This window comes from Meriones unguiculatus (genome assembly GCF_030254825.1).
Source record: "Meriones unguiculatus strain TT.TT164.6M chromosome 13 unlocalized genomic scaffold, Bangor_MerUng_6.1 Chr13_unordered_Scaffold_44, whole genome shotgun sequence".
Lineage (NCBI taxonomy): Eukaryota > Metazoa > Chordata > Mammalia > Rodentia > Muridae > Meriones > Meriones unguiculatus.
Window position 1 is genome coordinate 1,070,191 of NW_026843651.1, and position 72,089 is coordinate 1,142,279.

At 38.3% G+C, this 72,089-nt stretch overlaps 1 protein-coding gene and 1 pseudogene across 1 annotated transcript; both read right to left on the reverse strand.

Annotated features, from left to right (window-relative positions):
- Positions 1–21,834: 21,834 nt before the first annotated feature.
- LOC132651259 (neurotrophin receptor-interacting factor 1-like) lies at positions 21,835–52,902 on the reverse strand (the record flags this gene model as incomplete). Its single annotated transcript, XM_060376497.1, has 3 exons — positions 52,747–52,902; positions 24,884–25,011; positions 21,835–22,009 (listed from the first exon to the last, which is right to left on the reverse strand). Coding segments are annotated over exons 1-3 (459 nt in total), but the record flags the coding sequence as incomplete, so codon positions are not given.
- An 11,737-nt stretch (positions 52,903–64,639) lies between these two features.
- Positions 64,640–68,353, reverse strand: LOC132651278 (zinc finger protein 431-like; annotated as a pseudogene).
- Positions 68,354–72,089: the final 3,736 nt, after the last annotated feature.

Here is a 72,089-nt window from a genome sequence, read left to right on the forward strand (position 1 = left end):
TTTCAGTCATGTCAGATATCGATTCTATTTGCACTTTTGAATGAGAATTGAGCATCCTCCATAGGGTCCTCCATTTTATTTAGCTTCTTTAGGTCCCTGGATTGTAGTATGTTTGTCCTGTATTATGGCTATTATCCACTTATAAATGATTATATACCATGCATGTCTTTCTGGTTCTGGGATACTTCACTCAGGATAATCTTTTCTAGTTCCATCCATTTCCCTGAAAATTTCATGGTCTCCCTGTTTTTAATATGTGACTAGCATTCCACTGTGTAAATATACCACAATTTCTGTAACCGTTGTTCCATTGAGAGACATGTAGGTTGTTTACAGATTCTGGCTATTATGAATATAGATGCTGTGAACATAATTGAGAAAATGTATATATTGAATGGTGGAGCATCTTGTGGAAATATGCCCAGGAATAATATATCTGAGACTTTGAAGTAGCACTATTTACAGTTGTCTGAAAAAGCATCAGAATGACTTCTAAAGTGGTCATGTAAGTTTGCACTCTCACCAGCAATGGAGGAGTGTTTTCCTTTCTCCACATCCTCACTAGCATGTGCTGTCTCTTCAGGTTTTGATCTTAGCCATTCTGATGGAATATCAAAGTCATTTTGATTTGCATTTCCATGATGACTATTGATATTTAGTATTTAGTTAAATGTTTTCCACCATTTGCTATACCTCTGTGGAGAATTTTCTGTTTAGTTCTGTACCCCAGTTTTAAAGTGGATTATTTGGTTTGTTGGAGTTTAATTTCTTGAGCTCTGTATATATCTTGTTTATTAGCCCTTTCTGCTGTATATAGGGTTGGTGAGGATCTTTAACCATGCTGTGGACTGTTGATTTGTTCTATTGACAGAATTCTTTGATTCATAGAAAGTTTTAGTTTCATGAGATCCTATTTATTAATTGTTCATCTTAGAGCCAGTTCTCTTGGTGTTCTGTTCAGGAAGTTATCTTCTATGCCAATGTGATCCAGGCTTTTTCCCACTTTTTCTTCTAACTGATTTAGTGTGTCTGGTTTTATTTTGGAAGTCTTTTTTACCTTGGACTTTAGTTTAGTGCAGGATGGTAAATATAGATTTATTTCCATTTTCTACATGTAGACTTCCAGTTATACCAGCAACCATTTGTTGAAGATGTTGCCATTTTTTCATTGCATGATTTTGGCTTTTTTGTCAAAAATCAAGTGTCCATCGGTTTGTGGATTAATTTATGAGCCTTTGCTTCAATTCCATTGATTCACCAGTTTGTTTCTGTAATAGTACCATGCTGTTTTTATTACTGTTGCTTTATAGTATAGTTTGAGATAATGGATAGAGAAAACTCCTGAAGATCTGTTTTTGTACAGGATTGTTTTAGCTATTCTGGTTTTTTGTTTGTTTGTTTGTTTGTTTATTTGTTTTCACATGAAGCTGAGAATTGTTCTTTCAAGGTCTGAAAGGAATTGTGTTGATATTTTGATGGGGATGTCATTGAATCTATGGTAATATGGCAATTTTTACTATGTTGATCCTACTGATATATGAGCATGAGAGATCTTTCTATTGTTATCTTCTCCAATTTCTTTTTTCAGAGGCTATTGTGAGGGGTGTTGTTTCCCTAATTCTTTCTCAGGCAGTTTGTCTTTTGCATACAGGAGTGCTACTGATTTTTTGTTAACTTTGTATCCAGCCACTTTACTGAAGTGTCTGTCAATTGTAGGCATTCCCTGGTAGAACTTTTGGAGACACTTATGTATACTGTCATTTCATCTGTGAATAGTGATACTTTGACTTCTTCCTTTTCAATTTGTATCCCTTTAAACTCCTTTAGTTGTGTTATTGCTCTAGATAGGACTTCAGATAATATATTGAAGAAATTTGGAGAGAGTGGGTAGCCTTGCCTTGTCCCTGAGTTCAGTGGAATTGATTTAGCTTTCTTTCCATTTAGTTTGATGCTAGCTATAGGATTGCTCTGTATTGCCTTCACTGTTTTTAGGTATGTGCCTTATATCCTCGCTCTCTTCAAGATTTTAAACAAGAATAAGCATTGGATATTGTCAAAAACTTTTGTAGCGTCTAAGGAAATGATTCTGTGGCTGTTTTTTTTTTTTTCAATTTATTTATATGTTGGATTACATTGATGGATTCCATGTATTTAACCACTGCTGCATGCATGGGATGGAGCCTACTTGGTCATGGTGGATGATATCTTTGATATGTTCTTGGATTTGGTTTGTGAGTATTTTATTGAGTATTTTTGCATCATTGTTCATAAGAGTGATTGGTCTGAAGTTCTTTTTCTTTTTTGGGGTCTTTGAGGATATATCAAGGTGACTGCAGTCTTATAAAAGTAGTTTGGTCATGTTGCTTCCATTTATATTTTATGAAATAGTTTGAAGATATTGGTATTCTTTCTTCTTTGAAGCTCTGGTAGAATTCTGCTCTGAAATCATTTGGTCCTTGTTTGGGAGTCTTTTGATGTTTGCTTCTATTCACTGAGGGGATGTAAAACTATTATTTTTTTTATCTGATCTTGATTCAACTTTGGTAAGTGGAATCGATCAAAAAATGTATATTTCATTTTGATTTTCAAATTTTGTGGCATTTAGGCTTTTGACATTACAGTTAATGGTTCTTTGAATTTTCTCAGTGTCTGTAATATCTCTCTTTTTATCAGACTTGGTTGATTTGGATAGTGTATCTCTGCCATTTTCTTAGTTTGGCTAAGAATTTGTCTGTTTTTTATTTTCTCAAAGAACTAGCTCCTGGTTTTTTGATTCTTTGAATTGTTCTCTTTGTTACTAATTTATTGATTTCAGCCCTGAGTTTAGTTATATAGTGGTCTACTCCTGTTGGGTATGTCTGCTTCTTTTTTCCTAGAGTATTCAGGTGTGCCATTAAGTTGCTTGTATGGGAAGTCTCCAATAGCTTATGAAGGCAATTAGTGCTATTAAATCTCTTCTTAAGACTGCTTTCATTGCATCTCATAAGTATGGGTATGATGTGCCTTCATTTTCATTGAACTATAGGAAGTTCTTTATTTCTTCCCTGACCCAGATTTCATTGAGTAGGGAGTTGTTCAGGCTCCATGTGTGTGATGGCTTTTTGCTATTTCTTTTATTGTCAAGATTCATCTTTAGTCTATCATGGTCTGATAGGATACAAGATATTACTTCAATCTTGTATCTGTTGAGGCCTGGTTTGTGACCTACTGTATGGTAAGTTTTAGAGAAGGGTCCATGAGGTACTGAAAGGAAGATATGTTCTTTTCTGTTTGGGTGAACATTGCTCAAGATATCTGGTAGGTCTATTTAATTCATGACATCCATTAGTGTCATTATATCTCATTTTAGGTTCTGTTTAACTGCTCTGTCCTTTGATGATAGTGAGTTGTTGTGGTCTCTCACTATTAATGTGTGGAGATTGAAATGTTCTTTAAACTTTATTAATGTTTCTTTTACAAATGTGGGTGCCCTTGAATTTAGGGCATAGTTGCCCAGAATAGAGACACCATCTTGGTAGAATTTTTCTTTTATGTGTTTGAAGTATCCTACGTCATCTCTTTCAATTAATTTTGGTTGAAGGTCTGTTTTATTAGATATTAGAATTGCTTCTCCTACTTCTTTCTTGGGTCCATTTGCTTGAAAACCTCATTCCTGCTACAAAATCCCAGAAACTTTTCCAGAGATTAACTCAGTGCTCTGAGGTTGGAACCAATTTATCCCTCACCATTGGGTTTCCTTTCACCTGGTAAACACAGTCAGTGGTGTTTTGTGGCCTACTGTTCCAACTATTGGTCACTGTGCACTCTCTGCTACCCTGCTGATCAGAAACAGTGTGCAATCAGCTCTGCCATCTGGGATCTATTTTTTAATTTTTACTGAATATGAGTATTTGGTTGTATGCATGACTATACACCTCTTGTGTGTCTGCTCCTCACAGTAGTCAGAAGATTGCCTCAGAACTCATGAATATAGAACAATGGATAGTAGTGGGTTCCATGTAAACACTGACAATTGAGCCCAATTATTTGCAAGAGCAGCAAGAGCTCCTCACTGCTGAGCCATCTCTCCTGCCTTATGTTACTTATTTATGATCATCATTTACATTGTTAATATTTTTCTCTTTCTATTTTTACCTGTTTAAACATGCATTCCCTTTTAGTAAGATCTTATTAATGTTGCAGTTTAAGCTGTGGCACTGCTGGTTTCTGGAAGATTAATAAAGAATTGTATTGAATGTATAATTCCTTGTAGGAACTTCAGTAAAGAGCTCTGAGTTTCTTCTACCTATTATATTTGTTTTATTGACTTTTAGGGGAGGCTCTGTCTTACAATATAGGTCTGGCTATCCTGGAACTCTTTGCATAGATCATGCTGGGTTCCAACTCAATGAGATTCACCTGCCTCTGCCTCCTGAGTGATGGAATTAGAGGCATAACTGAATACACCCAGCTAGTCCATCATTTTTTGTATTTAATAAATGTTCATAAATTTCTCTGATATATACTCAGTACTGTTCATCTGTTCATTTCTCTCTGTGTCTCTGTCTCTATCTTTCTCTTTCTATTTCACTCTCTTCTCTCTGTTTGTCTTTGTCCACATTAATTGGCATGTCAATTTCAGGGATATATCCTATTGAAAAAGTTCAGATATGACACAGTTATTCAGTTTTCTTCTAAGAATGACTTACTGATAACATTAGCACTTCCATTTTAATATAAAAGCTTTAATCTTTATTTTTCAACTATAGACTATACATGATTTGGAAAGGAGAATATACAAAACAATTATCAAAAAATCATGTGTTCTATGCCTTTACTTTTTTCTGGTCACTCACAAATATGATCTTATCAGCTAAGATTGTTGTTGATTGCCACCTAACATTATTTTTATCCATGTATTCACCATAGTCCACATTCCTGTCCATAAATATACAAGCACCCCTTTTCACATACTGATATGTCATATCCCTGAGGCCTGGTCAAAACACAATATTCAGTGCCACATTGTCTTTGGACTGATGCCAGTGTCCCCTGATCACAACATGTTATTTGTTGCTAAACAAAATATTGTGACTGTGTTTTTGCTTCCACCTCTTTCATGACTGGGTCCTGACCAGCTCACCCAAGTAACTGAACCCAATTCATAGACTGCTCAAGAATCCAACTGCTGGCTTTTTAGACTCATGTTTCACAAACTGATGAAACTCCTATAACATAGGTCTTCAAAGCATGGCTTTTTTTATAATTTAATATTTAGGCTTATCCATCTCCCCTCCTTCACCTGATGCACAACACCTAACTGTCTAACATTAGCACTTCTGTGTCAGAAAATAAATGAAAGAAGTACTAGAAATATGTGAATATATTTCCAATGAACTATAAATTTATATTGTTGCCTCTGTTTCTGTTGTACACATGTATCACATATTTTAGAATTCAGTGACCTTCAATGATATGCATGTGAAATTCAGCCAAGAAGAGTGGGCTTTGCTGGAACCTTTCCAGAAGCAACTCTACAAAGATGTGATGTTAGAGACCTGTAAAAACCTCACTTCTATAGGTAAGACTGCAAATTTTCTTTCACTTTTAAAATAAGGAGACAACTCTTACTTTATTATTGATACTCTTCTATAATTCCAATTAAGAATGAAATGGAATGTGGTGAATAAATGAGACATGGTTCTAAGGGTCACAGAAGATAGTGATTTAAATTTTTCCTTAATAATATGGTATTTCCAATAATATATATTTTCTGGTACTATATTTTAGGCTACAATTTGGAAGATCATAATATTGAAGAACATTTTCAAAGTTCTACAAGTAATAAAAGGTAACTTTATGTGCAAACTGATACATATATGAATCTTGAGAAATTTTAATGTGTCCTGGAAGTTTGTTTTTTTGGTTTGTTGGCTTTTTATTTTCTGTTTTTGAAATAGTTTTTTTTTTTTTTTTCTGTGTAGCTGTGGCTTAACTTAGAATTGCTTGTTAGACCAGCCTGACCTCAAAATCACACAGATCTGCCTGATTCTGCTTCCACAAGTGCTGGGATTAAGGGCATGTACCAGCACACCTGGCTGTGTCCTGGAAGTTTTAAAGAAAAGCAACAGTGTATAAACAGCACTGCTTTAAGTGTACTGATGATCATTAAAATCTCACAATTCCACGTACTTCAATGTCAGTCATCTGATTTGTGTTTGCAAGGCACTCCCCTCAGATAGAAGAAAATAAAATAATGTTGTAACAGAAAAATACCAATTGAATCATATGGACCTTACAGCTACTGAGTTGATCTGCCAATCTGTATAGTCTCATTCTATCTACTCAGATATTGTAAGAGGTATATACATTGAATAGGTGATCAGTATGTGTCCAAAACCATCTAATAAGCAAATATATCATATACAACCAGTGTTACTCATATTCATACAGTAACATTGTAAAGTTTAGTGAAAGGAGCAGCTTATGAGAGTCAAGATTATTGTTGTGGAGAAACTTTAATCCCTATATGATATGTCTATGATGAACAAAAAAACCTGTGTTAATTCAATGTGGGAATCTTTTATTTTTCTTGTAATAGGTATATCATATGTCACAATGTTTCTAAGACACATGAGCATAGGGATATTGAAAGAAACAGTGTAATTGTCTTTCTCCAAGAACAATTGATTTTGTAGTAGTCCCCACTTTGAGTAGATTTTCTGAATGTGATAAATGGTTACTGTTATTTGGTTTTTCAACTTCATTGAGACTTCATCAGCAAACTCATAGTGCTGAAAATACCTATAAATACTAGGAATTTTAAACTTTTTCTGCGTGTCCTGGCTCACTTTGAAAATGAAGTATCATTCATACAGTACAAAAAATTTGTGAATGGGATTACTGTGGTAAAACTCTGAATTCTTACAATACTCTTCATATATAAGAGGAAACCTCTTTTAGAAAAATGATGCTATAAAAGTGAATCACATAACAAATGCTCTTACCATCACAAGGATCTTCAAAAATATCAATAATGAAGGGGAATACCATGAATGTAAATAAAGTGATAAAATTTTAAAATTTGATTATTCTTTACCATTAGACCAAATTATGAAATTAATTCATATAGATAAATATATTTATTAGTGTAAGGAAATGACTGTGGTAAATCTTTCACATGTGCCAATTTTCTTTGCAGGCATGAAAGCAATCATACTGGAGAAAAACTCTTTAAATGCACTCTATGTGGTAAAGACTTCCCCTATATCACTGTTCTCATACAGCATAAAAGAACACACATAGGAGAGAAGTCTTACAAATGTAATCAATATGATAAAGCCTTTGCAAAAAACAGTCATCTCATGCGGCATAAAAGAACACATACTGGAGAGAGACTTTATGAATGTAACCAGTGTGGTAAAGCCTTTGCAGAAAAGAATAATCTCATACGGCATAAAAGAACACACACTGGACAGAAACCTTATGAATGTAACCAGTGTGGTAAAGCCTTTGCAGAAAACAGTAATCTCATACGGCATAAAAGAACACATACTGGAAAGAAACCTTAAGAATGTAATCAGTGTGGTAAAGCCTCTGCAGAAAAGAATAAGCTCATACGGCATAAAAGAAGACACACTGGAGAAAAACCTTATGAATGTAACCATTGTGGTAAAACCTTTGCACAAAACAGTACTCTCTTAAGCCATAAAAGAACATACACTGGAGAGAAACCTTATGAATGTAATGAGTGTGGTAAAGCCTTTGCAGAAAACAGTAATCTCATACGGCATAAAAGAACACACACTGGAAAGAAACCTCATGAATATACCCAATGTGATAAAGCCTTTGCACAGCAGAATAGTCTCTGAAAACATCAAAAAACACAGTGGAGAGAAGCCTTGTGAGGGTAATTAGTGTGATAAAGCCTTTGCATTTAACAATCATCTCCTAAGACAACAACACATTCTGGAGGGAAACCACATGAATATACCTATGTGGCAAAGCCTTTGCACATAGCATCTCCTAATACATAAAAGAACACATACTTCAAAGAAGCTGTCTGTCTGTAACCAATGTGAATAAAACTTTTGGACTTCAGAATCATCTTCACACTCATGAAAGAAATCCTAATGGACAGAAAGACTGTGAGTGCTTTTAACATGGTGAAACCATTCCACATTTGTATAATCTTCATCATCATGAAAGGATTCATACTGGAGAGAAAACTTATGAATGTGTTAAAATGGTGAGGCCTTGCACAAATCTAGAGTCATAGTCATCATAAAAGTACCCTTACTGGAGAGGAATTCTGTGAGTATAAGCATTGTGGAAAGGCCTTTTTCTTCTTTGGTCCACTGAGATCCAACAGAACTGAAAAACTAGCTCAATGGAAATGACCTCTCTTTTCTGAAGGGGAAAGGGAATAGGGGCAATAAGAATTGAGAATAGTACTGGGGGAGAGAAGGGAGGGGCTCTATGATTGGAATGTAAAGTAAATAAACTCATTTTAAAAAAGAATACAATGAATGATGAATATCAATTACATGCAACAGTATTATATAATAAGGTGTTTATGGAAGACTTATTGATAATCCTGATTCTCAACATTTACTGTTTTCAATTGCTTCACTTTACACAAGAAACTTTTAGTCCAGTGGATGAATATGTAGGGAATGGTAAACTAACACCATCCAGAAAGTTCTCTGAAATTAATACAACAGTGGTGGCCTGTAGAAGTTTTTTTGTGTACACATAACACTGAATTTTGAGATATGAAGGAGGAGGCTTTCTTTTCTATGTATGACCCTGCTTCTGGCCTAGATGTGTAACCATGTCAAGGGTGAGTTTTCTGTGCCTGACTTCCTCTGGAGAGTGTCTTTAGACATAGATGCCACCAACCAAAATTGATAGATGGCTTTTCACACTGATCCCTGCTAACTCTCTCCTCCCATTAAATATAGAATGATTAGGATCTGTGTTCCTGTTCATGTGATAAGAATGTGCTTTTTAATGAAAATCAAACATCCTTGAAGTGCCTAGTTTTAAACAATTATCTACACCTATCCTTAGAGCATCCCAGTCACTCCCCAAGTGGTACATACCCTCTGTTTTCTGGAATTAAAATTGAACTTACTTTCTGAGGTGGTTCCCAGAATGTTCTGATCATGGTTATGCTTGTGGGCCTTCCAAGCTTTATACCTGATCTTTTGGCCCTTCTTCCTTCCTGGGCTGGTGAGAAACAGCCTCCAGGCAGGAAGAGAACCACATTCTCTGACATGCTTGTGATAAAATGTTTCACACTTCATTGCATTTCAAATTTCACGTGTTTCTGGATATGAGATGGTAAATGAAACAGTGTCTTGTGGTGGGACTCTCTAAAATGAGTTATACCTAGTGTTTATTTCACAGTAAGCTTGCAGGCATAGTATGAAATCTTCTGAGGTGAGCACAGTGGCCTATGCAGAAGTAATAAGAGCAGAAATTTTATTTCCCTGTTTTTAATAGCTGAATAGTATTCTGATAATATATGGATGGATGGCAGAGGAGGAGAACTCCTCTTTTGAGTGGACTATGGAAAAGGGTTTGGGGGAAGAGGGAAGGAGGGTGGGACCAGTAGGAGTTGAGAGAGTGGCCTTTCATAGGGGAATACAATGAATAAATTGTGAAAAAAATAAAAATAATTAATAAAATAAAAATGAATTAGCAAAACAAAACTTGACAGCAAAAATTTGAGTCCAGTCTGGGTACCCGCCCTCCTTCAAAGAAAAGAAAGAAGATATAAAGAAAGGAAAGAAAATTAGAATCTTTGTCTTTGCCACCTTTCTTCCTGGTGATCTCATTTTTTAATCATTACCTAATGGAGACCATCCTGCTCTCTCTGAAGTTTATATTTCCATAGATGTAGGTCTCATACCTGGAACAAATGGCAGAGGTTCATATTTAACATATCAAAATAGACCTAGATGCCAATTTTCTCCCAGCAATCCTTCAGTTCTTCCATGTTATATGGTCCTCAAGGCTGGCATAGCCTGCCCAATACCATGAATTCTCCTTCCCAGGGCCTGAGCTAACCTTATTCCTCCCTCCCCCATATATAGGCAAACTATTTTGGCTACCTGGTCCTTTTGAGAGCCATGCAGGAGCAACAGCAAAACATCTGTAGCACTCATTGAATTTGGCTCCCCTGTTAGCATAGTCGTGATGATGAGTTTGTCTTGGAGAAGCATAACCCCAAGAGCTGTTTACTGAGGACTTTGTGCTGTTGTGGAACAAAATTCTATTTGATGCCATTATGATGCCCATATCCCTCAAAACATAAGTTGTATGAAAACTCTAAGGATGCTCCTAGCCCCCTCACTGGGCATTATCACTGGCATTTAAATTTTTAACAATGCTTGATCTCTTTCCGCAGATCAAGCTGGAGCAGATTAATGAATTAACCACTGCCCTTGAAAGGAACCATAGTTGTAGGTTGTATCAATGACTGTTATACTTAGAAAGAATTTTTAAAAAGATTGTTTAACAAGGTTGGAGAAGATGTTTTTGCTAATGTCTGTGATGTACAAAATCTTGGAGAATAATTTAAAGTTAAGAAAAGTACACTCTTAATAGTAAAGCCAGTAATGTTAAGGTTGATAAGCAGAAACAATAGCCAAGGTAGCATTGGCTGACTGCATACCTTCAAGCTGGGCCTGAAACTGAGACAGCATTTGATTCCAGTATACTTATTTTGTCCTCAGCTTCTTAATATGATTTAATAAAAATTACTAATTGTCCTGACCTGCGGAAGTTCACTGGGGTCCTAAGGGAGGTGGGGGTGAAAAGAATGGTGGGACAGAGAGCCCTGAAGAAGGCCAAGTCTTCTTGTTTGATCAAAGCCTCATTTATTAGAAATTTTTACCCAACTTATTTAGGGAGAAGGCAGGAAAGGGGGAAGGCTTAATTACTGTTGCAGGAGACAGCAAGAGTGCTTCCATGGCTTGAATATTGCACCTGCAAGATACCGTAAGGATGTTTTCTTCAGATTTCTTATGGATGCTCTAAAACTGACAGACGGATGTCCTCACAAATCTATCACCCATGACTTAGGATCCTAAATAACTCTTTCACTAAATAGCTTTAGGTTGCCACTAAATGACTTTTGCTCACTATTTGGCTTAGGCTTCAGTAAATAGCTTTGGCTCCAGCAACTAATAAGTAAATGCATACCCCTTAAAGATTTAAAGTACTGGTGCCATTACCATGCCGTTTTTATTACTATTGCTCTAAAGTACAGCTTTGAGATCTGGGATGAGGATAACCTCTAGAAAATCTTTTCCTGTACAGGCTTGTTTTGTCAATTCTGCATTTATTGTTTTCCCATATGATATTGAGAATTGCCAAGTTTGCAGAGCCATCTCCCTCCGGGCTCCTTATAACATTTTCCCAATTATCTGTTAACTGATTAAACTTGCTGTTAACTTAATGGTGATGCCTAAATTGTAAACTAGACCACAAACGACTCACTTTTCACCAGACCAAGGATCCAATTCTTCATGCTTTATCACCTTGAGCTCTGGACCAAATGTCTAGGGATATAAATTAAGGACCTTAGATTCCAGACCGAATATCTTGGAAAATTATTTAAGGCCTTGAGGTGAAATATGCTGGATCAGACCAAGCCTCCAACAGAAACTCCCTTGCTAATCCAAAAATATTAAATATCAAAAATAGCTTACTCTTGGGGGAACTAGATGATCCTGAACTAGACAACTCCCTGAGCTCAGAAAATAAGGCTTTGAATTTTAATCTTTTATTCCTGAAGTGAGATTTATTGGTTTCCACCCAGAACCCAATACAGTGAAAATATTCAAATGCCCCTGCTATGGTCATGGCTAGGGCAAGTGATCCCTCCTGTAACTTCATGTAGGTTCCTAACCAGACTCTGGAAGTACCCAATAAAGCAGGTCCTGCTCTTCAGCCTCCTGCTCTATAGGTTGGGGTCAATATCCACACACTCACCATATTGCGACTTTGGAACTCGCCTGAAATATCCTCACACAGCAGCCTCAAATGGACCACAGGACACCAGCTTTTAAAAGCTGCTCACCTACAAAGCGTTTGTGCAATATGGCACCAGGAAGAATCCACCCCTTCCTCTGAAGGCATGACCTCACAGTCCTGATTGGCCAGTGAGTATTGAGTGACATGAGCACCTTCTTTATGGTTAGAGTTTACTGAAGGGACAAGGCTTTGTGATTCCTGGCTCATGCTTCCATTTTAGGACCAGACCTTTTCCAGATCTCAGAGATTTTTATTTCAGTATCATTTGTACCTGTCCTCCCCTAGTCTACCTTCTGTCTTCTAGCACTCAGTAGGCACATTCCCTCTTCCTACTGGAATCAAGGTGGATAGATGCACAGCACATTATTCAACCTCCTGTCCCTAAGTGGATGGGTCCCAAGAATATTACAAATTAAACAGAGATTTCAGAAAATGCAATGATATTTTTCTGTGATTTAACGCTACCATCAAATATACTGCAGCTACTTTCCCCCTGGAAGGTCTGAGGCAACCCAGGGGAAAAAAACAGGAAACACATGATATTTTTGAGCACCACGTTAGCAAGCACTTGTATCCCAATGGGAAAGTGGGGAAAAAAACAAAGCTGTATTAGAAAAAGCTCTCTACATGAAAAGATCTGATAGAATATATTTCTCTGTGTATGTAGGAAGTTAATTTATAAGTTGCTCAAAGACTATGAAGAGTTAAAGAATCCAGTGGCTGTTGAGACCGTTTGGCTGGATAATTAAGCTTCGTGATCATCAAAATACACCAGAATTCCAAAGACGTAAACTCTAATGGAAGTGAAAAAATGAACTTGCTAGCCAGAGCTAAGGCACATAGAACAAGAGAAAGATTAACCATCTTCAGTTTCCATTATATATTTAGGCTACCACGAGATATGTGGCTTAAGTTAAGGAGGGGGCTCATCACCTCAATAGGTCTAGAGCAAAGAAAAGATAAATTAAATATCTTTAATTTATCTTATTAAATATTTTTAATTTATCTTACTCCAAAAGATAAATTAAAATTTTCATTTATAATACCCAACTATTTGGCTTTTATTTACTTTTATTTACTTATTTATTTGATTTCATTTTTAAATCATTTTTGTTTTATTTTTGTTTTTTGTTATTCTAGACAAGAGTTTCTCTGTGTAGCCTTAGTTGTACCTCTGCTTCCCTGAGTGCTGGGATTACCTGTGTAAACCATGTCAGCACAGGGAATAATGACATTACCCCACTCTTCCAAATTTGACCTCTATTATTATTCTACAATTGTCTTCTATTATTGACTCTAAAGCCAGAACTACTTGGCTGAATCTGCTGCTTGCTGGGGCTGGAACTTGGGACCAATGTTCAATGAAATCTACATAAGCTTCCCTTATTCCAATGTTTTCTTCACTGATTAAGCTTGGATCTGCTGGAACTTGCTCCATATATGACTTTGGGCTCAGAAACCTATATTCTGCTCTCTCCTGAGTGCTGATGTTGAGGGTATATACCACCATGCATGGCTCTAAGCTTTACTTTTATATGATGGAAGCTTTGCCAACGGGAGTATTCCCCGGAGGTCACTACTCCTTTTTTTCCACTTCTCCAAATATTTTCCTAATCCAAACTTACAAAAATCCACATTCTTCCAAAGAAACGCATGGAAAGGACTATTGCAGCTATACCCCAGCTCCTGCTAGCAACTTCATTCATAGTTACAGTTTCCATTGCTTTGAAGAGACACCATGACCACAGCATCTCTTATAAAATAAAACATTAATTTTGGCTGTCTTTTTTCTGAGGTTTACTGCTTTATTGTCATGGTGGGAAACCCGACAAAGTAAAGGCAGGTATAGTTCTGGAGAAGCTTCGAGGTTTACATCTTGATCTGAAGCAAAAAAGAGACTGTGAACATGGACTTATTTGAGCATAGAAGACTTCAAAATCTGCCTCCACAGTGACACACTGCTTCAAATTAAAATTCCACAGATCCAGAGTGTTAGGTAAACAAGATGGTAGAAATTGGAGCTCTCTGGGAAGGAGAGAAAGAATAGATGCTGTGGGTATACTGGAGCAGAAAACATCAGGTAATGAAGGGAGAGAAAGGCTACAGGAAAACACAGCTGGAATCAGGATATTTTTGCTGCTTAGAGTGGAAAAAAAAAGTTTTGTGGCAACTTCATGGAGTCTATAATTGCATCCCTAGTAAAAAGTCCTAGTAACAAAGGATACAGAGTCTGAACTGACCATCTTTTATTGTCAGACAGGGTTTTCAGTGCTGGAATTGTGTTACAATCAATTGATGTCTTGGTTCATTGGCCCTGTAGATATCCCTAAACAAACCAAGCTGATGGTAGTAAAAAAGGTCTCTCTTTCTAAAAACTGAGAAAGGCCCCCATTGCTGAGGCCACTTCCACAGAGCTTTGCTGAATATACAGAAGATGAGCATGTACAGGCTTGGAGTCTTCAACCCTATATTCCAGCCACTTGGGGGAAAGAAAATTCTCTACACACAATGGGAAGAGAAACCTCACCACCAACTGAGCCAGAAAAGTTGTCCTGCGACTTGATGGTACAGAATATTTGGGAGTGCCAAGAGAATATCTGCTTTAAATTGAAGCTAAGGGGATGGGGGGAACCCATGTATTATACTGCCTAGATTTTCAGGAATATCACAGAGACATAATTATCAAACATGGGGTGAAGGAGTCTGGTAATTGGAATTCTGCCTCCTGGCCTTGGCAGATGCAGATCTTAACTAAGTTCCATTTTTCAGAGACAGTCTTGGCAGTCTTTGCAAGCAGGGTGTTCAGAGCATGAGAAGTAGATAGCAAGCTCCCTACAACCCTGAGAACCAGACAGCAAACTTTGTGCAACCCTGAGTGAATTTCTTGGATGCCTTGCCAGGTGGTGCAGATGTGTGGCTACTGTGAAAAAAAATTGCTTGTACCCTTTGCTTTATAAGTGTTGTTTGCACATTCAGTAAACTAAGACCTTGTTCAAAAAGCCTGTCTTGGTCACCATTCTTCGCCTCTCTGTCCCCACATTTCTACTCCCTCTTTCAGGTAGACCCTGTTTGACTAACCCGTCAAATGGGATGGGTCAATGGGGCTTTTCTAAGTCTGTGCCATGTCTTCTGTGGCTGTATTATGAATATAACTGCAATGAGCATGAGAACTGTGACACTTCACAATACCAATTTCATGTGCATGGAAAATCTAATGAATCCACAGCATTTCTGTCTTTTTATGAGAACTCTACATAATGTAGTCACTATGTGACCATGTTAATGTATGCTGTGTCACTCAACTCAACAGTAAAGTCACTTTGTATCACTTTGTACCTTATATCAAATAATCTTCAGTGGCATGTACTTGTGGTTTATATGAAATTAATGATTATATAATAATATATTTTACCCTTTCAAACAAGTATAAACACCACCATTAAACATATTTTTTTTCAGAAGAAAAAGATTTAAAAAATTAACTTTCAATTTGAAGATTGAATTAAAAGCAATCCAAAGAAAATTCCTAATGATTTATTACAGGAAATCTGATTCCAAAACCATGTACTATGTGAAAAACTCAGAATTCTCAATAGGATTATGAGGAAATTTTAGACACACACTTGTACAATGTGACTTCTGTACTTACCTGAAACTACAATAATTAAAAGGTATACAATATTAATGAAAGAATAACTGGATGCAGACAAAACCACAAAACCATAATCCCCTAAATATATTCAAGTTTTCATCAAATGACTTAAGGAAACAGATAGAATGTGAATTTGACCACTGTTACTTATGTATGTAGAAATTAAACAAACTCAGATTTCACAACTCACAAAAAAATAAATTCAGCATGACAGCCTAAATTGTTATATTATTGGCTTTCCAGCTACCATTATTTATTTCTCTTCCAAAAAGGAGAGGCCCCATGTTCTATACTTCTCTCTGTAAATTGAAGTGGTCAGAAAGTTGGGCTATTTCTCTGTGGCTCCTCAAGTCTTTTTCTGATTCCAAGAAACTCAGCCACAGCGATGTCCACATACAAAACAATGTTGAAGTATACTTTCATGTCAGCTTCCTGACATATAGATGATAGCACAAGATGTGAAATCTGCTCTATCTATCTGCATAATGCATGCACACTTGAGAAACCTCTGCTGCTCAGCAGTTTCTTTTGTACCTGGAATTGAATTTTCCTGAATCACACAACTGTGGATGGTAGTAGTGGAAAGGTAAAGAGAATCTAATTAAATATTGCCAAAAGGTTGCTTCTGTCTCCTCTGTTCTACCAGTTTCTAAACAAAATGTAAAAATTATCACAGAAAGCTATAGTTCGGAGGTAATTTTCAGGCTTTTATAAAACTTTCATTTTTTTTCAAACTGTCCTGTTACTGCATATCAAATGCAATGTCAGGGCATGCACACTTAACAAGGATATCATGAGCACCATCACCTCCTATTGCCAGGGTTGCAGCGCCCCCCCAACCTCTCAAAGGGATCCTCATTAACATCACCCTGTGTAGCAACAGAGCTGTAGTGTGGCTTGTTGTACACTATTCCAGTATCAGCAGATCAGACTGAAAGCTCAGCCAACCTGCTTTGGCTGGTATGGAGAGTGGACTAACTCTCAGCATGGTATGGCTTGAGATCTCCTTCACAGCTACCACAGCTGCATCAGAGAAAAATCCAGAAAAGAAGTCTCAGGCTGCCACTTAATGGTGTTCCTGGTTACTAGGATTTCCTACACTCCATCCTTAGCTAAACCACTGAGTTCTGCCTCAGGTCAAGTAACAGCTCCTCTCCTGGGTAAACATAGATCAAATGACTCAAAAGGCCCAGGCCTATCCACACCTGACCTTCCACTCCAAGGTTAGAAAGGGAGATAGTCTACTAAATTTGGACTTTGGAGAAATTCCTGCCATCTATGAGAGCACTTATTTCTCTTCCAGGGCATAAGGCCCATTGTGTGCATATTTCATTACACACCAAATGTCCTTGAAATAATTTTCTTTTTTAAAATATAATTTATTTATTACAATTTATTCACTTTGTTTCCCAGCTGAGCCCCCACCCTCATCCCCACAATCCCACCTTCCCTCAATCCCTCATCTCCTCCCATGCCCCCTCCCCAGTCCACTGATAGGGGAGAATCTCCTACCCTTCAATCTGACAGTAGCCTATCAGGTCTCATCAGGACTGTCTTTCCTAGTCTTCCTCTGTGGCCTGGTAAGGCTGCCCCACCTCATTGGAAAGTGATCAAAGAGCCAGCCACTGAGTTCATGTTAAAGACAGCCCCTGTTCCCCTTACTATGAGGCCCATTTGGAGACTGAGCTGCCATGGGTTCCATCTGTACAGGGTTTCTAGGTTATCTCCATGCATGAATCTTGGTTGGAGAATCAGTTTCAGAAAAGTCCCCTGAGTGCAAAATTTTTGCTTCTGTTGTTCTCTTTGTAGAGCTCCAGGCCTTTCTAGGACTTTCAATCTCCCCTTCTTTCATCAGATTCCTTGCAATCTGCCCAAAGTGGCTATGAGCCTCAGCATCTGCGTTAATATCCTTCTGGGTAGAGTCTTTTAGAGGCCCTCTGTGATAGGCTCCTGTCTTGTTCCCTGTTTTCACCTTCTTTCATTGTCTATCCCATTTGCCTTTCTGAATGAGGATTGATCATCTTTCCCTGGGTTCTCTTCCTTGCCTAGCTTCTTTAGGTGTACAGATTTTAGTATGTTTATCCTATATTACATGTCTAATAACTTAAAAGTGAGTATATACCATGTGTATCTTTCTGCTTCTGGGATACCTCATAATTTCTTTGTTTTTAATTGCTGAGTAGTATTCCTTGTGTAAAAGTACCACTTTAACATCCAAAGCTCCCTCATTAATAATTCCTCCACTTTCCATAGGTCTTTATAAACACCTGATTTTTCCAGCCTTATAGTTTGACCCTCAGGTTTCTCTGACCACAACCTCTACAGCATATAGAGTCTCCATCTTGGGCTCCTAACTGAATGTTTTGCAGGCATCAGGGAAGCAGAATGCAATCTGTTTCAGAAAAGTTGGTCTTCATGTCTTCAAGTTGATTTTCTTTCTTTACAGTAGTCACAATCTCAAGCAGGGGTATGTGTCCTGACATGTGTCCTTGTGGGCTCCCATTGCTGCCTATTTAACATATGCAAGATAAACTCAGTCTTGTGGCTTTGGTCAAGTGATCAGGTATTTTTTAATCACTTGGTATTATAAGTTTCTGTCCTGATCATTTTTAGATACTTCCCTATTTTTGTGGTGATTTTGGCTTAGAAACTTCTTTAAGAACCAATTCTAAGTTTCTTAAGCTATCAATCTTCTCCTTCTTCTGGGTCATCGGGGCTGAGTTAAAGATGAACTGAAGATCAACCTTTCTTACCTTACTGCTATTAATGACATGTTTATGGAGCTGAATAGATGGCTCAGTCCCTTGGAACACTGGCTGCTCTTCCACATGGCCTAGATTTGATGCCAGGCATCCAAGACAGAGCTCACAATTGCCAGTAACTCTAATCACATGGAGGAGACACTATCTTCTGCCTCATCTCATACATTGCATGCACTTGGGATACACAGCAGTAAAATTTATGTACCTAAATTACATGAATTTTAATAAAAAGTAACATATACATTAAGAAAACCTCTTTTAAAATATGGAGTCAAATATGCATGTGTGTTTTCACCATTTTCATAGCTGGTGCCCTAGGTGGCCAGAGGAATTCATCAGATACCCTAGACCTGGAAAGATACATTATTCTCAGCCATCTGATGTGGGTGCTAGGAACCAAATTTGGGCATGCAAGAGGAGAACTACTAACATTCTATCTCCCAAACATGTCATTACAATACAGAGGATGAAGATGTTCCATTACTTTTTAGGTCTCCTATCACTTGAAGGTTATGCATCCCTGCTAGATGACTGCTGAAGGGCTCAATGGATTTCTTTCCCTCTGTGACTAGACTTTGGACAGTTTCCTATTTTCATTATTAACACAGGTCTCTTAATGTGAATAAATGTAACAAGAATATTTATCAAAACCAATGTTCAGGAAGATTATATCAGAAACATTTCCATGCTTTGAGATATATTCTTTCATTTTAGGATCTTTTTGAGAGAGGATATCTCTACATAGCCATGGCTGTCTGAAATTCACTATGTAGACCACACTGGTCTAAAACTCAGATTGGGTTGCCAATGTCTCTCAGGTGCTGGGATTACAGGCATGTACCAGTAAGCTAAACTGAGACATATTTTTTAATGACCTGTCTTTGAACTACAAAACGAATGAAAAAAAATATCCACTCATTTTCCAAATCAAAACCAGGACATTAATTCAAAAAGGAACCATCATTGTTTCAATGAACAGAAATACATCTTGAAATCCAAGAGCAATAATTTAGTCTGTCAAATCCTTTCATATGTTTTCTTGTGTTATTTTTCTTAGCTTTGTGAGTTTCATCCTTTAAAATGTTTGCACTCTGTTAGCATGTAAGTACCTGTGTATGTGGCAGTGAGAGGACAGTGTATTGCTGACTACCATCTACATCTCCAATGTGGGTTCTGGAGATGAAACTCAGGCAATTATTTGGTTCAGGTGACCTCAATGGTCCTGACTTAGATTTACAAAGAATTTCTGTATATGCTGGTGTGAGAGTGTGCATATGTCACAGCTTAAATGTAGAAATAAGTGAAAAATTTGGAATAATATGAATCTCCCAGAGATTGATATCATGTTATCAGGCTTAGCAGCAACCAACTTTACCCACTGAGACAATTCTTTGACACTCACTTGTAGTTCTCATATATGTTATGAACAAGTGTTTACTCTAAGGAATAAATCAATACATTCCAAAAAAATAGAGCTCCAGATCATTTTCATTTACAAATAAAATTAATTCAAATCATTCTGATTTCCTCAATTATTACATGAAAATGTTTACAATGTGAAAAGACATTTTATTTATGTAATATCTCAATTAATCTTATTTGAGCATCATGAAGACAGTTCTGTAGGAAACATTTGGGTGTCCAAACCTGGCAACTTGACCTCAGTCATCATAAAAAGATAGTAAGAGCTGGAGAGGACAGGGTTTCCACAAAGAGAGCAACAGAACAAGAAAATTTGAACACAGGGAACTTCCCAGAGACTCATACTCCAACCAAGGACTATTCATGGAGATAACCTAGAATCCCTGCACAGATGTAGCCCATGGCAGTTCAGTGTCCAAGTGGGTTACATAGTAATGGGAAGAGGGACTGCCTCTGACATAATCTGACTGGACTGCTCTTTGATCATCTCCCCCTGGGGGGAGCAGCCTTACCAGGCCACAGTAGAGGACAATGCAGCCACTTTTGATGTGAACTGATAGACTAAGATCAGAAAGGAGAGAAGAATCTCCCCTATCAGTGGACTTGGGGAGTGGCATGGATGCAGAAAGGGGAAGGAGGCTGGGATCGAGAGGGGAGGAGGGAGGGGCCTATGGGGGGGATATAAAATGAATAATGTATAAAAAAACCTTTACTCTTTTTATGTTTATAAGTCATGAAATTGCATACAGTATATACAAAAAAAGATAGACAAAGGAGACTGCAAAATGTTGTCTCCCAATTTCTACATATCTGTCATGACATAAAAACCCATAATTATGTTCTGCACACACATCAGAAGTGGTTTTTAAATAAATATTCTTGCTGTTACATTATCTAGAATCTTCATATATTTCCTATACAATGCAGTACTTTAGATAAATCACAAATGGATAATTAAGAGGAACATGCAGAATCATGGAACATCAAATTATATATTCATATCACAGCAAGCTATGTAGTGAGATATACAATTGATTGCTGATTATATCACTTCATTACATCTCTATGGTAGATGAAAATGCAAAACTTTCATTTACCATATTAAATACATTCATAGGGTGTCTCTTCAGTATGATTCATTCACAATAATAAAACCTATAGAAATGTACAAAGGTTTCATCATACTAAATATATTTATAAGGTTTTCTCTCAAGTATGATTTCTTTATGGTTTGAGGGTCAATGCACCATGCAAAGGCTTTAGTACACTGTTTATAGTCTTAGGGTTTCTCTCCAATATGAAAACTTTCATGCCTTCGGAGATCACAGCAACGTGAAAAGGCTTTATCACATGGATTACTTTATAGGCTTTCTCTCCAGTGTGTTCTTTTATGCTTTTGGAGACTATTGGGATGTGAAAAGGCTTTATCACATTGATTACATTTGTAGGGTTTTTCTCCAGTATGAATTATTTCATGCCTTTGGAGGTTACTGCAATGTGCAAATGCTTTTCCACATTGATTACATTCATAGGGTTTCTCTGCACTATGAATTCTTTTATGCCGCTGGAGATCAGAACATCGTGCAAAGGCTTTACCACATTGATTACATATGTAGGCTTTCTCTCCAGTATGAATTCTTTCATGCCTTCGAAGGTCACTGGAATGTGCAATGACTTTACCACATTGACTACATCCATAGGATTTCTTAGCAGCATGAATTCTTTCATGCCTCTTGAGATCACAGCAACGTGCAAAGGCTTTATCACATTGATTACATTCATAGGGCTGCTTTCCAGTATGTGTTCTTTTATGCCTTTGGAGACTACTGGGATGTGAAAAGGCTTTGCCACATTGATTACATTCATAGGGCTTCTCTCCAGTATGAATTCTTTCATGTCTCTGGAGATCACAGCAACGAGAAAATGCTTTATCGCACTGATTACATCGATAGGGTTTCTCTCCAGTATGTGTTCTTTTATGCTTTTGGAGACTACTGAGTTGTGAAAAGGCTTTACCACATCGATGACATTCATAGGGTTTCTCTCCACTATGAGTTCTTTTATGACTCTGGCAGTTACTGCGATCTGCAAAGGCTTTACCACATTGATTACATTCAAAGGGTTTCTCTCCAGTATGTGTCCTTTTATGATTTTGGAAACTACTGTGTCTTGAAAAGGCTTTTTCACATTGATTACATTTGTAGAGTTTCTTTCCATTCTGAATTCTTTCCTGTCTTTGAAGAGATCTATGACATGCAAAGGCTTTACCACACTGATTACATCCGTAGGGCTTCTCTCCAGTATGAATTCTTTCATGCCTCTGGAGATCACAGCGACGTTTAAACGCTTTACCACACTGATTACATTCATAGGGGATCTCACTAGTATGTGGTTTTTCATGGCTGCAAAGATAATTGGTATATGTGTAAGCTTTTTCACATTCATTACAGTGATTCATTACAGTGAATTAAGTTTACAATTTGAGCTAAATGTAAAAAGGACTTACATCTTAATGTTTTATCACTTTGTTTACATTTATAATTTCCCCCTTGATTGTGGAAATTTTGCATTTTGAAGATACCTTTGAGGTAAGAAACATATTACATGGATTGCTTATAGCATCCTTTTTCTTTCTTTCCTCTTTTAAAGAGCATATTTTTATTAATTACAGTTTATTCACCTTGTATCCCAACTGTAGCTCCCTCCACCTGCCCCTAATAATCTCATCCCCCCTCCCTCTTCTCCACCCATGCTCCTCCACCAGTCCACTGGTAGGGGGGTACTTTTTCTATAAGTGTTTTTTCACATATTTGAAAAGAACTAGAACTCATCTATACAATAGTGACTGCATTCATAAATTTTCCTATAGTGGGAGTCACACTACATTTGGAAAGTGAACTAGGGTAAACACAACAATTTCCACAGGGCTAGTAATCTCTAATGTGATTTCTGTGGCTATATTCCCAATTAGTTTCAAAAACTAATTAAGTACAGTAGTTTAATTTATTAATTGTCCCCTGCTTTCATTAGACTTTCTGTCATTAATAATGAATTGATACATGAATAATTATAAATTTAGTGTTGTCACTTTCATGGTTTCTGTTGTACATATGTATAGAATAATTTAGAATGCAATAACCTATGATGGTGTGCATGTTAACTTCACTCAGGAAAAGTGGGCTTCGTTGGATCCATCCCAAAAGAATCTCTTCAAAGAAGTGATGCTGGAGACCTAAAGGAATCTCACTGCTTTTGGGTAGATGGGGAATTTTCTTTAACTGTTTAAATAATAATCTGATTATCATTTAATTATATTAGTGATTATTAATAAATTAAATGTAAACTTGCATCACATTCACAAAGTCTATTCCAAGTAAGGAATACTACATATCTTCTGGTAAGTATGATTTTTCTTTTCATATCCTTATGGTCAAATGATTTGAGTAACAAATGGAAGATCCTCATATTCACAGTTTGTATTTTGTCTTCAAAGACATGTGCTATGGGGATCATTTTTCCTCCACAACAATTTTCTTGACTTTTATACTTTCCATCTAACTAAACTTAGCAAGTTTACTTCAAGTATTTGAGTCACATCAGCTTTTCTATGGAATATTTGCTCTTGAGTAGGTTTTGTACATAAAATTATCACCTATTTAATGAGCTTGCTTTTCCAATATCTGAATTGTATAAGACTTAAGAGATTAGAATTTCTACGGAGCATCTGTAATGTGGATATAAGTAATGATTTTTATAGAGGAATTTGATTTAGAGACTTGTTGCTCTGGCAAAAGATCACATCCGAAGACCCTCTATTTCTATGTGATCTGGCTGGAATATAACAATACATTAATCCAGTATACAGAGGCAAGAAGATCTGCCTTCAGTGCCAGCCTGGTATAGAGCAATGTCCAGTAAAGAAAAGCTTAGTTTCAGGCATGGTGATACATGTGTTTAATCTCAAACAATGGGTGTAAAAATAGTTGGGAGAAGGAAGCACACATGTTTGAAAGCAATATCTAAGTGAGTGGCAGAAAAGGGGACAAATTCAGAAAAATATTTGACAGAATAGGATACTTTCATCTCTCATGAAATAGAGAGGAAATGAAGGTCCTTAAGGGACCCAGCATGGAGAGAGGAGGCAGTTTTTCTGGGACAGTAAAAGAAAGACAGGTTGGAGAGAACTAAGGTGAAGATCAAATGATCAGGAAAATAAGAGCCTGAAGATTAGAAAAGACTGCTGGAGTTAGTTTGAGGCCAAACAAAGCAATTCAGAGGATGGGAGAAAAGCCAGATTTAATAAGTTAGCTAGGAAAGGAGTTTGAGCCAGAACAGCTGAACTGAATCAGCCATCTATGCGCTCAGAAAGAAAGGGTGTGCATATTAAGCAGTAATTCAGAGGCTGAAAATATTCTATGCTTAAGATAGATTGTATGGAACCTAGAAGCAGCCCTGCCCAGGTCTAGGGCAGCAGACAGGGGCAGTAGTCTTCAGATACAGCAATGACTACATGTGAATTAAAGTCCTTTTCACAGCAATATCTGTTAAGCAAGTGTTTCATCATCTTCTTTCTTAGAGAAATGCCTTGAAAACATAAATCAGACACCTGACTGTGAGGAAAATGGGTTTGGGAGAATTTAATATTCCTTAATATACTTAAACTAGTGCTTTTTCTCTATTGTTTTTATTTAAAACTTCTGGGACACATTAAAAAATTTTTTCACAGGAATATTTACACCAGTTTCCACAAGAAAATTACCTTCCATGTCTTCTAAAATGTTGACAATGTGCTTCAGTATGGTCTTCCCAATTGTAGCCTAAAATATATACCAGAAAGTGTATGACATATTATTCAAAATTAGGCAAAATTTAAGTTACTATTTTCAGTGAATCTTAGAAACATGTGTGATTTATTCTTCCTCATTCCAATTGAAATTTCATAAGAGCATCAATAAGAAAAAACAAAAACAATAACAACAGATGTCCTCTTTTTCTTAATAGTGAAAGAAAATTCACTGTCTTACCTAGAGCTGTAAGGTGTTTGTAGGTCTCCAGCGTGACATCTTTGTAGAGACTCTTCTGGGAAGGATCTAGCAAAGCCCACTCTTCCGGAGTGAAATTAACATCCACTTCTTCATAGGTTATTGATTTCTAAAATATCCCATATGTGAGTATCACAGAAAGCATGGCAATGCATGCTGTATATGTATACTTAATAGACAATGTATTCCTATAATTCCAGTGCTTCTCTTACTTATCTCCTCACATAGACGTTGATGTAATGAATTGATGTAATTACCAAGTCATTTTAGAAGGAAACTAAATGATGAGGTTCACCTTGTCATCTCTGGACCCTTTGAATAAAATATAGCTTTTCAAAGGAAATGCCAATTAAAAGACATAATGAGAAACAAGAAAATAGATGATCAGTACAGATGGCACATCACAGAAATGCTATGCTCAATTACTAACTACAAAAAATATGGGCAAGCAGGACGTATTGGCTCATGCCTTTAATGCTAGCACTCAGTCTGTGTATCTCATTAAGATGGATGCCGGCCTTCTTTTCAAACAAGTTTCATGACTTCCAGAGGTACATTTAAGATCTGAATCCACTGCAAAAATCATTCAAAAAGAAAGATACAAAGAACTCAATGGTTTATATATTCACTACAGTTTTATATCTAACTTCCAGAAACCTGAAGTGTCCCAGGTTAAACTGTAACAGTAATAAAAACTTATTAAAAGGGAATGCGTGTTCAAACAGGTACAAATGGACAGATGAAATAAGCAACATAAGGCAGTTGAAGTGGCTCAGCAATGAAAAGCTCTTGTTGGTCCTGCAAATAATTGGGCTCAATTGCCAGTGTTTAAATGGAAGCTCACATCTATCCATTACTCCAAATTCAGGAGTTCTGAGACCATCTGCTGACTATTGGGAAGACCTGGTACAAAAGAGGTGCATATTCATACATACAGGCAAAATACTACCCTTATTCGCCCGTTAAAACAAAACAAAACAAAACAAACACAGGAGGCAAGAAGAATGTCACACACCTACAATCCAATGACTCAGAAATACAGGCAGTGTTAATGTGATGAATACATGACAACCTGAGAAACAGAATATACACTCCGACAAATATCAAAATTCAAGTGTGGATGTGAAGACCAGCAAAATAGAATATGCTTGACATGTACTAGACCCTACATACCAGGCCCATCAGCCTATATATCAAAAATGTGCATATTGGACTACATTTGATCCCAGCCCTCTGCAGCCAGAGGGAGGTAGACCTCTAAGTGTGAAGCCTGGCTGAATTTCATACCTACATTCAGGACAGCCAACGCTACACAAAGAAACTTGGTCTCCAAAAACAACAAAATTAAACATGTAAAAACCTCAGGATACCAAAATAGCCTAGCACTGAATAGCAATTGCTTTGAGTCTTTCCTATATAATTTTGGGATAGAGTTGATAAAGGTGAAAGCATGAGAACATAACAAGGGGTCAGAATGATCAATTTCAATCACAACACAGTAGACACAAACACCAGGAACTGGGTTGAGATCATAGACACTCAAATCCAATCCCCAATCTAGACAGGTTCCTCCTCCAAAAGCTTTCCTAAGTTCCCCCAAAGAAACACACAAAGAAGAAACAAATGTTCAGTGATATTCTCCTACTTGTTTCTGTGGAGCTTTTCCCACTCTCTGTTACAGAAGACCCAATTCTCATGGTTGCCCCTAGCACTACAAAGAACACCAGTGGCAGCTTCCCCTTTCTTGTGTCCTGTAGATTACACACTCCCAATCTCTGTTCTGCTTCTGTAATCTCACCCCCAACTCCTCTGCTCAACCATAGGCCATACTTGCATGGAGACCAAGGTGGAATACCAGAAATCTTCCTCACTATCTTTGTTACCACAAACCCAATTCCAGGATCTTCCCTACTGTTCCAACTGAACACATGTTGCACCTCTCCCCCCATACCATCCCAGCAAACATAACACCGTGAATACATGCCAAGCAGGTCATTACAATATCAACACTCAGCCAACACACTTTCTGGAACTTCAGAGTGCTAGCAGAACCTCAAGCACAAAACTCCCACCCAAAAAACCAGCACTTAGACCTATAATCACCCCAAATCCAGATCTTTAGACACCAGCATAGGAATAGATTCAAGAACAGTCAGGCAATATGTCACCACCTTAGCTCAGCTATATTACCACAGCAGGACCTAAATCTATCTGAGAATTACAAAACATTCTACAGAAACACAAAAGAATATACCTTCTCGTCATTTCATGACACATCCTCTAAAACTGACTACATATTCACACACAATGTAAATCTTAATAGAAAATTAAAATAACATCTTATATCCTGTCAGACCACCATGGTTTAAAGCTGGATAAAAATAGCATCAGAAAGAATCATAAAAACATTACAAACTCATGGTAAGTGAATAATCTTCTACTGAATGAAAAATGGGTTAAAACAAATGAAAAAAATAAAGACTATAGAATCCAATAAAAATAAATACATACTGTATGCAAACTCATGGAATACAATGAGGAATGAAAGTGGTGCTAAGAGAAAACTTCATAGCACAAAGTGCCTACATAAAGATATTGGAGAGATCTCATACTATCAACTTAACACACCTGAAAAGTCTAGAACAAAAATATGTAAGCACACAAAAAAGGAGTAGACATCAAGAAACTATCAAATTGAGGGCAGAAATCAATAAAATAGAAAGAGAAGATAAAGAACCAATGAAACAAAAAGTTGGTTCTTTGAGAAAAATCAACAAGACAGACAAACCCTTATCTAAATTAAATAAGTACTTATCTAATCTAAGTAAAAGACAGAGAGAAAATAACCAAAGTAATAGAATCAGAAATTGTGTTACAAATGTATGTTCCTTTAAAATCCCACTCATGTTATGTGAATGTGTTTTTCTTTTAACCCCAGGTGTGGAGCACGAGGCTGCTTCAGTTTGTCCACAGCTGTTAATTCTGATTGTCTCGTGCTCTAGCAGGCATGTGTTTTTGCCAACTGCACATAGTTTAATTCTGAGTCTTCTGGAGAGGGTACACATGCGAGAGCCATAAGAGGGCCTGGGGTATTTGAAGAAGAAAGAATGCTGCTCTTCATGATGCTTTTCACCCACACTGCTACTGTGTTTGTCATTGCTGGTTTGTTGGACTGCTGAATATCCTCATGATTAAGAGGTATTGCCCCAAAGAACTTGACCACAATAAACCATAGGAGGCAGCTTTATTAAAGAGACCTATATCTCTTTTCCCTCTAGCCTTCTTTCTCTTTTACCTAGTGTTGGGGTGTTTGAAGGAATAATGGTTGTAAGGGAAGTAGAGGCATAATAACCCAAATAAAATATATTATAAAAAATCGTGCCAAGCTGTTTGCTGTTTGAGTAGACTTCTGGAATCCAGATGGCTGAGACTGGTATTGCCCTAAAGAAGCCAACAACCCTAACCAGCATTAAGTAGCTGGAGAGGTCTGAGTTCCTTGTCTGTACAAACCAGTTTTCTCTCCTAACTAGGGGTAGTGGGTGGAAGGGGGATAGAGGTATTTAAGAATCCTAAATTTATTAGGTTTTTCAAAAAGCAAAGCCTATAATTTTGCTCTCAGCAATGTGAAATATATATCCTCGAGGAAACATATTTAGGTCATCTTTTGTCTTATCTTTCACTTGCTTGGATTGTGGCATTACAGAGGTTCATGCTCATTTCTTTCCAAAACAATACTTTTGCTTCGCAAAAAAAAAAAAGAGAGAAGAAAATAAACAAAAAGCTAAAATGGTACTCATGCCCTTTACCATTCAAAGAAATCCTTTCCAGTGCCTCACCCTTCAGGGCACTGTGCTTGTGCCCTTCCTTCAAAATACATATTCCTGCTTGGCTCCATCTGAAAATCCAGCACCCACTCGTGTTTCCCTGGACATCTCTTGTCATAAGGAAGAGTACTCAGACTCCAGAGATGAACTTCTGGAAGTATCTACATACCTGACTTCAAGATATATTACATACCCAAACTTATGGGACACAATAGCAGCAGTGCTAAGAGGAAAGTCCACAGCACTAAGTGCCTTCAAGAAGAAATTTAAAACATCTCATAAAAGCAACTTAACAGTTCACCTGAAATCCTGTAAAAGTAAAAGTAGACACTTCCAAGAGGAATAGAAGGCTAGAAATAATCAAAATCAGGGCTAAAATTAATAAATTAGAAACAAAACAATTGAAAGAATCAATTAAATCAAGAGCTGTGTTTTTTTTTTTTTTGAGAAAATCAACAAGATAGACAAACCCTTCACCAGGCTAAGTAAAAGAGAGAGTCACTACCCAAATCAACAAAATAGGAAATGAAAAGGGGGACATAACTGACTTTGAGGAAATCCAAACAATTAGTAGGTCTTACTTCAAAACCTATATGCCACAAAATTTGAAAATAGAAATAAAATGTACAATTTTCTTTATCAATTCCACTTACCAAAGCTGAATCAAGACCAGGTAAATAAATTAAGTAGTCCTATGTCACCTAAGCTGTCATCAAAAGTCTCTCACCCAAAAAATTCCCAGGAACAAATGGTTTCAGTACAGAATTCTACCAGACCTTCAAAGAAGAGCTAACTCTAATTCTCTTCAAACTATTCCACACAATAGAAACAGAGGGAACATTTACAAACTCATTCTATGAAGCCACAGTCACCTTGATAACTAAAACACACGAAGACCCCACAAAGAAAGAGAATTTCTGGCCACTATTAGGAACATTGATGCAAAAATACTCAACAAAATGCTTGCATACCAAATCCAAGAGCACATCAAAGATATCATCCACTATGACCAAGTAGGTTTCATCCCAGGAATGCAGAGGTGGTTCAAGATACAGGACTCTATCAATGTAATCCACCATATAAACAAACTGAAAGAAAAAAAAAAACAACACATGATACTCTCCTTAGATCCTGAAAAAGTATTTGAGGAAATTCAACATACATTTATGTTTAAGGTCCTGGAGTGATCAGGGATACAATGCACATATCTAAACATATAAAGTCAATGTACAGCAAGGCTATAGGCAACATTAAACTAAACACAGAGAAACCTAAATCAACCTCACTGAAATCAGGGACAAGACAAGGCTGCCCACTCTATCCATATCTCATCAACATACTTTTTGAAGTCCATGCTAGAGCAATATGACAATTAAAGGAGATCAAGGGGATTTGGTTTGGAAAGGAAGAAGTCAAAGCATCACTATTTGCAGATGTTATGATAGTGTAGATGAGTGACCACAAAAATTCTACAAGGGAAATCGTACAACTAATAAACACATTCAGCAAAGTGGCTGTATACAAAATAACTCAAATAAAAAATCAGTAGCTGTCTGTACACAAAAGACAAATGGGCTGAGAAAGAAATTAGGGAAACAACACCCTTCACAACAGCCACAAAGGACATAAAGTACCTTTGGTGTAACTCTAACTAAGCAAGTCAAAGACTTGTATGAAAAAAAAAACTTAAAGTCTCTAAAGAAAGAAATAGATGAAGATATCAGAAGATGGAAAGATCTCCCATGTTTATGGCTTGACAGAATTAGCATAGTAAAAATGGCCATCTGACCAAAAGCAATCTACAGATTCAATGCAATTCCCAACAGAAACCTTGAAAGAAACATTCTCAATTTCATATTGAATAACAAGAAACCCATAATCAGTAAAACAATCCCCTACAATAAAAGATATTCTATGGGTATCTCCATCCCTGATATCAAGCTGTATTATAGAGCAACAGTAATAAAAACTGCACAGTGGCATAGAAATAGAATTGTAGATCAATGGAATCAAATAGAAGACCCAGAAATAAACCCACACAATTATGGATACCTGATTTCTGACAAAGGAGCCAAAACCATACAATGGAAAAAAAAAGACAGCATCTTTAACCTATGGTGCTGATCTAACTGTATATCTACATGTAAAAAAATGCAAATAAATCCATACTTATCACCTTACACAAAATTAAAGTCCAAGTAGATCAAAGACCTCAATATAAAACCAAACACACTAAATTTACCAGAAGAAAAAGTGGGGAAGAGCCTTGAACTCATTGGCACATGAAACAATTTCCTGAACAGAAAAACAGCACAGCCTCTAAGATCAACAATCAATAAATGGGACTTCATGAAACTGAAAAACTTCTGTAAAGCAAAGGCCAATATCATCAGAACAAAATACAGCTTATAGAATGGGAAAGTATCTTCACCAACCCTATATCTGATAGATAGCTAATATCCAGTATATATAAAGAACTCAAGAAGTTAAACAGCAATAAGCCAAGTAATCCAATTATAAAATGGGGTACAGAGACAAAGAGAGAATTCTCAATAGAGAATAAAACAAGAAATAAAATAAATATAAGATCAAAAAATCAAGTGACAACACATGCTGGAGAGGATGTGGAGAAAAAGGAACCCTCTTCTATTGCTGGTGGGAATATAAACTTCTACAACCACTTTGGAAATCAATCCAGCTCTTTCTCAGACAATTAGGAATATTGCTACATCAAGATTCAGCTATTCCAATAATAGGCATATATCCAAAATACCCTCAAGTACACAACAAGGACATTTGTTCAACCATGTTTTTAGCAGATTTATCCATAATATCCACAATCTGAAAACAACCCAGATGTCCCTCAGTTGAGGAATGGATACAGAAATTGTGGTGCATTTACACAATGAGCTAGTACTCAGCAATTAAAAACAAGGAATCATGAAATTTGTAGGCAAATGGTAGAAACTAGAAAGATGATCCTGAGTGAGGAATCCTAGAAGCAGAAAGAAACAAATAGTATATACTCACTTAAAACTGTATATTAGTCATATAATATAGAATAATCATACTAAAATATGTACACCTAAAGAAGCTAAGCAGGAAGGAGGACCTTTGGTAACATGCTCAATCCTCATTCAGACAAGCAAATGGGATGGACATTGGAAGAGGGTGAACACAAGGAACAAGATAGGAGCCTACCACAGAGGGCCTCTGAAAAACTCTACCCAGCAGGGTATTAATGCAGACACTGACAATCATAGCCAAACTTTGGGTAGAGGGCAGTGAATCTTATGAAAGAAGGGGGAGATAGAAAGACCTAGAGGGGAGCTCCAGAAGAAGAGCAACAGAACCAAAAAGTCGGGGCACAAGGGTCTTTTCTGAAATTAAAACTCCAACCAAGGTCCATGTATGGAGATAACCTAGAACTCCTCCACAGAGGGAGCTCAGTCTCCAAGTGGGATCACTAGTAAGGGGAACAGGGACTGTCTCTGTCATGAACTCAGTGGCTGACTCTTTGATCATCTCCCCCGGAGGGCGAAGCAGCTTTGCCAGTCCACAGAGGAAGACAATACAGACAGTCCAAATGAGAACTGATAGGCTAGGGTCAGATGGAAGGAAAGGAGGACAGGCCCCATCAGTGTACTGGGGAATAGGCATGGGAGGAGAAGAAGGAGGGAGGGCATATTGGGTGTGAATGAGGAAGGGGTTACCACTGGGATACAAAGTGAATAAATTGCAATAAATACAAAAAGAAGGAAAGATATATTATAGATAAATATTAATAAAATCTGGCATAGAAATAGGGTTATTGATCAATGGAATAAAATCAGAGACCCAGAAATAAACCCACATTCCTACACAATTGCTTTTTAACAAAGGAGCCAAAACCATACAATGGAAAATTATAGCAACTTAAACAAATGTTGCTATGTGAAATGGATGTCCACATGTAGAAAAATGCAAATAGATCCATATTTACTACCCTGCATAAAACTAAAGTCCAAGTGGGTCAAAGACCTCAACATAAACGCAGACACACTAAATCTCTTAGACAAAAAATTATGGAAGAGCCTTGAACTCATTGGCACAGGAAAGAACTGCCTGGAAAGGACACCAACAGCACAGGCTCTAAGAGCAACAATCAATAAATGGGACCTCATAAAACTGAAACGCTTCTGTAAAGCAAAGGACAGTGTCATCAGAACAAAATGACAGCCTACAGATTGGGAAAGGATCTTCACCAAACGTACACCTGACCGATGGATAACATCCAGAGTATATAAAGAACTCAAGAAGTTAAACACCCCAAAACCACATAATCAATTTTAACAATTGGGTACAGAGCTAAACAGAAAATAGTCAACAAAGGAATACTGAATGGCAGAGAAGCACTTAAAAAAATGCTCAACATCCTTAGTCATCAGGGAAATACAAATCAAAATTGACCTGAGTTTTTACCTTACACCCATCAGAATGGCTAAGTTCAAAAACTCTAGTGACAACACATGCTAGAGAGGTTGTTGAGAAAGGGGAACTCTACTCCATTGTTGGAGGGATGTCAACTTGTAAACCACTTTGAAAATCATTCTGGTGCTTTCCCAGAAAATTAGCAATAGTGCTACCTCAACATCCAGCTAGACCACTCCTGGGAATATATCTGAAAGGATGCTCAACCATACAACAAGGACATTTGCTCACCTATGATCATAGCCGCTTTATTCCAGAACCTGGAAAAAACCTAGTTGTCTGTCATCTGAGGAATGGATATGGAAACTGTGTTACATTTACACAATGGAATACTACTGAGCCATTAAAAACAAGGAAATCATAAAATTTGCAGGCAACTGGATGGCACTAGATAAGATGATCCTGAGTGAGGTAACCCAGAAGCAGAAAGCCTCACATGGTATATAATCATTTATAAGTGGATATTAGCCATATAATATAGTATAAACATACTAAAAGTCATAGTCCTAAAAAAGGTAAACAACAAGGAGAACCCTAGGGAAGAGGCTTAATCCTCATTCAGAAGGGCAAACAGGATAGATATCAGAAGTGGGAGAGGACAGTAGCCTTACTTACCTGTGCATACATTTCTTGCCTTCTATCCAAATATGCTATTACCCCAAGGATCAAATAACCTCTTTTTTTCACTGTTCCAACCCTTAAACTCCACTATCTTGCAACTATGAGAAATACTGTTTTTCTTTACCAATGAGTGTATTCTTTTTAATTTTATTTTTATTTAATTCATTTATTCACCTTTTATCCCAGCTGTAGCCCCCTCCTCCATCCATTCCCAATCCCACTCTCCCTCCCTTTTCTCATATGCCCTTCCTCAAGTCCACTGATAGGGGAGATCCTCCTCTCCTTCTGTCTGAAACTAGGTATTGGGTCTTGTCAGGACTGGTTGCATTGTCTTCCTCTGTAGCCTGGCAAGGTGATCAAAGAGCCAGCCACCAAGTTCATGTCAGAGACAGTCCCTGCTCCCTTACTAGGGAATCTGCTTGGAGACTGAGTTGCCATCAGCTACATCTGAGCAGAGGTTCTAGGTTATCTCCATGTATGGTCCTTGGTTGGCCTACCAGTCTCAGAAAAGACCCCTGTGACCAGATGTTTTTGGTACTGATGCTCTTCTTCTGGATCTCCTGTCCCCTCCAGGTCTTACTATCTCCCCCTTCCTTCATAAGATTCTCTGCACTCTGTCCAAAGTATGGTTATGAGTCTCAGCATCTGCTTTGATACCCTGCTGGGCAGAGACTTTCAGAGGCCCTCTGTGTCTCTCTTTCAGAGGCTCCTGTCCAGTTCACTGTTTTCTCCTTCTTCCAAGGTCGGTCTCCCATTTGCCTTTGTGAGTGAGGACTAATCATCTTACCCAGGGTGAAAATGTTACTTTTGCAGAAAGGTTCTATGCACAATACTGGATGAGAAAAGTAATATTCAGTCTTACCGAGATGTGAACTATGTAAGCTACAATAATGACCAGGCTGAAAGTTATGCCCACTGGTGAAATTGTGGCACAAATATTATGGAAGTATCCAACCACTTTTTAAATTGAATTTTATGTCCTTTCCATAAGATGGAACCCACGCCTGATACTGTCATTAAGGCCAAGAACCAGAGAGCAGATAAATCATGAGCCCTAGAAGAAAACCTACTAATATTAACCTATTAAATTGATATAGAGATAAAATGATTCCTAATGACACACAGTTGTATCAACTGTATCAACCCTCATCTGAGCAGCTTCTTCCCACAGTAGATAGTAATTAACAAGGAAATCTATGACTTGTCCAGGAAGAGTATCAGATACTTTGGAATTCTCAGCTCTCACTTTGGATGTCTATGTCACTAACTGAGGTGGCATCCTCAGAGGCCTGTTCCTGCACAGGTGTTAATTTCAAGTCAAAGGGCCCTTTATAACAACCCCTTGCAGTTTCGATTAGAAGCTGCTTTTTACATTTTCAGTCAGAGAAAAACATGTGTTTAGTTTTAGTTTTCCTCCTTAGCAGTAGTATATATAGCCAGTCCCTAATCCTGGAGAAAAAAACCTGGGCTCCCTCCCTATTTCTTTTCCTTTCAACCATCCTTCCTGGTCACTTGCCTGGCAACCCAAGAGATAAAGAAAACAGGGATTCTGCATCTGTCCCAGATCCAACATTGCACACAGGAACCCTGCCATAGCAGAAAGAGAGAGAGAGAGATTGACATGTGGATTTTAATAATGTATTATAGCTAAACCATTAGAAACAGAAAATTTTAAAAAATGGTATTAAAATTTGCATTGAGAAAGATCAAGTTACTAGCAAATGTGGCAAGCCCAATAGAATAATACAAAACTGTTTGACATAAACTTTAACCTCAGAAGCAAATCAGAAATATACTCTAACTCCTGAAACATTGTAATTTTTAGCCCAGATGATACAGTCAGCAAAGGAATGTATTAAAACTGCAGGAGGAATAAGCTTTTCTAGTAAAAAAAAAAAATTAAAAGAGCTTATATGTAGAAAAATAGCACTACAGAGAAAATTAAGAGAAATGCATCAGTCTGAAGAGAATAAACACATGCAAGATTTCACAATATGTTAAAAAACATTGCCCTTACAATGTTTATTTATCAAATAGATGCAAGAAAACAGCATGAAATCAAGAAAATGAGAAGAATCAATACACATCTTTAAAAAATAACTACGTTACTGGGCTCAATTTCTCAATAAAAACAGTCTATCAGACTGAATAAGAAACAGAATTCATCTGGTTGCTGCCTCTAAAATCCTCCCATCAACACTAAATGTAGACACTTATTTGTGGTAATAGGTTCAATAGGATTCTGAGGAAATGGAGCCAGAAAACTACCATGTATTCAGATATTCCATTGCCTGAGAAAACATACTAAAAGCCAAATGTAGTCAATATATTTAAGGGAGGAACACTTCATACTCATTAAAGAAAAACTGAGCAAAAGATATTACAATAAGCTGGAGGGTGGTTGCAGTGCATGCCTTTACATAATCCCAGCACACATGGAGTCAGAGGGAGGTTGATTGCTGTGAGTTCAAGACAATCCTGGTCTAAAAAGCAAGTCCAGGAAAGGATATATATATATGAAACAAGTGCACTCAATTTCATAAAAGAAACAAAATTAGATGTGAAACAACAGACAACAGATTTACCCCAAAAGGGTAATAATCAAAAATTCTTTCTGCCAATAAACTGGTTATCTGGAAATAAACTAATCTAAGGAACTGTGGAATTAAAAGACAACATAAGTCAAATGCAACTAACAAATACAAGTCAAACATTAAGTCACTAGAAAAGAAACCAGAAGATGGAAAGACTGCACACGCTTAGGGTTTTATAGGAATAACCTTGTGAAAATGTCCACTGTACCAAAAGCTATTTATATAGTCAATGCAATCTTGACACCAGTTTCAAACACAATGTAAATTTTTTCAGAAAAAAAATTGAATTTAGAAAGCAGTGTTAAAAACTACTAGAAATTTGACCTTCTACTAGAAATTAGACAGATTTTTTTCTACTAGAAAACTACTAGAAATTAGACAGATTTTTCCAATCTGTCTTCCCCATGCACACAAAAATTGAGCTCATTACCTGACTCAAATGATTAATTTTTAAAAGTCTGTGGTGGAACAGCCTTTAACTTAAGAATTTAGGAATTTTATCAAGGAGAAAAGCAAGGTCATTGTTCTGGGGAGCAACAGACTGGGATCAATATGAACTGATCCAACATAAATTCTCTCAGAAATATTTTCCCAAAAGGCTGAAGATACAGCTGTTCTAGAACTAATATGCATCCCCAGGGAGAATGTACTCCAAACACAATTAAATGGTTAAGTTAGGAAAAAAAATCTCTTTAAGAGTAGCATGTATCCAGCTCTAGATCATGCTAAAAGAGAAGACAGCTTAGAACAGATTTTTATTTCCCTACATGTAGTCATCCTTATGTCTCTTTTCAATTTAAGGCCCAGGTATATATTAAACAATTTCAATATGGACTAGAGATTTCAAGTCTAGCCACTAAGGCAGATGGAAGATTTGCACAGCAAAGATATTCCTAGAACTATATATGTCCTCTGCTACTATAATACAGCTGGTTATTTTTCAGTGCCAGGGCCATAAGTGGAAGGTCTCTGAGGTTTCAAATGAACGGAAAAGTATAAGGTATAAAAGTTGGAGTGGGAAGGTCTTGTACATGCTGTCTTATCATAACTAAGCTTTTTAAGAAAACTAGCATCTTGTACATTACTTCCAGGGAAGAAATGGAAGGAAACAGGAGACATCTATGAATTAATCTCTCATAGAAAGGGATAAAATCATGAGGAGTCTATTAAAAACAATATTGCACAATGGGAACATATTTACCAAGGCCATATTGACCTTTGAACTAAGAAATTCTGCTCCATATTTAGGAAGAGTTGAGTTCTCAGAATCTGAAGCAAATCCTCCTCAAATGCCCTGCCCCACATCTAACCCAGATATATATCTGCCTTTAGGAAAGGAGGGCAATTTTATTATACCTGACAATCATGGAGAAATCACCCAAGGCCTAGTCCCTAGGTCATACTGACACTGCCAATCATATCTGAGGAGTGTGAGAAGCTGTTATGCCATTTTCTATACATAAGGACCTCAGGGAAAGCCCTGTTTGGTCAGGCCAGCCCTCAAACAATAGTGATTACCCTGTTCAAATTGGTGTCAGTAGATATCTTGCCCAAGTGGCAGAACTGATTTTTCTCAAGAAGAAAACTGCAATGTAAAGGCACACCAGGCTTTAATGTTGGCTGACATTCTGCAATACCCCTACTGAGAAGGTTGTTAGATGCCTCTTCTTGAACATGGAGATGGTCCAGTAGTTGCTATGAATCAGGGCTGTCCCCTTGATTATGGTTAAAGAAAAAAATTGTATACAAACCTCGGGAACAAACGTATTCCCTAGCATCCTAATCTCTAACAGGCTTGGCTGGCATGCTACTTATCTCAGGGATATTTTAAAACAAACTCTTACCTGATTTATATTTGTAGTGACTTCCTATCTCCTAAACCTTGGTAAATCCTTCACATCAAGAATTCTACTCCTTTATATCACAGCTTTATGATGAAGTGCTACTCAACAAATATGTTATTTCCAAACTACACAAAATTAACTCCAAATGAATTTTATACCTAAATGTTAAATGCCAAGATCAGAACTTGGAGAAGGCACTAGAGGCCTCTCTGAGTTTGCATCCTACCAAGGACATTTCTACGTTCAAGCCCCTGCTGCAAATACTTTGCGAACATGCATCCCCATAATAGGTAAGGAGGTGGCCTCCAGAGTCCAGTCTTCTCCAAGCAACTTTTAAGTTTTGCTCTTACATTTTCTTAGCAAAGTTTAAATAACTTCACGTTCCCAAGCTTGCAGCACTATCTCCCACCAGACCCCCAGAAATATTTTCCTAATTATCTGTTAACTGCTTAAATTTACTGGTACCGGAAAAGAGGTGCCTAAATTGTAAAAATATATCACCTACAAAGCCCTCACTATGAACAGAAGTCTCATTTCTTTGGTCCCTTATCACATTGAACTCCGGACCAAACCTCTAGCGGGATAAATTCAGACCTTGGATTCCAGATCTAATGTTTTGGAAAATAGTTAAAGGCCTTGAGCCCGGTTGTCCTGGATCAGCACATCCTCCGACAAACTCCCTTGCTTAACTCACAATTTTAAATTTTGATTGGATGACCCCCACACTCACCAAGGGAGCCTAGCTTTGTGGATATTACCTTTTAAAAATACAATAAAGCTCACCCCCTTGGGGACCTTTCAGATCCAGAACTGGCCGCCTCCTTGAGCTCATAAAATAAAGCTTTCCTTTTAACTTTCTGTTCCTGAAGTGAGATTTCTCGGCTTCCACCCCTAACCCAATATAGTGAAGATGTTCAGATGCCCTCAGTGCATTCAAGATTAGGACAAGGGATCACTCCCCTGGCTTCTTAGGGATGTAGGTTCCCACCCAGCCCCAGAAAGGACCCTACATGCAGGTCCTGGTTTAGACCCTGCTCCACCATGTTGTGGGCAGCGGACACACACTCACCATGTTGCGACTTTGGAACTCGCCTGAAATCCCCTCACAGCACACAGCAACCACGCTCAGACCACAGCACAAAAACTATTCAACTCTGCTCAGCAACACTGCAAACAAGGAGCATGGCGCCAGGAAGAACCTGTCTCTTCCGCTGACTAGAGGGATGTCCTCAGGGTCCTGATTGGCCAGTGAGTCTTGAGTGACATGAGCACCTCCCTTAGGGTTACAGTTTCCCGGAGCAAAAATGAAAAATGTACAGTGATTCCTGGCGCAGCTTCCCTTTCAGGAGCAGACTTTTTCCAGACCTGCAGATATTTGTATTTTATCATCATTTGTGCCTGTCCTCCCCTAGCCTGCCTTATGTCTTACAGCACTCAGTAGGCAATTTCCCTCTTCCTCCTGGAATCAAGGTGGATATATGCCACACAATCCATTATTCAACCTGCCGCAGAGTGAACAGTCTGTCCTTCAGGTGGCAGGGTGACAAGAATATTAAGAATTAGAGAGAAGTTTTATAAAATGCAATGAGATTTTTGTTCTGTGATTTCACGCTAGAGTCAGGTAAACCGCAGCTACTTTTCTTTGGGAAGGTATGAGACAATCCAGGGGCAAAAAGCAGGGAACACGTGACACTTTGGAGTACTAGTGTCAGCTAGCACTTCTTCCTCAATGGGAAGGTCTGGAAAAAACAAATCTGTATTAGTAAAGGCTCTGTAGACGAACAGAACTGATAGAAAGAATTTCTCTGTGTATGTAGAAAACTATTTTATAAGAATGGCTCAAAGGCTGTGGAGAGTTGAATCCAGTAGCTCTTCAGAATGTTTGGCTGGATAACTAAGCTTCCTGATTATCAGAATATTCCAGAATTCCAAAGAAGTAGACCCTAATGTCAGTGAAAACAAAAAGTTACTAGCCAGAGCTTAGGCATGCAGGACAAGAGACAGATTGACCATCTTCAATGTCCATTATATATGCAGGCTGCCACCAGATATGTGGGTTAGCCTAAAGAGGGAATTTATCACCTCAAATAGTCCAGATTAAAGAAAGGTTTACTTATGTCAAAAGATATAAATAAAATAAATCTTTCACAGTACCTAACTATTTGGGTTTTTACTTACTTGAACTACACTATTGTGCTTTCATGGTAAGTTTGGGGTTTTTATTTGTTTGTTTCTTTTCTTTTGTTTTTTGTTTTGTTTTGTTTGTTTTTGTTTTTCTACAAAGGGTTTCTCTGTGTAGCCTTAGCTGTCGGGACTTGCTTTTGTAGACCAGGCTAGCCTTGAACTCACAGAGATCCACCTGCCTCTGCCTCCCTGAGTGCTGGAATTTCCTGGAATTTCCTGTGTGAGCCATCTTACATTGTGGAATATAATATAACCACATCTTCTATTCTCCAATCTAAAGCAAGAACCACTTGGCTGAGGCTTCTGAGTTCTGCTGCTTGCTGGGGCTGGAACATGGAATCATTGTTCAATGAATTCTGAACAAACTTCCTTTTTTCAATGCTTTTCTTCAATGATTAAGGTTGGCTCTGCTGGTACTTGCTCCGTAGACTGACACTGAACTCAGAGATGAACATGTTTCTATCTCATGAATACTAGTGTTGAAGGTGCATAGCACCATGCATGGCCTAAGTAGTACTTTCACAAAATGGAAGCTTGGCTGCATGGGGTCTTACACTGAGGTCACTATTCCCTTATTTCCATTTCTCTAGCTCTTTTCCTAGTCCACAGTTACCAAACTCACATTCCTCCAAGGAAAGCATGATAAGGTCTATTACAGCAATACTCCAGCTCCTGGTAACAACTTTAGTCTTAGTTACAGTTTCCATTGCTGTGAAGAGACACCAGGACCATGGCATCTCAACAAAAGAAAACATTTAATTTGGGATAGCCTATACTATACTTTCAGAGGTTTATGTCATGGTGTGGGACATGACAAAGGAAAGGCAGGCATAATTCTGGAGAAGGAGCTACAAGTGTTCCATCTTTTTTAATTAATTAATTTTTAAAAATAATTACAATTCATTCATTTTGTATCACAGCTGTAGCAAGTCATGATCAGCTTATGCTTTCAAACCACAGCAGCAGGATTAATTTGTTGTGTACATAGCAGAATGAATGGACAAAGCAATAAAGGAGAAAGAAGAGCAAAATAGTAATGACAGGAAAACCTTGGTTTTGACAAACAGAATTCTTGTTCTTTTTGTGTAGTGGCTGAACATTATATGGGAATTCATGACAAGTTCTGTCTCAGGCATATCTACATCTGTGAATTGAGAAGCATTGCTCTCAGTCAAGTGAAACAAAGAAAAAAATTGAGGGGCTGGAGTGATGGCTCAGAGGTTAAGAATACTTGCTGTTATTACAAAGTTTCTGAGTTCAATTCCCAGCAACCACATGGTGGCTCATAACCATGTATGGTAAGATCTGGTGTACAGGCAGTATGTTGTATAAATAATAAATAACTACTTAAAAAAAGAAAAGAAAACAAACTCAGGTCATTTTTTGGTGTTGGCTTTCACTAGTTTTTATTTAGGAATTACAGCAGTTCCTGCACATTTCATTCCAGAAGAATACTCTTCTTTCCTTCTAAAAAAAAAAATAAGTGTTTGAATTCAAATAGAAATAAATATGAAATACAATCCAGTACAGCTATTTTTATTATATAATATGTTAAAAATAAAGAAAAGTGTGTATAAAAATGTTAAATGTTTAAACACATTATCGAAAGCAAAAGTGAAAATCTTTCCATCTATAGTGATTATTTAATCAGAAAAAAAGCGTCATTTTTCTGAGAAATCATATTTTTGTTCAACTGTAATTTATTGTCATTGTTTACATTCAACCATGTCAGTCTATTTCTTAAACTCATTTGTAGTTTTGCATGCAGTGTTATTTATTGGCAGAAATCTCTCATACCATCCAAGTTAAGCAACTTTCTGGATTTTTTTTTATAATCTACTGTAACAGCACATTTGCTTCTCCTTTTTATAACAACTCTTGCTACAAAAATCTTGATATTTAATTTTTCTTATCCACATACCATCTAAAAGAACATTAGAAAAACCTTTTGAAGGTGATTGTGTGAACTAGACTCTGTGCTTTTAGCCTGTCATTTACTATTGGCATCTGAAGTGTAGACAAAATTGATGGATCTCTCCTATCCATCTGAAAAAAAAAACAAAAAACATGTGCACTAATAATTAAAATCAGGAGGGAGAAAAAGTGGGTTGATACTGCCTTTGCTGCTATTACATGGTGTCTCATGACTAATACAGCACTGACTGTGAGAGTCAGTTATAAGTGTATAATCCTTTAATGGTTGCTATTGTCTTCACTCTTTTATTATGATGTCCTCTTGAGGTACAAGATTATCCTGGGTAAACAAGCATAGGAGGAATTTTAATATGTAGGCAATGATGAGTATAACTGCAATGAAAATTAGAACTGTGATACTTGTCAATACCAGTTACATGTGACTAGAAAATCTAATGAGAAGATTGCTTTAACCCATAGCAATTATATCTTTTTATAAGAACTCTGCTCATTGTGGTTGTTATGTGACCATACTATATGAATATATTAGGTGTCACTGAACTTTGTCCAAAAGGACACTTTCTATAGCTTGAACATCATTTGACAAAAGTTTAAATGTCACACACTTACTGTTTTTTGCCAAATTAATGAATATAATAAAATTCACCCATTTCAAACACTTTACCTATGTTTTCAAAAGAAAAAGATAAAAGACTGAACTTTCAATTTGCAGCATGAATTAAAAACAATCCAAAGAGAATTCCTAACAATTTATTACAGAAAAGCTGATTCAAAAGCCATGTGCCATGTAAAAAACTCAGAATTCTCATTATGACTATGAAGACATTGTACACACACTGGTACAACATGACTTCTGTACTTCCTTAAAACTAAAATAATCAAAAGTTTATACAGTATAAGTGAAAGAATAAGTAGATGAAGACAAAAATACAGAAAACATAAGTCCCAAATTATATTCAAGTTTTCATTAAACAACCTAAGGAAACAGGAAGAATGTGAACCTGAACAATGTTACAATTGTATGTGCACAGAAATCAAGCAAACACAAATTTCACAACTCACACAAAATAATTTCTGACTCTCCAGCTACTACTTATTTCTCTTCCAGAGAGGTCCCATGTTCTATACATATCTCTGTATAGGGAAATGATCAGAAAGGTCAGTTATGGATCTGCAGCTCCTCAAGCCTATTTGTAAGTTCAGCAAACCCAGCCACAGTGATGCCCACGCAAAAATAATTTTGAACTATAATTTCATGTCAGCTTCCTGGACATATGGATAATGGCACAAGATGTGAAATCTGCTGTATCTACCTGCATAACACATGCACACTTGAGAAACCTCTTCAGCTCAGAAATTTCTTTTGTACCTGGAGTTGAATTTTCCTTAATCACACCACTGTGGCTGCTGGTAGTGGAATGGTAAGGAAATTCCAATTAAATGTTGCCTAACTGACACTGAAAAAGATCAGGCGGTTCCTTTGCAAAGGGAACTAGATTAATAAAATACTGTGTGAACTTAATCCTGAGTGCAATGTTACTTGTTTAGATCTGTGACCTGACACACACAGCTATAGTGAATGGCCTGTGTCTCAAGCCTCAGAGCTGACTTAAATGTGTCTGTGGACTGGACATATCTGCAAAGGACAGTTCCATGGTTGAATATTCAATATTCAATGGATCATGCTATAAGGGGAGTGTCAACATGAAACTATTGGAGGCCCAAAATGGAATGGCAAGTGATGTCAGTGACTCCTATGGATCCTCAAAAGATCCATGTATCCACTGCATACAGTGTTCATCTCCTAGGGACTCATAGCTCACTATTAAACTCTCAAAATAGATCTGAAACTAGGGTTGGGACGGCTTCCACCTTTTTTACAGAAGTTTCCTAAGGTGACCTTGCCACCACACACTTTTCCTTATAGTTGCACCAAACTTTGTTGGTGCTTGAGACCATAGGGTGGTCTCATTGGCTTTTCAGTCATTCAAAGACTTTTGCACTGGACAATAAAGTTAGACCTGCACCTTCAGTCTGATTTCCCAGGATTCTGGGTGGGATCTTTCACCACTCCCACACCTCCTTCACCTGAATCTTGATCCCCACAATGCTGTCCTCCCCAATTGTACACCCACCAATCTGGTCTGTCTTCATTCATCTGACATTAATTATTACTTTTTGGGAAATTACAAAAGCACTCACCCTGCCACAACAAGTTCATTTTCACAATAGTGAAATCAGCAGCTCTTTGAGTACCCTATTTTTCTTTGGGATCTACAAAAGTAACTAGTCCTTTTACTGTAGTCTAAAAGCAGATGCTGAGCATGACATGCAAGTCTTTTTCCTCTTACTGTAATTGAGAGTTGACTGTATGATTCAAGTGGGTAAATAAAACTGAGTGATGGTGCCACCCTTTAATTGAAGAAGTTATTTAAATTAATAAAAAGATGACAAGCTCATTTCCCTGGAGAGCAATAGAATGGTATCCTGGTGATAAAATTCAACATGGGAGCAACTCTTACTTCAGAGTAAGGCAGCTTTTGCCTCTGAGAAGGCAGGCTCAGAGAAAGAGATACAGCTGCTTCTATGCAGGACCAGAAGTTTATTTCAACCACCCTGGCTGCAGTCTATCTCAGGGCTATGACATCATCACAGGAAATTTTATTTCATAAGATTTATTTATATTTTATGTATGTATATATGGAAGTTTTTTTTTCCATGTATCTGTGTACAGTACAGGTAGAGGCCAGAAGCAGGCATCAGATTCATTGGGAATGAAGTTAAGGAGCTGTTTAGCTAAGAACTTCTTTCTGAATTGGAACCTATGTCTTTTGTGACACCACACAGTGATCTTCACTGCTATGGTATCTTTTTAGGCACTTTTCATTTCAAATTTATTTTTGTACATGTTAATTAAAATACATACATCATTTCCTCCTTTACATGGCCTTTCTCCATCCCTTCCCATATTCTTCATTTCAATTTTTCCTATTAAATATGTAAGTGTTTTATAAATATATATACAATACTTGCTGAGTTTTTCTGTTGGGTGTATTTATTGTTGTACATTAATTAAAATATATTACATCAATTTCCCCTTTCCATATCCTTTCTTCATCCCTTCCCAAATTCATCCATTCCAAATTTTCCTTATAAGTATGTGAGCAATTATGTTTAAATATATCAATTAAACCTGAATCCATTTCTGTTGGTTCTGTTTATATGGTTTCAGGCCTGAAGACTTTCCATTGGATATGTAATGAGGGAGTTAATCCCTGTCTGAGGCTGATTTCTCCACCTGCAGGAGAATTCCATTCATTAATGACTAACAGGAGTCTGATCCTGAAGTGACCTAAGCTGCCTTGAAAAAGAAACATTAGAATAGAAAAGAGAAAGCAGTAAATATCTCAACAAACAATTGCTAGTGCCATGGCTCTGAATATCTGCAGCTGCAGGAAAGACTATGGACTTTGGCCTGGGCTACTAACTGCCTCTCTTTATTCTGACGGTCTCCCACTATACCACCGATCATTCACTCCTTGGGTGACCTTGAAACCCTGAAATTCCTGCCTATTCTTTCTAAGTACCTTATGTCACCATACCTGGCTGAGGTGGCTTCAACTTTATTTAGTGACATAATAGAATGATGTAATGAGTAAGATTAGCAGTTACACTTAACTATATTACAAAACCACATATTTCTTTGAGCCTCAGTTTGACTCTCTGTAGAATGAAAATAGAACTCTGTCCTACTCTTAGATGAGTTATAATACACTCGATGATAAAGGAAAGCAATATTGTTCAGAAATGGACTTTAACCAGGAGTGCTGCGTTAGATGGGAGCTTTCTTCTGTTACTGGAGTTAGGAACATAGCCCATGTTCTAATTATCATATAGTCAGGTTCAGCCACTCATCCTCAATAAGCCAATTAAAAAAAACCTGATTTGCCAAGCTGTGACATGTCTCCTATAATGCAGGCACTCTGGAGGGAAAGTGGGTATATCTAGGATATAGTGAGTTCCGGGGTAACCAGTGATACATACTGGGATTATCTTTTTAAATAAAAAAAGAGAGAAAACAATGACAGAAGGAAATTATTAATAAAAACTGAAAACATATTAACATATTTATTCAGTAGTTTTGACCAGAGATGAGGTTATAAGGAAACTATTACATCCTCTAGGTCCTAACAGTTTTAGATGGAAGGCAAAATACACACAACCAAGTATCTAACCAAGCCATATAATTATTTTTTTCTATCCTTAAATCTGTCTATCATTCTCAGCTCCTTTATCTCTCACAAAGTATTCAGACATTGAGTTAATGATTGTGTAGGAGAGAATTTCTCATGTGGAGGAATCAGCCTTTTCACAAAAAGAGATTCGAGGGGTAAATTAGAATTTCATGGAGCCCATGGTTTTACTAGATGTTCACCTTAGGGAGAGATATAAATGTCTTTAGAATATCCTCATTCCTATGAGACAGACAGGTCAAAGGGATGAAATAGTGGGGAATGAGGAGCTTTAAGATCCAATAAGATTTTTTTTTTCATACAGGTCTTTCACTTATTTGTTTAGAGTACACCAAGTTACTTTTTGTTATTTGTGGTTATTGTAAAGGGTGTTGTTTCTTTCTCAGCCCTTTTGTATTTTGTATAGAAGTGGACTACTGATGTTTTTGAGTAACTTTTTTATCCAGCCACTTTGCTGAAGGTGTTTGTCAGCTGAAGGAGATTTCTAACAGGCAAATCATGGAAACTAGAAAAGATCATCTTGAGTGAGGTAACCCAGAAGCACAAAGACACACGTGGTATATCCTCACTCAGATGTGGTTATTAGACATAGAGGATAAACATACTGAGATCTATACTGCTGCAGTAGCTGGACAACAGGGAAGACCCTAGGGAAGATGATCAATACTCATTCAGAAGGGAAAATGCGGTAGATATCCAAAGCAATAGAAGACAGGGAATAGGACAGGAGCTTACCACAGGTGGACTCTGAAAGAATCCACTGATTGAGGTATCAAAGCAGAGGCTGAGACCCATAGTCAAACTTTAGGCAGACTACATGAAATTTTATGAAAGAAGGGGGAGATAGAAAGACCTGGAGGGGAAAGGAGATGTAAAAAGGGACCAATAGAACCCCAAAATAGTGGGCCTTGGGGCCCTTGTAGAGACAGATACCTCAACCAAGGACAATGCATCGAGAAGACCTGAAAAGCCTGCTCAGATGTAGCCAATAGGTTCTCTCTCTCTCTCTCTCTCTCTCTCTCTCTCTCACACACACACACACACACACACACACATGCACGCCACACTTATTCTTGAAGGTTAAGTAAGACAGACTCCAGCAGGTAGGTTCCAAAAAGCTTCTTTTTATTTAAGCCTCTCTTCATTTAGCTTCTCTTACAGGCTATTTTTTTTCTTTACACAATCACATACATACATATATACATACATACATACGTACATTCATGCCTGCATACATACATACATACATATATACACATTCACATACTGGGTAGATAGAGCAAACTCCAGAGAGCGAGTTTCAATCCATCTTACATATATACAACTTGGTGGATGGAATAAACTCCAAAGAGCCAGTATCAAACCACCTTACCTACATATACATACATCATGATGGATAGAACAAGCACAAAAGAGCAAGTTCCATCCCAACCTTACATACATACATATACATACATATTTGTGGATGAAACAAACTCCAAAATGTAAGGTTCAAACCACTCTATACAAATACACATCGGTGGATGGAAAAAGACCCAGAATGCTAGTTCATATCACACTTTCCTCTTTTTCCACAGCTTATCTATCCCAGCAAGATCTTTCAAGCAGTACTAAACACAGAATGTGGTTACACCCTATTTTCTTTAAGTGAATGATTACAAAGAATATACCTCCAAAAAAAAAAAAAAAAAAAAAACCACACCACATATTCCGTAATACCTTCACATGACCAACTGTTTTATGTATTATGGGTAAAAAACAAATATGAAAAACAAGTTATTGCCAAGACCCCATATACACTTGTAATTAATGAACTTGTGATCAATTAACAAGATGAGCAAGCAACATAACTTCTCAGCCACCTTTTTTTTTACTGGTAAGCTGAAATTTGTGGTAATTAAGAAACCATTATATTAAAAAGTAATCTTACAACATTCTTAAAAGGATTTCAAATCTAAACTTTTATACATATAAGACAATCAGCCGCCTCTACATTAAATCTTAAAGGGATGTATATCTGCTCATTAACTTGTATTAAGTCATATCAAGAAGCTGAGGGCAAAACAAGTATAAGGAATCCAATTGCTGTCTCAGTTACAGGCACAGCTGGAGAGTGTCCAGTCAGCTAGTGCTACCTTGGGTTTTTGTTTCTGCTCACGAAACTTAAAGAGTCCCCAGCTTTACTATTAAGAGTGTACTTTTCTTAACTCCACATGGTTCTCTAAGATTTTTTTTACATCAGACTCATTAGCAAAAACATCTTACCTAACCTTGTTAAACAATCTGCAAGTTGATATGGAGAAGGGAGGTTAGCCCAGAAAATGGGTTGATATGGGCAGGAAAAATCAGGGTAGGGAGTGCAGTTTTCCAGCCAAGAGAACCATACTAAGCTTTGGAAGGACTGAAAGATTTCTGAAAAAAAAATTGGCAGCTAGGTCTGTTTTAATATTTTTAAATAGATACCTCTGCCATTTATCCCAGGCTTAAAACCTACATCTATGGAAATATAAACTTTAGAGAGCACCATGATCTGCACAAGATAATGATTGTCAAATGAGCCCACATGGAAGAAAGGTAACAAAGAATATTATACTTTTTTTCTTTCTTAATATCTTCTTTCTTTTTAATGAAGGTTAGTTACCCAGGCTGGACTAAAATTTCTGCTCTTAATTTCTTCTCTGTCAGCCACTGTGCTTGGCTCAGAAGATTCCATACTCTGAATCTTGCCAGCAACATTCCTGTGAAATAAACATTAGGTATAACTCCTTTTACAGAGCCCCACCCCCAAGGCACTGGTTGATTGGGTATCTCACATCCAGAAACATCTAAAATATAAAATGCTATGATACCTGAAACTTTTGATCTGAAGCATTCCAGAGATAAGGTGGTTCTCTTCCTGCCTTGGGGGCTTTTTCTCACCAACCCAGGAAAGCAGGAGCAGGAGAAGATTGGGTGTAAAGCTTGGAAGACCAGCAAGCATGACAGAGATTTGCCATTCTGGGAAGCCCCACAAAGAGCAAGTTAAACTTTAATTTATAAAACAATGCTATATACTCCTTGGGATACTTCAAGGATAGGTGTGCATAATTGTTTAAAATTAGGCACATCTAAGATGCTTGATTTGCATTAAACAGCACACTCCTATCATATGAACAAGAACACAGTACCTAATTATCCTATAGGTGAAGGGAGGGGAGAGTTAGCTAGGAGTTGTGTCCAAGGCTATCCATCAAATGTGGTTGGTGGCATCTATATCTAAAGACATTCCTTATGAAGTCAGGCAGAGATCAGTAGGCTCTGGTGGGGAGAGGGACTCCTGCACCTTAATGTCCAGCTCAGAATGGCTATCCAGAATGGGAGGGCTGCAACCAGAAACAGCAGGGTACTTCCAACCAGAGAAGAGACATTCAGCCTTCAATTAGGGTGTAATTGAACAACTAAAAGTGGACATCTTTTGTTGGCAGAGCTCTTAGGCTTTTCATATTCAAACTCAGGGCCTCAAGAGCAACAAGTGTTCTGAACCAATCAATAAGCCTTTGGTCTAAAGTAAACAAGTTCATTTCCTACTATGCACATCAGTCAGGTCACAATCTCCTTTTACTTCACCTTCAGGGAGTCTGAAAATATCTTCTGGTCCCCAGAGACACCTGCACTCATGTGCACATACTCGCACACATACCCCTACAAACATACTTAATTAAAAATAAAATAAGCCTAAAAATAAATCTTTAAATATCAACATTCAGCCCTACAGAAGATACTACAAGGAAAACTGCAGCCCAAGGAGGAGAACTACACCCAGGAAAACACAGGAAATATATAACCCCACATTAGCAAAACCAAAGGAAAGGAAACACACGCAAAAAAAACACACACATAACCACCACCAACATCAAAATAACAGGAAGTAACAAAAACTGGAAATTAGTATCTCTCAACATCAATGGCAGCAACTCCCTTGTGAAAAGACACAGGTTAAAAGGATGGACATAAAAAAAAATTCCTCTCTTTCTGCTTCATAAAAGAAACACACCTCAGCACTAAAAATAGATATTACTTTTATTAATGATATGTTCCTAGCACTGAATAGAGGGCTTAGCACCTATGAGCGATGGATTGCTCAGCAACATGGCCTACCCAGGAGATAGCTTACAACTGTCTGTAACTCCAATCATGGGAGAACAGACATTCTCTTCTGGCCTCCACTGATATCGTGCATGTACTTAGTATACACACTGTCAAAACTTATGCACCTAAATTACAATCAATTTTAACTTTTCAAGAAATGAGTACATATCTGGGAAGAACATGTGTTTTACATTAGGGAATCACATGTACATGCGTCTTTTCACCATTTTCATTGTCTTGTCCTCTTTGAGGCCAGAAGAATACACCCGATACCCTTGGCTTAGAAACACAGGTAGTTCTGGCCATTTGATGAGAGTGCTAGGAATTAAACTGCGTTTACAAAGGGCTCCATAGTTTACAACTATATACCGTTTGTAGTTCCCACTATCTGCTTCAGACTTCAGGTTGAGGATGTGAGCTCCAAGCTTCCTAATTCAGCTACCATGTGTGACACTTGTGATGACCATTTCACAATGATCCCAAAGCCCTCTACAACCATAAAGCAAATTAAACACATTTGGAAGTGCCTTAAGAGATTGTGTTTTGTCACTGAAAAGGAAGTAATACACACCCATAAATTTTACAACTGGATTATTTATTTATTGCTGAGACTCATAGACAAAATTTGGGCAGAGTGCAGGGAATCTTATGAACATACCTATCCAAGGGGAAGGGACAGAACTGCGGACCTCTGGACCTGCAGCCTATACTCTTATCCTCTGAACAAATCCTATACTCATATCCTCTGCAACAAATCCTCTTAACCTCTGTGCCACCCCTGCCTTAGGATTTTCTCTTTGCTGTTGCTCTTCTTTTAGGGCACATTCTCCTGTGTCTCCGCGCCCTCTAGTGGTGACGGGAGGCAACTTCTTCACTGCTTCTCTCCAGGACTGTCCCAGGTTTTATTGGCAGCATTTCCTGGCGCCATGGCAGGAGCACCCTCTTCTCCGGCAGAGTACCGCTGCGAGAGAGAAGCCAGAGGCTCGGCTACTGCCGGGCCAAGGGGCACAGGGCCTCAGGCACCCCATGGGGGAAAGAGAAGGGGCTAGAGAATTGCATGGCTGTTTTTTTTTTGTTGTTGTTGTTGTTGTTTGCTTGTTTTGTTTTTTGTTTTTAATTTTTATTTTCGGAAATGTGGCCATAGACCTTTGCCTTTAGCTCACGAAAAGGGATCTGACCCCAGGCAGTTAAGCAAACCTTCTGCCGTCCTCTCTCCATCACAGTGATGAAACTCCACCAGCAAAGCGACTCGGAGAGCAGAGGGTCTCTTTCCCCTATGTTTATGCCCTGTCCGGTGGTGTCCAGGGAACCATGAAGGAGCGGGGCAGACAGGGATGGTGGCCCTCAGGGAGAGCAGAGAGCCGGTGAGGGGGAGGCGTGGGCTGGGTAACTCCAGGAAGTGACCTCACTTCCTCAGATAGAACTTGGAACCCTGGTTACCAGGTAACCAGAGGCAAGCAGCAGCAGAGGCCTGGAGAGACCAAACCATCCGGAGGACATTGAGAGTTAAGCCCTTTCTCCTGCGTCCAGACCTCCAGAGGCTCAGGCCTCTGAGAAGACAGCCACGGTGGTCGCCTGGGCCGCTGCTGGACACCTCAGGAGCACTCCCTGACAAGCTCCTGGCCTGTTCCTTGCTGTAAGAGCAAGGTGAATGGCGCCTGCCTGCTGCAGGGGAGCTTTCTGCCTGCCCCCCCTCCCCCAGACCATATGATCAACAGTAATACCGGCTTGGGTGAGTGTTTCCCTGAAGACACCCAGGAACACTCTTCATGTCCCCTTCCAGCTTCGGTGTATGGAAAGGGGTCCTTGATGCCTCTCGGGGTTTGCACACTTCAAGCCTCCCTTCAGGCCTGATCCTTCCTCACAGTGAGAGGGAGCCCCTCCATGCCCTTCTCCCCCGCACTGCAAAAGGGAGAGAGAAGGCAGAAGGAAAGACCCCGCTCCAGGAAAATAAAGAATAGGGGAGGGGGGCGTTGAGGCAGAGGCCCGGCCTCTAAGAGCTCGGCCTCCGTGGTGAGGCTGTGCCTGGCAGCCCATTTCCCGAGCCGTGGGTCCGACCGGCCTGGGAGGAACGCGAAGGCCAAGCCCTCTGTGGGTGGGGCGGGGGAGGGGCAGGCGCAGAGCGCTCCTCCATTGTCAAGCGCCATCGCTATGGATACAGACGCTGAAGGGAAAACGCTGAGCTCGCCTGGTCCTGGTGGGCGGTGGCGGTGAGGGCGGTGATGGGAATCTGCTTCCTGGGCGCGGTGGCGGCGGTTGTGGCTCGGCTAGCGGACTACTTCATCGTGGTACGCTGAGACCGGAAGAAGCCAGGTAAGGGTGTGGGCGCCCCCTGAGCTCCGCTTCTGCCCCTGGGCTCCCCCTCCGCCCCCTCGGGCTCTGCCTCTACCCCAGAACTCTGCCTCCTTCGCCCCGAGCTCGGGCTCCGCCTCCGCCTCAGGCTCCGCCTCCGCCCCAAGCTCCGCCTCCTACACCGGGCTCCGCCTCCCTCCTTTCCCGGGCTCCACCCCCCGACCCGGGATCCTCCTTCCATCCCAGGGCTCCATCCACGCCCCGTCCCGGGCTCTGCCTCTGCCGCAGGCTCCGCCCCCAGGTTCAGCCTCTGCCTCCCGAGGCGCCGCCTCCATCCCCCGGGCTCCGCCTCTGCCCTACCAGGCTCTGCTTCTGCCCACCGGGCTCCGCGTACACACCGGTCTCCTCTCTCCGCACCGGGCTCCTCTCCCCGCCCAGCTCCAGTTTCTGCCTCCATCTCCCGGGCTCCGCCTCCGCCCCCACTAGGCTCCGCCTCTGCTTCCTCGGGCTCCTCTCCCGTCCCCGCCCCGGGCTCCTCCTTCATCCCCGGGCTCCGCCTCTCTACGCCCCGGGCTATGTCTCCCACCGCCCTCGGGCTCCGCCTCCGTTCCCTGGGCTCCTCTGCCGCCGCCTCCTCTGAGCTTCGCCTCAGCCCCCAGCAGCCATCCAGTGGGCTAGGTGGTGCTAGGCCTAGCATCGCAGCTGGGAGGCGGGAAGGAGAGAGGGTTGGGTCCCGAGGTATAGGAGCGGCGGGTCCACAAGTATCAGCCATCCCAATGCAGCCAAGCTTGGCTGGCTGTGGGCTTGTGTGAGGCACCCGCTGGATGGCGGTCGCAGGGCAAGGTCTGGGCGGTGCAGCTGGGGGCTGGCGGGCTGGGCGGGTCGGGAGAGCCTGCCTGAGTTCTGCCAAGAGCTTCTGTGGAGGCTGCTGGTACCCGGGACCGTGCCCTCGGGCCGCTGGGGTTGGGAGGGCTGGAGCACAGTGTGTGGACTTCCTAGGATTACGCTTGTGCCCGGCATCCTGAGGAAGAGAGATGCTGGGGCCAGTCCTCCCGGAAAGAAAGTACAGAGTCGGGTGCTGCCTCCCGCCTGCCCTTGGGAGGGAGGGGTGGGGGAGTTTGGACATCCCAGTTGAACAAAAGCCAGGTACTTGGAAAGGCCACAGGATCCGTGCACATTTCTAGGAACATTGTTTCAGGATGTATGTGCCAGCATTCCAGAATAAAATGGCTCTTCTTAAGACAGCCATCCAACCACTGCAGGTGGTCTCTCTCACTTAGCTTTCAAGTGATTTGATTGTTCTCTTTATTCATCAGATACTTCTTCATAAGGAACAGTTTGGGAGATACACTGCTGTTTATACTTTGATGGACTTGCATAACCAAGAGTATACAGGGTTCACACAGACTTATTTTCTTATTTTTATATCTTTGTGTTGTTATATATAGATAAACGAGATGTAATAACAAGGTTACTGTAGAGCTGGGGAAACCTCATTCATTTCAGGTTAATTCTACCAGCCCTGCAGCCCCTTGTCTCCAGAGGTGCTTGGGCTGTGTTTTGCTGATTGTTAGTCATTTGTAGCACTAGGGTACTAATGTTCTTCTCATCACTTATTATTATTTATTCATCCCTAAGAATTTGTTTAAGAGAAGGGATCCTTCACATTTTTTCTCCCTACTACCTATTTGAGGTCACTTAAGAGAACTGCCTGCAGGTTGGTGAGATGGCTCAGCAGAAAAACACTCTTGCTGGCAATCCTGGAGACCTGAGTTTGATCCCTGAATTCATGAAAAGGTGGAAGGCAAGAATTGTCTTCTGACCTTCCTATGTGTTCCCTAGTATGCATGTTTCACCTTCATCATGAACACACAAACATACACACACACGGACTAAAAAGAAGACATTGAGCTGTATTTAGAGAATCTTCATGCTGCTCCATAATACCACGTCATTTCACTTTTTAGTTTCTTACAGACATAGTCTTACCCAGACTGCCAGTGTAGAGAATCAGTTTTGTTTTTAATCTTGTTTAGTTTTCAGTTACATTGTTTTTTTTCCCCTAAAACAACATTATTTAGGTTATTTTTTTTGACAGATTATCTCAACAAAGCCATGGCTATCCTGGGCTTCCCTAAGTAGATCAGATCAGGCTGGCCTTGAACCTACAGAGATCTGACTTCCTCTGCCTCCCAAGTACTGGTGTTAAAGAACATGCCCAGCTTCCCCCACAACAATTTTGAAACACTAACAAACTTGAAGATAGTTCCAAGTATGTACAGTTAATTGCTCTTTTACTTTGGACATTTTGAGAGGAAGCTGCTGACCTTATGCCCTGTCACTCGGAATGGTTTAGTGTTGATTTTATACAAACAGGAACTTTGTCTTACATAATGACAGTGCAGTTATCAAAACTGGTAATTCACACTGACACATTATTGCATTTAATTTGAGCTATGTTGACTATGTTATTACTCACATAATTGTTGAGGAAGTTGGTACATTTAAGTGTTGCATTGTTTCTTTATCTCTTTAATTTCTTTTAATATGGAACACTTCCCTCATCTTTTTCATGATCTTGTCACTTTTGATGACTACAGATCAGTTACATTTTTCTTCATTAAATTATTTGTTCATTTTACTCCGATTCACAACCTCACTCCTTCCTATCGTCCCAGTTCCACCCTACCAACCACTTTCCCTATAACCCCCACAACCCACCCACCCTGGGATATCAAGTTACATCAGTATTAAGTACCTCTTCTTTCACTGACGCAAGACAAGGCAGCCCTGCTAGGAAAATGTGATCCAGAGGGAGGCAACAGAGATAGGAGCCGAAATCAGAGACAGCCCCTGCTCTACTTGTTAGGGGACCTACTTCCAGACAAACAGCCCATCAGTTTCATATGTGGAGGGGTCCTAGGACTATTCCAGGCATGTACTTTTGTTGGTGGATCAGGCTCTATGAGGCCCCATGTTACCAAGTGAGCTGCCTATGTTGGTCTTCTTGTAGTGTCCTACCCCTCTAGATCCATTAATCCTTCCTCAAACTCTTCCACAAGAATCCCTGAGTTCTGCCTAATTGTTTGGCTGTGGGTCTCTGCATCTGCTTTCATTATCTGCCAGATGAAGCCTCTCAGATGGCAGTTATGTTAGTCTTCTGTCTACAAGCATACCAGAGTATTATAGTGCCAGAATTTGGGTCTCTCCCATGGGTTGGGTCTCAAGTTGTGCCAGTCTTTGGTTGGCCATTTCCTCAATCTCTCTTCTGTCTTTTATTCCTGCATATCTTGTAGTTGACAAATTTGTGTCAAGGGTTTTGCCAGTTGGTTGGTGTCTCCCTCCCTCCACTGGCTACAAGATGTGTCCACTTCAGTCTCAATATCCCTGCTGCTAGGCATCTCAGCCAGGCTCACACCCCCATATTTTCCTAGGTACCTCCAGAATTCCAGGTCTTCATTTTATTTCAGAGATGCTGCAACACCAATTTCCCTTCTCTCCTAGCCCTCTCACCCCATCCACACTTTTCCAACATATGATCCCCCATCATGTTCCTCTTTTCACCCCCTCTCCCACCCACTTCCTCTCTCCCTCCACTTCCCATGTCAGTCCCCTTCTTAGGGGGATTCAAGTATCCTCTCTTCTACCCTCCATGTTATTTAGTTTATTTAGGATTATACCGTGGTTATCCTGTAAGATATGGCTAATATCCCAGGTTTGTTATTTTTGTTGACTCTCTCTAAGCTCTCTGTGTTCTCATGGATCAATGCATAAACTGGGACCAAGGTATCACAAAAGTGTAACACACTGTGTCCTGTCAGGTGGTACATACTTTCACTTTCATTACTTGTAATCAGTGTTTTCCAGGCTTTTCTACTACAGTGTTAATACCTGTACCCCCATGAGTACCTTAACACTCTGTGTCTTGGTCCTCATCAGAATGTTAATGCATTTGACATACACTTACATCAATATGGATTCATGATTTATGTGCCTTCTGCAGCTGACTAGACTGTTATTGTTTGTTTTAGACTGCTGGGGCTAAGTGACACATGATTAATAACAAAGGCTTTAGTTTTCACAATTGTAAACTCTGGAAAGTCTAAAGTTAAATTATAAGGTGTACTTGGGGGCATGCTTGTCTACAGTCATGTTCTCACTTTAAACTCAGTGTTCTAAAGGGCCACATGATTTCATAGGATCTCTTCAATAAGGTTCTGAACCTATTTATAAGGGCTTCACCACCCATACCTGAGTACCTCCCAAATATCTCCTGCAGTTCTGTTACTTTGAGTTTCAAGACTTCTACATAGGAATTTTGGGAGGACATAGATATGCAGATCATTTTGATGTTCAAATTGTTTTGTCATTTGACCAATGAGAGCTTATATATCCAGCTTCTGTGTCTTTTTTTTTCTTTCCATTTTTTATATTATTTTTTATTAATTACACTTTATTAACTTTGAATCCCTCTGTGCCCCCTCCTTCCTCCTCTCCCAATCCCATCCTCCCTCATTCTTCTCCACACATGCACCTCCCCAAGTCCACTGATAGGGGAGGTCCTCCTCTCCCTCCCTCTGATCATTGTCTACAGGGCTCATCACGAATAGCTTCATTGTCTTCCTCTGTGGTCTGGTAAAGTTGCTTTCCCCTCAGGGGGAGGTGATCAAAGAGCAGGCCAATCAGCACATGTCAGAGACAGTCCCTGTTCCCATTACGATGGAACCCACTTGGACACTGAACTGCCATGGGCAACATCTGTGCTGGGTTCTAGTTTATCTCCATCAATGGTCCTTGGTTGGAGTATTAGTCTGAGAAAAGTCCCCTGTGCCCAGATTTTTTGGTTCTCTTGCTCTCCTTGTGGAGCAGCTGTCCTCTCCAGGTTTTATTATTTCCTACTTCTTTCATGAAGTGCTCTGCACTCAGCCCAAAATTTGGCTACAAGTCTCAGCATCTTCTCTGATACCCTGCAGGGTAGAGCCTTTCAGATTCCCTCTGTGGTAGGTTCCTGTCCTGTTCCCTGTTTTATCCCTCTTCTGATGTCCATCCTCTTTGCCTTTCTGAATGAGGATTCAGCATCTTAGCCAGAGTCCTCCTCCTTCGTAAGTTTCTCTGGTTGTACAGATTTTAGTATGTTTATCCTATATTATATATTTAATATCCACTTATGATTGAGTATATTCCCTGTGTGTCTTTCTGCTTCTGGGATACCTCACTCAGGATGATCTTTTCCAGTCCCCACCATTTGCCTGCAATTGTCATGATTTCCTTATTTTTTTATTGCTGAATAATATTCCATTATGTAGATTTACCAAAAATTTTGTATCCATTTTTCAGTTGAGGGGCATCTGGGTTGTTTGCAACTTCTGACTATTACAAATAAAGCTGTTACAAACATGGTTGGACAAATAAATGTCTTTGTTGTATTCCTGAGCAACTTTTGGATATATGCTTAAGAGTGGTATAGCTGAATCTTGAGAAAGCACTATTCCTAATTGTCTGAGAAAGTGACAGATTGATTTCCATAGTGATTGTACAAGTTTACATTCCCAACAGGAGTGGAGCAGGGTTCCTCTTTCTCAACATCCTCTTCAGCATGTATTGTTATTTGAGCTTTAGATCTTAGCTATTCTGATGGCTGTAAGGTGAAATCTCGTGATTGTTTTCATTTGCATTTCCCTGATGACTAAGGGCATTGAGCATTTTTTTAAGTGTTTCTCTGTCATTCGTCTATTGAGAATTCTCTGTTTAGCTCTGTGTCCCTTTTTTATTGGATTACTTGATTTGTTGCTGTTTAACTTCTTGATATATTCTAGATATTAGCCTTTTTGTCAGATATAAGGTTAGTGAACTTTATATTCTTTCCCATTCTGTAGACAGTGTCCTTTGCTTTACAGAAGCTTTTCAGCTTCGTGGGGTCCCATTTATTGATTGTTGCTTAGAGCCTGTGTTGTTGGTGTTTTGTTACACCAGCCAAGACACAAGACCTGAGAAAGATATTTTCCTGGCAAGAAGAACATAAGAGTCCTTTCCAAAGCAATGATTTTCTTCAACATAGCAAGCACTGGGATTTAACTTAGGGCATATGGATATGTTCATATATGGGTTCTCTATTCAGAACCATGCTAAATTAAGTCCTATTCTGAATGTGATCAAAATGTAAAATCTGAGCTCAAAAGGCACTCTTTGCTCAAAGCCAGGTGGAAATATGTGTAAAATTTTTAAAATGGACAGAAATTCCCCTGAGATTATGACCACAAGTTCTTAACTGAAAATGAAGTAAATGAGGCCATGAAACTAGATTGCTCAGGAGGCAATGCCATCTGGTAATCATGATGTCTGATCAATGAGGGGATAATTCAATGCTATATTTCTCACTTACACAAATGACAGAGAACACAAATTCAGAAAATTTATAGCATCCCTGTGTACACTATACCTCAGGAAAAAAAACATCTATAACTTGAAATATAGTTTACATTTTGAAATCATTTTGATACATGACATTTCTACATAACCATGGCTGTTTTAGAACTGTCTGTGGAGCTGGGCATGGTGGCACACACTTGTAATCCCAGCATTCAACCAGGAAGAGGCAGACAGATTTATGTGATTATGAGGATGGCTGGGTCTACAAAGTGAGTCCAGAACAGCCAAAGCAACACAAGAAAATTGTGTCTCAAAAACAAACAAACACAGAACACACTCTGTGTAACAGTCTGGCCTCAGTCTCAGAGAGATCACCCTGCCATTGAAACCTAGGTTTAGGATGACAGACATGCACTTATGAGCCAACCTATGATTTTTAAGTGGTCTATACTTGAATCAAGGAATTAAAGGATAAAATAAGATGTACAAAGGAACCATTTTCCTTTTAATGAACAGTAATAAGACTTCAAATTCTACAAATAATTTCAGTCATCTATTAGTGGCTGCATTCCTTTGTTAATTTCATCATTTTTAACTGGATATTAGGCATATAATATAGAATAATCATCCTAAAATCTGCACAGCTAAAGAAGCAAATCAAGGAGGACCCTGGGTAAGATGTTCAATCTTCATTCAGAAAGGCAAAGGGGATGTATATCAGAAGATGTAGAAAACAGGGAACTGGACAGGAACCTACCACATAGGGCCTCTGAAAGACTCTATACAGCAGAATATCAAAACATATGCTGAGACTCATAACCAACCTTTGGGCAGAGTACAGGTAATCTAATGAAACAAGGGGGAAGATAGAAAGACCTGGAGGGGACAGGAGCTCCACAAGGAGAGAAATAGAATGAAAAAATCTGGGCACAGAGATTTTTGGAGACTCATAATCCAAATAAGGACCACAAATGGAGATAATGTAGTACCCGACAGATATAACCCATTGCAGCTTAGTGTCCAAGAGGGTACCCTAGTAATGGGAACAAGGACTGTCTCTGACATGAACTCAGTGCCTGGCTCTTTGATCACCTCTGCCTGCAGGGGGAACAGCCTTACCAGTCCACAGAGGAAGACAATGACAGTCCCCATGAAACCTGATAGACTAGGTTCAGATGGAAGGAGAGAACTACCTCCTCTATCAGTGGACTGGGGGAGAAGCATAAGAGAAGAGGGAGATTTGGAGGGGAGAAAAAGGGGTCTATAGCATGGATACAAAGTGAATAAACTGTAATCAATAAAAATGAAATAAAAAAATTAAAAAATGCTGGAGTGTGTTTGTGTGCACATACATATGTTATGGTGTATACGTGCTAGTGAGAGTACAACTTATTGCTATTATGTACATCTTATATGTAAGTTCTTGACATGGAACACAAAGAATCTTTTGGCCAGTGACCATACTTGCATTTATTTAGTCTGAAAATATATTTACGTATCTGCTAGTGTGTGAATCTGCATATACAGCAAGACAACTATAGAAACATTAGAAAAATCTGTAGCAGTGATATGGACTACTCAGGGATTGATCTCAAATCATCAGGCTAAACTAAATTTACCCACTGAGACAATTCTCTGACATTCACTTGCAGTTTTGAGAAAGTCTTAAGAACAAGTCTTTACTCCTAAGAAATAACTAACATTCCAAAACAAAACAGGAGTGTATAATTTTCATTTGCAAGTAGCATTTATTATTCAAATAATTTCATTTTCTTCCATCCTCAGATGACAATATATTCATAATCAGAATAGAAGACAATATTGTACTGATGTAATTTTTCAAGTACGTTTTATGAGTCTCAATGAGCTTAGTGGGGAGTGCTTGTGGTATGCAAGAGACAACATAAACTTGAAAAATATATAACCATGACCAAAAGAGATCCCATAGAGTATCACACATTCTTCATATAGCTGTCATAGCCTAAGAATGAATAGTCCATTACACACACAAGATGCCCTTTTGAAATAAATCTTGTTGCTGTTACATTAACTATCACTTCTAGATAAATCTCTAAGAAGGCAAAACTTCAAGATGAAGTACCATATAGTAAATATGGGAAACATGCAGAAGCATGAAACTTCAAACAATATATACATACATATGTACACACATACTATTAAGCATCAATTAATTATTTATATTCAAGCAAGGCTTAAAAACCAACATCTTAAATGAACTTGTGAAAACATTTTAAAAAATTACAAGTTCTCATAGACACTTCCTTGAAAACTATGATCTCACACTGCCTGATATAAATAAGCAATGGACCACATAGAGGATGGGGATTCCATTCTATGCATTGCAGCAGTAAAATTCCTATAACCAAGTGGAAATGCATTAGAACATGAACAGCCACCACAGAATGAATATCAGAACCTAATAAAACTTCTGTGAATGGATTTGCTATACACATAGCAAATTCAATACCTACTCCAATGTTTCAAAATTTAGACCACAACCACAATTGGTGATCTCCTCCATTACAATGAAGTGAACATGGTAAATAATTATTTTCTTGGAAATAAATACATTTATTATGTCCAAAGTAATAAACGCTTTTGCATAAATAAGATTGCTCTCTTCTATGAATTATTTTCTACTTCCTGACATCAAGATGATATACTAAGATTTAAGATATTTACAGTACTATATACATGGCTTTGCAGTTAAGACAAATTCATTCCCAGGACCTACATCAGCTTTTTTACAACTTTCTATAATTCCTGGTATGAGAAAAATTAGTGTGTCTAGTCTACATGGAAACTAGAATGGACAGGCACATGTATAGACAAAGACACATTATTTCTTAGGAATAAAGACTTGTTCTTAAGACTTTCCCAAACCTGCAAGTGAATGTCAGAGAATTGTCTCAGTGGGTAAATTTAGTTTAGCCTGATGATTTGAGATCAATCCCTGAGTAGTCCATATCACTGCTACAGATTTTTCTAATGTTTCTATAGTTGTACTGCTGTATATACAGATTCACACACTAGCAGATACGTAAATATATTTTCAGGCTAAATAAGGGCCAGTATGAGATTCTTTGTGTTCCATGTTAAGAACTTACATATGAGATGTTGTACATAATAGCAATAAGTTGTACTCTCACTAGCACGTATACACCATAACATATCACATAAGGGAAATTAAAACAAATTCTTGAATATATGTTTACTCATGAATGTTTTACTTATATAAGCATTCATTACTGAACTCAGGTGTTGCGGCAACTACAGGCTTATCTACAAATGTTTTCTTCATCATGAATTCTTTCATGTAACAGAAATCAAACACGTAGGTTTGAAGTCAGAGAAATGAATCCTTCTCAGTTGGTGGTATCATTTGGGAATGTTTAAGAAATGTATCCCTGCTGGAGAAAGTATGTTATTTGGGGTGGGCTTGATAGTTTTCAGCTGCATACCTTCTGTAGTTCCCACTCTCTGCTTCATGCTGTAGGTGGAGGTTGTGAGCTCCAAGCTTCCTACTTTAGCTGCCATGTATGACACTTGTTGCCCAATTTAAAGTGATCACATATCCTCTACCATATCATAAGGCAAAGTCAACACATTTGGAAGTTGCCTTAGACATTGTGTTTGGTCACAGAAAATGCACTAATACGCACACATAAATGTTACAACTGGATGATTTATTTCATGTAATTGAAGTGAATTGTGAAATAAAAACATATTATCTTATTTTTTCAATTCATATGCCTTTGGTCCATGAGATTTCAATTGGAAACAAAATAAGGATGGATGTCATAAATGCATGCATACACTGTTGACACTTGTTAAAATTTTTCTCGAAAATAATCTAGTGTAATTGAATGCAACCTGGTGGGTCAAAGATCTTAACAAAATTTTTATTCTAATAGATGTTCATCCGAATGAGTTCTTTTAGGTTCTCAAAGACTACTGCGATATGCAAAGGCTTTAAGATGTAGCCCACACAGTAAGGCTTTTACTCTTATATAATGGTAGCATGAAAACCTTACCATACTGACTACATTCAGGGGGTTTCTCTGCAGCATGTCTTTTTCTAATGATTTCAAAGAAAACCCTATGAAAAGGATGTACCACATTGCTTATTGAGAGGGTTTCACTGCAGTGTGTGTTCTTTTATGTATTTGGGGATAACTGTATTAAGAAAAGGCTTTATCACATGAAGGCATGTGAAAGGTTTCTCTCTACTATCTGACCATTTGTATACTTGAACATGACTTTGATATGTACTACATGTAAAAGCAAATTGTATGTGGGAACATGAAAAAGCAATCTGTCCTAAGTATTTCCTTTTAGTTACCAGCCTTCATTGATTTATAAGGTGAAAATAAGTTTAAGTTCATAGTCCCTAAGAAACCTGTAGACTTCCCAATAGCTGACCGACTTTAATTCCTAAACTTTTGTTGCCCAAAACATGACTGTTCCATACCATGATTTTTGGTCCCCTAACTAAAATGACTGACCCAAACCACAGATTCTCTATCCTAAAACATAATAACTTTTTCTAACCACAAAAGAACAAATGGATATGAATGTTTTGACTGTTAAACCTACATTTTGCATCAGGTGACTTCCTCAAAGACATAAACAAATCCCATAGGCCTAAACCATGACTGATGGAAATAATTAAGTTGTAAAACGCTAAAGATGTTTATGATTTTCAAGCTCAGAACCTCTGTAACTTTCTGGCTCATTGGATGGGTAGGCATCACAGTTCAACATTATGTGTCCTTCATCAAACTGGATGACAATATTTTTTTTATCTGTATTGACCTGTTTGAGTTGTATTGGATTCAGTGAACAGAAGAACACAAAAGCCTTACCATATTGATTATATTCTCAGATTTTTCTCTCCATTTTGAAACTTTTATGAGGATGTAGAATATAGATATGTGTAAAGGTCTCCCATTTTAACACATTCATAAATTTTCTCTCTGTATGAATTCTTTCATGATGACAAAGATTATACAAATGTGGAGTAGCTTCACCATGTAAATACACTCATAGTCTTTCGTTCCAGTATGAATCCTTTCATGATGTTGAAGATGATTGAAAACAGCACGTTTTCATTAGATGACATTTATGTGAAAAGGCTTTACCACATAGGTTACATTAATAAGGTTTCTCTCAAGTGTGAGCTCCTTTATGTATTAGGAGATGACTGTTACATACAAAGGCTTTCACACATTGATTACATCCATAAGAGTTCTCTCCAGTGTTAGTTCTTTTTTGTATTAGGAGACTACTGTTACACGCAATGGCTTCACCACCTTAGTTACATTCATAAGGTTTCTCTCTAGTATGTGTTCTTTATGTCATAGGAGATTACTATTACATCAAAATGCTTTATCACATTGATTTCATTCAAAAAGTTTCTATCCAGTGTGCTTCTTATATGTACATGGAGATTATTATGGCATGCAAACTTTTTCACACATTGGTCATATTCATAGGGTTTCACTTCAATAAGTGTTCTTGTTCAAGATAAGTCTTACATGAAAAGACTTCATGACATTAGTTATATTCATAAGGATTTCTGGAACATGGATTTTTATGTCTTCGGAGAACACTGTTATCTATGAAGGTTTTACCACATTGGTTATATTCATAAGGTTTCTCTCCAGTGTGAGTTCTTTTATGTATTAGGAATTGACTGTTCTGTGAAAAGGTTTTACCACATTGGTTACATTCATGAGGTTTTTCTCCAGTGTGAGTTCTTTTATGTACCAGGAGATTACTGTTCTGTGCAAAGGCTTTACCACATTGGTTACATTCATAAGGTTTCTCTCCGGTGTGAATTCTTTTATGTTTTTGGAGATCACTGTTCCATGCAAAGGCTTTCCCACATTGATTACATTCATAAGGTTTTTCTCCAGTGTGAGTTCGTTTATGTACTAAAAGCTTACTGTTATATGCAAAGTCTTTACCACATTGATTACATTCATAAGGTTTTTCTCCAGTGTGAGTTCCTTTATGTCTTAGGAGATCACTGTTAGATGCATAGGCTTTACCACATCGGTTACATTCATGACGTTTTTCTCCAGTGTGTGTTCTTTTATGTACTAGGAGATTACTGTTCTGTGCAAAGGCTTTACCACATTGGTTACATTCATAAGGTTTCTTTCCAGTGTGAATTATTTTATGTACTCGTAGATTACTGTTAGATGCAAAGGCTTTACCACATTGGTTACATTCATAAGGTTTCTCTCCAGTGTGAGTTCTTTTATGTCTTTGGAGACTACTGTTATCTGCAAAGGCTTTAGCACATTGGTTACATTCATAAGGTTTCTCTCCAGTGTGAGTTCTTTTATGTTTTTGGAGATCACTGTTCCATGAAAAGGATTTACCACATTGATTACATTCATAAGGTTTTTCTCCAGTGTGAGTTCCTTTATGTCTTAGGAGATCACTGTTAGATGCATAGGCTTTACGACATCGGTTACATTAATGAGGTTTTTCTCCAGTGTGAGTTCTTTTATGTACTAGGAGATGACTGTTACGTACAAAGGCTTTACCACATTGGTTACATTCATAAGGTTTCTCTCCGGTGTGAATTCTTTTATGTACTTGTAGATTACTGTTAGATGCAAAGGCTTTACCACATTGGTTACATTCATGAGGTTTTTCTCCAGTGTGAGTTCTTTTATGTCTTTGGAGACTACTGTTATCAGCAAAGGCTTTACCACATTGGTTACATTCATAAGGTTTCTCTCCAGTGTGAGTTCTTTTATGTTTTTGGAGATCACTGTTCCATGCAAAGGCTTTCCCACATTGATTACATTCATAAGGTTTTTCTCCAGTGTGAGTTCGTTTATGTACTAAAAGTCTACTGTTATATGCAAAGGCTTTACCACATTGGATACATTCATAAGGTTTCTCTCCAGTGTGAGTTCTTTTATGTATTAGATGTCTGTTACGTACAAAGGCTTTACCACATTGATTACATTCATAAGGTTTTTCTCCAGTGTGAGTTCCTTTATGTCTTAGGAGATCACTGTTAGATGCATAGGCTTTACCACATCGGTTACATTCATGAGGTTTCTCTCCTATATGTATCCTTTTATGTCTTAGGATATGACTTTTATTTGCAAAGGCATTACTATATAGGCTACATTCATAGTGGTCCGCACCAGTATGCATACTTTTACATGTGTGGGGACTACTGTGATGTGCAAAGACTTCATATTGAGTATCTTCAGGGAGTTTATCTGCACATTGATTGTTTTCATACCTGCAAAGTTAATTGGCACATATGACAGCTTTTCCACATTCATTACACTAATGGACGTTTTTGCCACATGACTTAATTTTGCAGTTTGAATTAAAAGTAAAGAATAATTACATTTTGAGTTTTCATCATTATTTTTACATTCACAGTGTTCTCCTCTACTGGTTGTTTTGCTGAGCCAGCAATCAGCTAAGTACTGATGAAATCATAGTGTTGTTAGTTCTATGGCTGATCACCTGTCATATATTTTGTAAACCTTTGCCCTTCCTTACTTATCTATTGGAAATAATAACGAGCTAACAAGTGATAGCAGGGCGCAAAATGCAGGACAGAACTTCTGAGTGAGAAAGTGTTGCTGGGAAGAAGAAAGCAAATGACACATCATTCACCAGCATGACAGTGAGGTTAACAGATGGACATGACCATGAACAAAGAAGTAGAGCTGGCCATACATTTGGACACTGTGCTAGGTTTGTGTTAGGGAAAAAAAGGTTCAGAATCTGCCCAGTAAATTGCCTAAGCTTTAAAATATTAAAAAGCCTCTGCATCATTATTTGTACTGCAGGAAGCTCTAAATAGCCCATATAAAGCATAATAGGTATCAATTTTTAAACATCTACTCAAAATGGGGACTTCTATACCTTTTAGTTGTTCTGGTTGGTACATGGTTTCTTTCAATATACACATATTAAAATGACTTGTACTCATTGTGATATATGATATAATTATTAAAAGAATAATAATAAATGACATGATTCCATGATGCATTCACACATTTGATTTTTGTTCATCACAGACATGTGATATAGGGATTATGGTTTTTCCACAACAACATTCCTGACTCTAAAAAAACTGCCCTTCTCACAAAACTTAGCAACATTACTACAAGTATATGAGTAACCCCATTTTACTATGGATGAGTTGATTAGTATAATCTTTTGGATATACTTTCATCACCTATTTACTGTGAATACATTTAGCAATATCTGAGTTGTAGGATACTAAACAAATTGCAGTTTTACCTCAGCGCTAATGAGTAAACAATTTAATCATTGATCTTGTGTGAGTATTATTCCTTGCATTCTTTCTTAGAGGAGTGCCTTGCAAACACACATCAAATACCTAACGTGGACGTACATAGTTTAGTAACAAGTTAGTCATCATCAATAAATACACTTAAAACTGATCATTTACACTGTCCCTTCTCTTTCAAACTTCCAGAAAATAATAAAATTTTTTTCAGAACCATATTCATATCAGCTTACAATGAAAATTACCTTGTATGTCTTCTAGAATTTTGACAGTGCTCTTCTATATTATGACTTTCCCAATTGTAGCCTAAAATACAGTAACAGAAAATGTATGCTTTATTATTGGAAATAATACAAAGTTTAAGTCGTGATCTATTTGTCAATCAAAGATCGATTCATCTAATTCTTCCTCATCCTCAAGAGAAATTACAGAAGCACATCAATAATGAATAGTGTTTCCCCATATTTTAAGAAGTAAAGAAAATTCATTGCCCTACCTATTGCAGTGAGGTTCCTGTAGGTCTCTAGCATCACATCTTTGTAGAGATTCCTTTGGGAAGGATCCAGCAAAGCCCACTCTTCTTGAGTGAAGTTCACATGCACATCATTGTAGGTCAATGCAGTCTAAAATATCCACACACATGTACAACAGAAAGTATGATACTTAGAATACTGGAAATGTATCCTTCTTTTACAATATTTTCAATGTATTCTGGTGGCTCTTCTACTTAGTTTCTGACACACAAGTTGTAATGTGATCACCAACTCTTTTTCGGAGTAAACTCAACAGTGAGGTTCACCTCTCTAATTTCTGCATCCTTTTAGTAGGATATAGGCTTACAAGAGAAATGTCAATTAACAGATAAAGAGAGAGAGAGAGTAAAGAGAAAAACAGTACAGAGCCCACATGAGAAAAATAGTATAAATGATTCCTGACTCTTATAAGAATGGGCAGGCTGGGTGTATTATCTGATGACTTTAATTCCAAAATCACTCAGGAAACAGAGGCTGGTGTATTTCACAGAGGTGGATGGTAGACGACTCTATGCAATAAATTCCAGGACACTAAGGGGTACATAATAAGATCCTGAACAATATGCAAAAATTAATCAAACAAACAAGATAAAAAACCTTAAAGATCTTTCTCAACTTTTTATAAAGACTTACACATTCACTCCAGTTCTGCATACATGTCTAGAAACCTGAAGTACCTCATTTTAAACTGTAATATTAATATGATCTTCTTAAAAATGAAATGTATGTTTGAACAATTACAAAAGGAGAGATGAAAATATTAGCAATGTAAATGTTGATCATAAATAAGCAACATGGGGATGGAGGTATGGCTCAGTAGTTAAGAACACTGTCTGTTCTTCCAGAGGACATGGGTTAAATTCCCAGCACACATATGACAGCTAATAGCTGTCTGTAACACAAATATATTCAATAAAATACTCGTAAAACATATGCAAGAACACATCAAAGATATACATGATGAAAAAATTGGCTTAATCTCAGAAATACAGGGATAGTTCAGTATATGAAAATCCATCCGTAATCCACCATATAAACTGACTGAAAGACCAAGATCACATGATCATCTCATTAGATGAAAAAAAAAAGGCTTTGACAAAATTCAACAACCCTTCATGTTAAAAGACTTGGAGAAATCAAGCATACAAGGATTCAGGCACACACTTAACATAATAAAGGTAGTAAAAAGCGAACTGAGGGCCAACATCAAATTATTTGGAGAGAAACTTAAAGAAATTCCACTCATATGAGGTACATATCTCCATATCTCTTCAATATACTCCTTAAGTCCTAGCCAAAACAATAAGACAACTGAAGGTTATAAAGGAGATACAAATTGGAAAGGAAGAATTCAAAGTATCACTATTCGTAGATGATTTCTTAGTATACCTAGGTGACCCAAGAAATCCTACCAGGGAATTCCTACAGTTGAAATACACTTGTGTATTTGAAATACACAAAAGTGGCTGGGAGCACAACTAAAATTTTCATTATTCCTTCTGTATACAAATAAAAAATGGGCTGAGAATAAAATTTGGAAAACAACACCCTGAACAGTAGCCACAAACAAGATGAAGTGAAAGACCTCTATGACTAGAATTTGAAGTCTTTAAAGAAAGAAACTGAAGAAAATATCAAAAGATGGAAAGATCTCCCAAACTCATGGATATATAGGATTAACATAGAAAAACAGCATTCTTTTTTAAATATTTTATTAATTACAGTTTATTCACTTTGCATCCGTCCTCCTTCTCCCCTCCCAAATGCTCCCTTTATTCCCTTTCTCTAAAGCAGCATTCTTAAAAATGGAGTCTATAGATTCAATCCATTTCCCAACAACATTCCAACACAGTTCTTTACAGACCTTGAAAGAGCAAACATTAAATTTAAGTGGAAAAATAAAATACCCTTGATAACAGTACAATCCTATAAAATTGGAATAATGACACAGAAATAAACCCACACCCCTATTGGAACTTTACTTTCAACAAAGAAGCCAAAATTATACAATGGAAAAAAGACAGCATCTTAAACAAATTGTGGTAGATGTCTGCACATAGAAAAATGAAAATAGACCCTTTGTATGACCCTGCAGAAACTGAAGTCCAAGGGAATCAAAGACCGTCACATAAACCCAGAGACTCTAAATCATATAGAAGACAAGGTGGAGAAAATTCTGGAACTAATTAACACAGGAGAACAACATCAGCACAGGCTCTGAGATCAACAATAAATGGCATCTCAAACTGAAAAGCTTCTGTAAGTCAAAGGACACTATCAATAGAACAAAACAGCAGTCAACAGATTGGGAAAATATCTACACCAACCCTACATCAGACAGAAAAGTAATATCCAAAATATACAAAGAACTTAAGAAATTAAACACCAACAAATCAAAAAAACCAATTTAAAAATGGGGTTCAGAGCTAAACTGAGAAGTCATAAGAGAGAAAAGTGAAATGGCTGAGAAACACTTAAAGAAAAGATCAAAGTCCTTAGCCATTAGACAAATGGAAATCAAAATGACTCTAAGATTCCATCGTACACCAATAAAGTTGCTAAGATAAAAAAACTCAAGTGACAACACATTCTGGTGAGGATGTAGAGAAAAGGGAACTTTCCTCCAGGTCTGATGGGAGTGCAAACTTGTACTACTTCTCTGGTAATCAAACTAGTGCATTCTCAGAAAATTGGGCATATTTCTACCTCAATACCCATCTATACCACCCCAGGGAATATATCCCAAAGATGTTTCATTATAGAACAAGGACATTTGTTCTACTATGTTCATAGCTGTTTTATTCATAACATCCAGAAAGTGAAGAATGGATAAAGAACTACTAATACATTTACACAATGGAATACACCTCAGTTATTAAAAATAAATCATGGAAATTGCAGGCAAATGGATCAAACTAGAAAAGATCATCCTGAGAGAGGTAACCCAGACACAGAAAGAAACACATTGCTTATAAGCAGATATTAGACCTATAGTACAGCATACACATTCTACAATCCACACACCCAAAGAAGCTAAGTAAGAAGGGTCCATGGGAGGTTGGCAGAATATCACTCAGAATAAAAAAAAAAAAAGAGAACAGACAGCAGAAGTAGATGAATAGTGGGAACTGTGCAGAAGTTAGAATGGGGAGGGAAACAAATGTGGGTAGCAGATGTGGGGAGAATTGTAGTAGGACGTGAGAGGCATGAGAACAAGAAGGGTAACTGAGGGGGCTTCTCCTTGGAGTCATTTGACAGGGAAGTTTCATGAGAGGACCTGGGTGTGACTGGGCGTGACTCTAGCTGAGAATCCTAATGGAGGGACAGGAGAAGAGAGACATGGAAAATTAAGTATGAAGTGACCACCTCTTAGCCAGTCAGGACTAGTGGAGAGAGGGAACAACAACTGGACAACAAAACCCACTATCCAAAAATTACCCTGACTGCAATAAGTTTAGGGATAATGATGGAACAAAGATTGAGGGAATGTCCAACCAATAATTGGGCCAACCTGAGACCCACACTACACTAGAGAGCCAGCCAATGAAACTGTAAATGTTGCATTGCTGAGCTTGTAGAAAAGAGCCTAATTATGCCTGTTACCTCAGAGGCTCCACCCAATAGCCAATGGAGAGAGATGCTGGAACTTGCAACTAAGCATGGGGAGGATCTCTGGGCGTCTTATGGAAGTACTGGGGGAAACATGGAAGAACCCGAAAGGGATAGAAAGCCACAAGAAGACCAACAGAGAAAAGTAACCCAGACCTGGGGGGGGGGTTAAGAAAATGAGACATCAGCTAAGGAGCATGCATGTTCT